This window comes from Nicotiana tomentosiformis, chromosome 12, assembly GCF_000390325.3.
Source record: "Nicotiana tomentosiformis chromosome 12, ASM39032v3, whole genome shotgun sequence".
NCBI classification, from domain to species: domain Eukaryota; kingdom Viridiplantae; phylum Streptophyta; class Magnoliopsida; order Solanales; family Solanaceae; genus Nicotiana; species Nicotiana tomentosiformis.
Window position 1 is genome coordinate 116,065,333 of NC_090823.1, and position 72,089 is coordinate 116,137,421.

The window sequence follows — 72,089 nt, forward strand, 5'->3', positions numbered from 1 at the left end:
GATCGTTATTTCTCAGTTTGGTTGATTTCGATGTAATTTTGGGTATGGAATGGTTGTCTCCATGTCATGTTATTATGGACTATCACGCAAAAACTGTGACGTTGGCGATGCCGGGGTTGCCAAAGGTTGAATGGAGAGGTTGTTTAGACTATGTTCCCAACAGGGTAATTTCTTATTTGAAGGCCTAGTGTATGGTTGGAAAGGGATGTTTGCCATATTTGGCCTTTGTGAGAGATGTTGATGCAGATACTCCTTCTATTGATTCAGTACCGGTAGTGCGAGACTTTACGGATGTATTTCCTGCAGACCTTCCAGGTATGCCACCCGACAGGGATATTAATTTCGGTATTAACTTAGTTCCGGGCACTCAGCCCATTTCTACTCCTCCGTATCGTATGGCACCAACTGAGTTGAAAGAATTGAAAGAGCAACTTCAGGAACTACTTGATAAGGGGTTTATTAGGCCTAGTGTTTCACCTTGGGATGCACCGGTTCTGTTTGTGAAAAAGAAATATGGTACCATGCGGATGTGCATCGATTACATCCAGTTGAACAAATTTACAATCAAGAATAAATATCATTTACCGCGTATTGATGATTTATTGGACCAGCTTCAGGGAGCAAGGGTATTCTCCAAAATTAATTTGAGATCTGGGTATCACCAGTTGAAAATTCGGGATTCGGATATTCTAAAGATGATATTCAGGACTCGTTATGGTCACTATGAATTTCTCGTGATGTCTTTTGGGCTGACCAACGCCCCAACAACATTTATGCACTTGATGAATAGTGTATTCCAGTTATATCTTGATTCATTTGTCGTAGTATTTATTGATGATATCCTGGTGTACTCACGTAGCCAAGAGGAGCATGCACAACACTTGGGTATTGTATTACAGAGGCTGAGAGAGGAGAGACTTTATGCCAAATTCTCTAAGTGTGAGTTCTGGCTTAGTCCGGTGGCATTCTTGGGACACATAGTGTCTAGTGAAGGAATTAAGGTGGATCTGGAAAAAATAGAGGCATTTCATAGTTGGCCCAGGCCATCTTCAGCTACTGAGATTCGGAGTTTTCTCGGCTTGGCCGGTTATAATCCTCGCTTCGTGGAGGGTTTTTCATCTTTTGCTTAGCCTTTGACTAAATTGACCTAGAAAGGTGCTCCGTTCAAGTGGTCGGATGAGTGTGAAGAGAGATTTCAGAAGCTCAAGACGGCTTTGACTACAGCCCCAATATTGGTGTTGACCACAGGTTCAAGGTCTTATACTGTGTTTTGTGACGCGTCGTATATTGGTCTCGGCGCAGTGCTGATGCAAGACGGTGGGGTGATTGCCTATGCGTCCAGACAATTAAAGGTATATGAGAAGAATTATCCAGTCCACGACCTTGAGTTAGCAGCTATAGTTCATGCCTTGAAGATTTGGTAGGATTATTTGTACGGTGTCCATTGTGAGATTTATACTGATCACCGGAGCCCACAACATCTATTTAAATAGAAGGATCTTAATTTGCGGTTGCGGAGGTGGTTGGAGTTGCTTAAGGATTATGACATCACCATTCTATATCATCCCGGAAAGGCCAATGTGGTGGCCGATGCCTTGAGTCGTAAGGCTGAGAGTTTAGGCAGCTTAGCATACTTACCGGTAGCAGAGAGGCATTTAGCCTTGGATGTTCAAGCCTTGGCCAAGTAGTTTGTCAGATTGGATATTTTCGAGCTGAGTCAAGTTTTGGCTTGTGTGGTTTCTTAGTTTTTTCTTTATGATCGTATCAGAGAACATCAATATGATGACCCCCATCTGATTCTCCTTAAGGACACAGTTCAGCACAGTGATGAAAAGGAAGTCACTATTGGGGATGACGGTGTATTACGGATGTAGGACAGGCTATATGTGCCTAGTGTCGATGGTTTGCATGAGTTGATTTTCCAGGAGGCTCACAGTTTGCGGTACTTCATTCATCCAGGTGTCGCGAAGATGTATCAGGATTTGAGACAGCACTATTGGTGGAGGCGAATGAAGAAAGATATAGTTGGGTTTGTAGCTCGTTGTTTAAATTATCAACAGGTGAAGTACGAGCATTATAGACTAGGCGGATTGCTACAGAGACTTGAAATTTCAGAGTGGAAGTGGGAGCGTATTACCATGGACTTCGTAGTTGGGCTCCCATGGACTTTGAGAAAGTTTGATGCTGTTTGGGTGATTGTAGATCAGTTGACCAAGTTCGCGCATTTTATTCCAGTTGGTACTAATTATTCTTCATAGCGGTTGACTGAGATTTATATCCGCGAGATTGTTCGCTTTCACGGTGTGCCAGTGTCCATCATTTCGAATCGGGGCACGCAGTTCACATCACAGTTTTGGAGAGCAGTGCAGTGAGAGTTAGGCACGCAGGTTCAATTGAGTACAATATTTCACCCTCAGACGGACGGACAGTCCGAGCGCACTATTCAGATATTGGAGGATATGCTACGCACTTGTGTCATTGATTTTGGGGATTCTTGGGATCATTTTCTGCCACTTGCAGAGTTTGCTTACAATAACAGCTACCAATCAAGCATTCAGATGGCTCCGTATAAGGCTTTATATAGGCGACGGTGTCGGTCTCCGGTGGGTTAGTTTGAGCCAGGTGAGACTAGGCTACTGGGTACTGATTTGGTTCAGGATACTTTGGATAAAGTTAAATTGATTCAGGAGCGGCTTCACACGACGCAGTCTAAACAGAAGAGTTATGCCGACCGGAGGGTCCGTGATGTTGCTTACATGGTTGGGGAGAAAGATCTGCTCAAGATTTTGCCAATGAAGGGTATTGAGGTTCGGGAAGAAGGGCAAGTTGAGCCCTCGGTATATTAGGCCGTTTGAGGTGCTTAAGAAGATTGGAGATGTGGCTTATGAACTTACATTGCCACCTAGTCTATCGAGTGTTCATCCAGTGTATCTATGCTCCAGAAGTATGTCGGGGATTCATCTCATGTTTTGGATTTCAGCACAGTACAGTTGGATGGTAATTTGACTTATGATGTGGAGTCGGTGGCCATTTTAGACCGGCAAGTTCGAAAGTTGAGATCAAAGAACATAGCTTCAGTAAAAGTGTAGTGGAGAGGCCAACCAGTCAGGGAAGCTACTTAGGAGACTGAGCGGAAGATTCGAAGAAAATATCCACACCTATTTGAGACTCCAGGTATAATTCTAAACTCATTCGAGGACGAACATTTATTTAAGAGGGGGAGAATGTAATGACCCGGTCGGTCGTTTTGAGTATTAAACCCCATTCCCCCATTTACTGCTCAATTAATGCTTTACAATTGTTATGTGACTTGCCAGGGTGATTGGTTCGGGTCCGGTGAGGTTTTGGAATGAATTGGAACACTTAGTTCCAAGGTTTAAAGCTTAAGTTAAAATAGTGATCGGATGTCGACTTATGTGTAAATGACCCCGGAATAAAGTTTTGATGATTCCAATAGCTCTGTATGGTGATTTTGGACTTAGGAGCGTGTCCGAAAAATTATTTGAAAACCCGTAGCGAAATTAGACTTGAAATGGCTAAAATAAAAATTTAAGTTTGAAAGTTTAACCGGGGAGTTGACTTTTTGATATCGGAGTCGGAATTCAATTCTAAAAATTATTATAGCTCCGTTATGTCATTTATGACTTGTGTGCAAAATTTGAGGTCAATCGGAATTGAATTGATAGGTTTCAGCATCGAATGTAGAAATTGGAATTCATTAGTTTTCGTTAAGCTTAAATTGGGGTCTGATTTATGATTTTGGCATTGTTTGATGTGATTTGAGATTTCTACTAAGTTCGTATGATATTTTAGGACTTGTTTGTGTATTTGGTTGAGGTCCCGGGGGCCTCGGATGAGTTTCAGATGGTTAACGGATCGAAATTTGAACTTAAACAGCTGTTGCAATTTTTCTGATGCACTGTCTGGTTTCCTTCTTCACATTCGCGAGAGGGGTCTCGCGTTCATGAAGGGGAACCAAAGACATGCAAGGTAAGACGCGTTCGCGAAGGGTAAGACTCGTTCGCGAAGGGCTGGGCAGGTTGTGCATCGCGAAGGTGTGACGGCGATCGCGGTCGCGAAGAAGAAGAGAGAGTTGACCTACGCGTTCGCGAAGGCTGGGATTTTTGGTCATCTCGTTCGCGAGAAGACCTTCGCATTTGCGAAGAAAGAACTTTGGACAGTGTAAGATTGTGCTTCGTGAACGCGAGGCAGTGGCCGCGTTCGCGAAGAAGAAACGCCTGAGCAGAAACTTTAGGTTTTGAAAATGGGACTTCGTCCTATTTTCCATTTTTCACAAATTGGAGCTCGGGAAGAGGCGATTTTCGGGAGATTTTTAAGAAAAATAACGGGATAAGTGTTCTTAACTCAATATTGGTTAAATTACTTGAATACATGGTTGTTTTTAATATTTAATTGGTGAATTAAGTTGAAAATTTTAGAAAACCCTCTTGGTTTAATTTGAAGATTTGAGGGTCGAGTTGATGTCGGAATTTGGTAAAATTTATATGGTTGGACTCGTGGTTGAATGAGCATTCATATTTTGTAACTTTTGTCGGGTTTCAAGACGTGGGCCCCATGGGCGATTTTTGGGTGCAATTTCGGATTTTGTTGGAAAATTAGTATTTTCACATGGAATTAATTCATATAATTTGCATTGAGTGAATCGAATTAATTATGACTAGATTCGAAGCATTTGGAAACCGATTCGCGAGGCAAAGGCATAGCGGAGTAAAGAATTACACGGCTTAAGGTAAGTAACACTTCTAAACTTGGTTATGAGGGTATGAATCCCCGAATTTGGTGTTATATAAATTGTTTGGAGGTGATGCACACAATAGTTGACGAGCGTATGGACGTGCACCATAGAAATTATGACTTGAATAAATTATGTGAAGTTGTAAAATTAAAGAATCATGTTTTTATCCGAACATTTTTCACATGTTAGAAAAATTATGTTGAGACTCGTATTAAAGATCATGATTAGGTTACGTGCCGATATTTTGGGACCCACAGGGTCGTGTTGATGTTGAATTTGATTGTTTTAAAAATATATATTTCATACTCAGTCATATTCATCCATTGTAAGTATATTTATGGGATCAGGGCGGCCCGCCTGCAACAGGCCATATTGGTTTTATATATATTATTACTATATGGAATGGGGTTGCCGCCTGCAGCAGGCCTTATAGGTTTTATTATTATACGGATCAGGACTACCCGCCTGCAGTAGGCCATATCGGCTTTATATCACGCTTGGGCTGAAGGAACCCATCCGAGTCTGTACATACCCCCACTGAGCGTAGATGATTATATATTCGGGATGGACTTCCCAGGGCATGGACTTGCCTTACTTATTTATATTGTGATGAATTTTTCCCTAGACATGGATCTTGTCCGTATCATTTATATTTGGGGATAAAATACCCTAGGGCTGGATTGGCCTTATGCGGTACTGAGTGACTGACTGTCAGTCGATGTGTGTATATATAGGGATGGAATATCCCTGGGCTGGATTGGTCATAAACAGTACCGAGTGACCGAATGATTAGTGATCAGTAGTACATGAGGTCTTTCCACTGAGATGTCACAATCCTCATATCATGCCGTATTGATCTATTTTGCTTGTACTGAGTTTAATTGTTGAACTTGAAAGCATGCCTATATTTCTGTAATATTATTTATATACCGGACTGTACCTGCAGAGCTCGTCACTACTTTTAGCCTAGAGGTTAGTCTTGTTACTTATTGAGTTGGTTGTACTCATACTACATTCTGCACCTCGTGCGCAGATCCAAGTGCTTTCGGATACGTCGACTGTTAGATCTCAGAGTGCTATCAGTTGGAGACTATCAAGGTAGCTGCCTCGCGTCCGCTGACCTTGACTCTCTTTCCTCCAGTTATTGTACTTTTATATACTTTCAGACAATATTTTATCAGTCGGACTTTGTATTCATATTAGATACTCATGTACTTGGTGACACCGGGTTTTGGGAGTGTTTATATCTATATTTATGAGATTTCTTTCACTGAATTTAAATATTATATTTTCAAATTTAAAAGATATGATGTTTTATTGAGATTGTCGGCTTGCCTAGTATTGAGATAGGCGCCATCACGACATGTGAGATTTTGGGTCGTGACACTTTCTTTGCAATATTCTTCTTTATTGTTTCATTACAATGACTATTTGTTTGGACGAACGACTATTTTTTTTTTGGACGAACGACTATTTAAGTTAAAAAAAAATTTCCTTAGAGCTTATGAGTTGCTTTGATGACCTTACATGTATTGTATATATTTATTGCTAGGATATGATATAGCTCATAATTTAGTTAAATTTTCAATTTCTCTCTTGCATAAGGGTATAGGGTTATCTGGGATTATTTTTTCAAGTTGGATTTTATATATATATATATATATATTCTAAAAATGGGAACCTCAAATGTCAAATTTGAATTACTAAATTGCCCATTAAATACTGAGTGACTATAATACCCTTAGAAAAATAAATAAAGTCCTCTTTCATAAACCAATACATTAACTAACATTCTATGCGTTGACATAAAAAATACCCCCTCCATTTTAATTTATGTGAACCTATTTTCTTTTTAGTGTGTGTAAAAAAGACTGACATTTTTTATATTTGGAAATAATTTATATTTATGCAATGATTTATAGCCACACAAAATATACTTGCCTTATTTTATACCACAAGTTCAAAAGTCTTCTCTTTTTTCTTACATTCCAGGTTCAGTCAAATGGGTTCACAAAAATTGAAACGGAGCTAGTATGAAAAACTTGAAGAGTTGCAATTTCTAATTCAATATATATTAAAGGTAATTGAATCTCTTTCATGGTGATTGGTGCCATTATTATACAATTCTAGAAATATGTACACTTGAGTAGTGATAGATAAAGTTCAAATGACCTAAGCAAATGAAGAGACAATGGTATCAATATATCATTTATGTAGTTTAATGGCAGTAATTACCAAAAACTAGAGATCTACAATATTTAAGAAAAGTTTGATTGCCCAATATAATTGGTACTTCAGTTTATGCAGCTGCATGTCTTGAATAAGTAAGAATAGCCTGCCTATTTCTTCATTTTTGCAACATACATATACTAATTGAGATCATTGGATTCAAGAGTTAAGGTTTTGTTTGAGGTAAAACAGATTTATGTATTTTTATATTATTTACTTTGCTGTCCTTTTCACCCAATATATAACGTAGGATGCATAGAAAATATATGTTTAATGAGTACAGTTTTCTTAGTTAAAATACATTTTTAGAACTGAATCGTACCAAGGCTTTTCACCATCGCACATATTATTGTGCTTCTAAACATCGACCAATATATTGCAAAATATAATTGTTCACCTTCGCATGTTCAGATTATATTTAGTTGTTTCGATTACTCAAATGAAATTATTTCATGATTTTGAGCTTGCACATCTAAATCTTTTCGTTTTTTTTTGTAACGGCCAGATACATATTTTAACAATATATGTGATACTTAAAAATTGATATCAATTCATAATATACACGTACAACGCACGTGACTAAAAACTAGCGGTAAAATAAGAGTAAAAGTTTACTGGCATCCGAATTTTACATTAACCCAAGAGAAAACATAACATGACTTCACATACACTATATCACTAAACCATAGTTAATTAATTTAGTACGTATCATAATAAATGAGTGTGATTTGGTATAAATACCGCATGCTAGTAGGTTTTTTCTCGTCCTTTAAACATTTGAATGTAGTCATGCATGAATAAACTAAGGTTGTTTATGGTGAAAAGCAACTTTACGAGCTCATAATTAATCTTTAATCGTGATATTAGATTGTTGATTTTATTTTCCAGTTATCCAAATAGGTCTCCTGTAAACTTTTTTTCGAAGCTCATTTTGTAACTTAGGTTGATTTTAAGAAACTTGACTGGGTTACTTCTGTTTGTTTCAATGGATACAAATTAAGTTCACTGGTACCTTTAAATTCTTTTTGAACTATTAATGCATAAATTTTAAATCTAGAAAAAAGAAATTAGAGAACACATTGCTGTATGTTCCCTCTAACATGAGAAACGTCAAGTTACTTTTCAAAGTTTTACACATTAAAAAAAAAGTATTTTTGCTAGCTTTCGCTCTTCTTTTTGCGTTCCCTGCTAAACTTATTAAACTTCACGTCTGATTTAAATTACAAAACCATCCATATAAGGAGAGTAATTACAAAAATTATGCAAATAGTAAAACCTAAGTGCTTATAAGGTGAATACAAAAACCTTAACGTCTTTATAATCTCTATTTTGGGCATTATACCTCAATTTTAATGAATCTTACTTGAGGGTCAATTTTTTTTTTATAACTTTATTGGAAATGGTCAATTGAGAGGGGAAACAAAGAGAGGATATTTAAAATTAATGAAAAAAAAAGAGGAAGAGCTTGTCCGTTAGAAAATTAGAGCAGTTTTAGACATTGCGATCAGGTTAAATACTTGAACCCCAATGTTTAGGCGCGGGGGTGTACATGGATCAGGTTGGTTCGGTTTTATCAACACCAAACCAAACCAACTATATCGGTTTGGATTGGTTCGATTTTGTCGGGTTTTTCGGGATTTCGGGTATTTTGTTACTTAAATATTATTTCAATCTTATTTTGTTAAATACTTGATAAGTAAATATATATTTAGTAAAAATATAATAAATCGACAAACATATTATCGATTAAAATATTCTTATGGGAGAATTCTATTAATAACACATAATAGTTATTTTTTTAGTCGTCTAACAATAATTTTTCGTTGATGTACACTTTCAGGTTAACCGAATTTAATAATTAAACATAAAAATCAATATGATACATAAATATTAATAATCACTTCACATTCGAAAAAGATATAAGAATTTAATAGATCTTAACATATAATATGAATATGGAAGAACAAAGAGAGACACATTTCAGTAACACTTGATAAGAAAGTGATCATACAACCCATTATTTAAGGTCAATAAATATGGAGCACTTCATATTCTATTAAAATTTATATCCCGCAAGAGAATCCCAAATATTTTCAGACATTTTTTAAAGAAAATTCTATATAAAATTTTAAAAGTATATATAAAAATTATATATTTATATGTCGGGTTGGTTCGAATTTTTTTTACTCAATACCAAACCAAGTCGGGTTTTTTAATCGATTTGGTTTGACTTTTCGGTTTGATGCAATTTTTCGATTCGGTTCGTACACCCCTGGTTTAGCGTATCCCCAGCTGGGAAACTGATGTTTAAGAAGGGTTCCTCCATTGTAATGTCAACTTCACAGTTTTATCTTCTATCCAACCAATGTGATTTTCATACAATTGCTGTGCCATAAAAAACTGTGGCCTTATTTACAACTTGTTTGAACGAGTTACATATCATTTTTTAAAGTATCGTATAGTTTTTAATGAATAAAATATTTGAATAGATCGTATCATTTTTCATAGTTTCATAATGTCAATACACCAACAATTTGAAAAATAAGTGTACAATATTTTTTATTTTTTAAAAAGTAGAATATGTGGTAGAGTACAACAACCCAGTGAGTTCCTATGAATGGGGTCTGGGGAGGATAAGATGGACGCAACCTTACCCCTACCCTGGAATGAGGTAGAGTAATTATTAAAAATGGTAGAGCAAAAAGTAATATAGAATTATAGTAAGCGCAAGATGAGAAAAACAACAATAACGACGCGACCACACAGAATCGATCGTTACATAAAGGGGTTTTTACATCGTTATGTAACAACGGATTTAACGATGCGATATACTCAAAATTTAAATAACAATCAAAACAAACACTGTATTTTATGTAACAATACAATAAATACAATACAATAGGTAACAACCATACAAACAAGAAATCTAATTTTGATAGACTACAAAAATATACACCATAACTTAAATTTAAACAAGCCTGTCAGGTATTTAAGCTCCTCCCTTGTTCGGTTTAATCAAATCAAGCGGTTTGCTCCTCCTCGAGTTCCATTTTGTATATCGTATATTCCCTCTCAAATAACAAAAACTCCTGTATGAAAAGTGAGCTTGAACTTAAGTAGCAAAATCCAATTATTGAACAACAAATCAAATTAACCGACTAACAAGACAACAAATCTACTTTATCAAAAGACCAAGACAACAAATATATTAATGCTACAAATCCAACAAATATAACTGATGAGACTGTGTCCAACCTAACAGTCATTCAGTTGATAGGAAAACTCTATTATCTCTCTTCCTGTGCATAAAGGGTACAAGCCAAACAGTCATACCTGCAATTGACGCTGACTGAAGAGACGAATGAATCCAGTTTCAGGATTTGTGACAAGGTTGATCAACTCATCATGGCTATTAGGTGGATTACCAGACCCGACAAGCGACACACAGACCTAAAAATGAGTCCAACAGATCACAACTGAGTGTACAAACAGACACGTCCTTGAAGTTTTTGCTTCTTTTCAAATTTTCAGAATTGTCAAATAAGATTTTAGGAATTTTGCTCTAGGTGATAGCCTACACGCAATACTGTAAATAATTAGAAATTATGAATTCCAATAGCAAGCTCACCTGCATGCACCGCAGAACAACTTCAGGGATGCAACACCTACGACAAAGACCATGCACTATGTAGGTTGCAGGGCCTTCAATAGAACCATCACTGCCAGAATACCAAGCGTCTAATCGAGAGATTTCCAATGTAACTCCAGCTTGAAAGCGAATAAGCTCCCCTGTGACAAAGAACGAGGTAATTTATGAAGATAAAGGTAATATATAAAAGAGAAAAAGAAATAAGGCAATGAGCTTCAGCAGAATTCCCATCTTTCACATCATGCCAACTAGCACAACAAATAATACTTTAGCATACCAAAGTAACAAATAATACTTTAGCATATATAACCAACATACCTCCTGCAAAACATAATAACTTTTGACATTGCAAGCAACTGAAAAAACTTCTTTTCTAGGGTAATCTAATATTTCAGTGCTCATCCACATACAGATGGTTAATATCTAATATTCCATTGCTCATCCATAAAATACCCTTCTTCCTTTCAATTTTATATTTTTAAATTCAATATTTTTTCCATTTGGCCCACCAAGCCGGCCCAGCCTAGCCTCAGTCAAGCCTCAAGGGCCGGCAGGCTTACTTGGGCCAGTCTAAAAGGCCTCATTCTTAAATGAGCTTCAAAGATCTTAGCCAACTCTATCAAATAACGGGCAAGGTTGGGCTAAGATTTTTGGTGGACTTTTTTTTTTTTTCTTTTTGTTGACAACATTGGTGCCCACTGCCCAGGCCAATTTCCGCGCACCTCGCGTATTCCACCTAGGTATCTGCTACCTCCCACCTACACAAGTACCCGGTAATTTTGCACACCAAAGCTTAGGCAGATGAGAAGAAATCACCTATTATTTTTTGTCTCTGCGGGGATTTGAACCATGATCTCCAAGGTTTGCACTCAGTTCAACGTGATGGACTTTGTTATTTAAGTAACTATGTCAATTTTTAAAGAGATACTAAAACAATAAGTAGATCAAACAAAATGGGATAGAGGAAGGAGGAAGCAACAAGCTTAAGGTGAAATGACAATGTAAACACGGAAAGCGATAAAAATATTTGTTGAAAAAGAAAAGTTAAACAAAAATTGGGAAAAAGAATAAGAATAAAGAATATGATACCCGAAAACTAATCGATCACCACGAATGAAGATGAGGCTAACACAGTTTTATTTCAAGGCCTAAGATGCACAGCCCCAAATTCATGAGACTAACTAATGGAAAAGGGAAGAAAAAGATGGAATGCAAAACAATGACACATAACAAGCCATATTTAAAAGCACACAATAGTTTGCAGTCTTAAGATAATCTGGCCTTAAAAGGAGCTCCAAGAAGACAATTATATCAACTGGAGGCCTAGGAAACTGGGAGAAGGCTAATCTAAAAACAAACTCACCAACTAGAGAATCTCATTACCTTTGAAGCCAGCAGCAAGCATTGCGGCAAGAATACCACCATCATGGAACTGATGTGACCCAAGACCATCCTTTTCTGTTGCCAAGCAGCGTAATACAACCTCGACACAATAGTTGTCTCTGGCTGATATGGCGACGCTCACCTGCACGACCATCATGGCAATCGCCAACATTACTATGTTTATATAGAAGGTCGAAGTCCTCCTAAAGCATAACCTTTTGCATTGAATCCTGTTTAATGTAGAGTTGATTTTAATAATTTGTTTCAGACAGGAAAGCCTAATAAGGCTAGAGACCCATTACAGAGGTTACGAGCCCCCTACGACTGGATGAGCATGTGTATTAACTATTAACTCTTATTTTAGTTAACCTTCTGCTTTCTAAATCTCAGTGTATGTACTTCCATGTTTTATATAACCCATTATACCAATAGACCATTGCCGCAGACTAATGTACTTATTCATGTTTAGGTACATTTTCTAGCTAGAATGCTTATTCTGACTACACCTTTTTTGGCACTGATATCTTGGCAGGGAGGTTACCATTTTAAAGCTACCATACCTTGTATACTTTTGATAGATATCTTGATCAATAGAAAAATAGACCAACGCAGTCCAAGTATAATTAAAAGTTAGACACCACAAGAAAGAGAGGAGGCTCATGTATTGAACATGTCCTCTGAGGACCAGTACAACATCAATTACAACTTCCGCATTTGACTCGACAAAAAATTAGCTTACCATTATCTGGCGATTTAATACTTCTTCCTCACTGACTGAAGAGTAAAGGGCACTCATTAACGTTGTGCACAAGGTGGCGTCGGGAGCCAAACAATCACCAGATGATGAACAAAGCATCGCAGTAGCATGCAACTCGAGGAACACAGGCTCATCACTTTCCAAGATGTGATCTTCAGTTGGAACTAACCAGGGATTCTCTTCCCCTAAGACACATATTTAGCACATTAACTTTCTGGAAGCCCAACATTCAATTATATAAGGTCATATACTTGAGAAGAAAACCAACGAGAGCGGTAGGTGAAAAAAATGAAAGGCAAGGCAAGGGGTAGGCGAATCATACTGAGAAAGCAATATATCTTCTAAGACTAGACATCTTCTGAACAATGTTTTCTCACATAGGTTTCGTTCACTCACGTTGTAGAAGCAAGAGTGATGTATCAAGAGTTTCTCTAGCAGCTATAACTTCATTCTGCTTTTCCTCATCTGAGAGTTCAACTGGTGAAATTTCTGCATTCTCTAGCTCAACCTTTAACCAGTTGCGATAAGTTGCATCACATGAATAGAACTCACTCTGATTGGGCAAAAACAAAATATTACAATTATAACTTCTACAAAATTTAAGATATAACAAGCAAACCAAAGGCGTATCCATATCTTCTTTAGGAGTCTCAAAAAGCGTACCCAGTCCTGGAACTCCTTTAACTTCTCCGAGAACTCATGACTCTCAATGGAAACAAGATCATCTGAGAGTTGTTTCAATGGCTCTGCCAGTAAACTGAGTAAAGTATGAGCCCCGACCGGCATTGCTGGAACCCTCCACATTGAGATAAGGGCAAATTCCCGGAACAGTACATTGCTGTGGAAGTAGTTGCAAGTCAATCCCATGATCATTTGAGTCACCTCAAGGAACATAAAATTAAAAAGAAACGAGAAGCAAAAACTGACCTGTGCGTCAATGCCCGGAAAAGAAGTTTCATACTGACGGACCTAGAATTATTGACTGTTGAAGGAGGTGTAAAGCAGAGCCACTGAATTACTAAAGCTTTCTGAAGGCTCTGTAATCGATGCTGCTCTGCAACATCTGTTTCATTATCATATTTCCCAATTCCAATTTCTCGAGACCTTGAAAGAACCCTGTTTAAAATAATTATAATCCAACGTCAAGTCCTTCGAAAGAACTCAATTTTGCATGTTTTCAAAATTGTGAAATATGTGTTGAGAAATAAAGGAACCTTTCGATGATCTCCTCAAAACTGCCCTTTGAATCATCTTCTGGAGCAAATGGCAAGTATTCAATAGCAGAAAGGAATATCTTATACCTGACGTGAACGCTGTCAACAATGGAAAAGCCATTAAAACTAGTCTAAACCAAAACATCTGACCAAGATCCTAGTAATGATAAAGTAGAATGAACTGTTCCTGAGTCATAAATAAGAACTCCCACAGTTTATGTAGGAACGTGTTGCATGAAGTAACAACTTACATAGCTCAATTTTATTTTTTAACCTGGATAGCAAGGATACAATCCACCGAATTAACTATAGTTAATCAAAATAATTCCCACTCACCCTAAAAGGAAGGATGATAGTAGAAGGAATAAACAAAAGAAAGAAACCATTAGACTAATGTATCATAGGCCCTAATTTTGCACTGAAAATTACTTCCATATAAACAAGTTGTATTCATACTCATTTTCCAACTTTTGGTCTCTGCATTAGAGAATGTTTCCCGAGAATGTAAATTTTTTAATTAAAGAAACCACTTAAGCGACAAGTTTAGAGGGGGAAGGACATCAATTTCTGAAATGACCAACAAAAGCTTTAAACCAGCTAGTCATTATGCATCCAATAGCATGCATGGTATGAAAAACTACTACTAATTAGTTGACATTCCTGCCAAAGTTAACAAAGGAAGATTCAGCACCAACTCATTGACTATAACACGTTGAGATTATATGAAAGATAAAAGAAGGCATTTCTCAAGAAGTTCTGTTCCAAGTTCCAACACACAAAAAAGCAAAGAAACCCCTTACACTGACCATGCACACACTCAGCAAGCGTGCAAGGGGAACATAAGGACGAGAAGAGGGGAGAAAGTCAGATACAAAGCATGCGTTATGGCAACAAACTGACCAATATATCATAGCCTGGGGCTTTTATAGTAAGTTGTCGCCAGACTTCCTGACCTAAAGTCTATATATGAACACCAGAAGTTTAAGATCACCTGCACTCTTATGCTTCTTAGTTAGTTGTTACCAGGCGCATCCCTTCGGAATTAGTAAGAGAAGGAGCAAACTAAGGCCAAATTCATAATGAGTCAACCTATACTTTTGCAATAATCAATAGTTTATTTTATTGGTCAACTTTCCTTGACATCCCACTTCACCTGTGTAAGTTCATCCAATTTTTGAATAATTGGCCCCAAAGTACGAAGAAGATGGAAGTTTACCAGTACTAAACAAAAGCCTGCCAATGCAAACAGATTTTTTAACAAGGCAGAAAATGTCCTCCACAACAGCATAGTTAAGTTAAGGCATCTACAACACCCTAGGCACAAAAGATTGAACTGCAACCCACTAAGAATTTGTCTCTGAAGATTAAGTTTATATGCTTATGGCTTTTTGGCTATTAGGTGTACTCTTCAGGATGTCAAAGATGAAAATAGCTTGGTAGATTTAATTGACTCACTACAGGGATCGGAATTTCACAGAAAGGAATCCTTTCTTTTTGTTTTTGTGTAGGAGTACTAGCACCATCTTAGTGCTAGATTTTTTTCTATCAATAAAAATCCATTACTTACCTGCTCAAAAAACAAAAACAAAAAGAATTTGTCACCAACGAAAGTCAAATACCAAAGAATTTGTCACCAACGAAAGTCAAACACAAAGGATCATAATACTTTGTTTATAACCATGGTCCCGGCCAGCAGCCAGCTTGCACGCACCTCGACAAATTCCAAAGGGGAAAGGGTCATAATACTTAATAGCACACTTTTTAGTACCTAAACCACACGATGGGTATTTTATGCCATAACTCATAAGCATGCCCATAAAATGAAAACTACGAAATTCCCTATCAAAAGAATAAAATAAAATGGATCACCAACAACCAAAAAAGGAAATAAAGAGGAAATAAAGAGAAACAAAAGTCAACATTACATGGGTTTTACCTGCTATTTAGCCTTAACTCCATCATATGCACAAAGAGATCGATACAGCGATGACGAGCTAACTGAGAAGCATAAATCCCAATCAACTCTTCATGTTGCTTTGTAAAAAGAAACATAGTATACCTGCAATTGCAGTTCAGACTTCAGAAGCCAACACAACCCAATAAAATAACAGACACTGGATATTGGACGATACATTTGAAAATAACAGTGAAAATAGTGCATTATTACTTTGATCTATCATGGGAATGGAGCAGAAAAATTTGATACCATGAAAAAGAAAATCGACAGATGAAGACATTAATTCTCCATGAAACTTGTGACGAATTGCAAATCCCAATCAAGAACAAACACAAACAACCAATATATATGAGTCGTATACCAAAAAGTAGAGAACCTACATCAAGATATGATTCTCTACAAAGACACCAAATCAATTATACAGACAGGGATCTCATAGGTACATCAAAAAAACAAACACAAGTGGATATTCCTTAAATGGACAAAATCATTTTCAATGCCTCCCACCGCTCTCCTTCCATGCAACCTACATAAGAGCTAGCAGGGCAACCTCCCATGCCCTTGGTCTTCTTTCTAGCTTTTAAGAGACCAAATGTGTAGCATATCTCTTATTGTACCTACATCACCCTTTATATTCCGAAACAATTCAAAATCACCCTTACAAACCAGGGACCACCTTGCACTGCAACAGAAGGTGATAAAAGTCTACGTCCGAATATTTGCATGTATAGCACCAATAGACATAGGTCACAATTATCCACCTCAGATTCTTCACTGTCAGTATCGTTCCCTTCCAGGACAACTTATTAATCCATACCTGTAAATGTAGGAAACTTGTCTCCTCTCTCACCAACGATTTCTGGCAGTACAATTGGTGTTGTTAAAGGCTTGCTTAAGCCTTGAAGCTTAGGTGCAAAACAGACTGAGCGAGCCGCTTGGCTTATCCTTTAGTTCAGTCACCAAGGCGTTAAGGTGCACATCTCATTACTAATAGACATTGTGCTGAATAGACGACAACAACTAATAAATATTTCACTTTATTGTAATTTCTAAAGTCCCTTTGTGTTATTTATGCTTATAATAGTATTCTTGAATCACATTTTTTTCCTTCATTTGGACCTTTCTTCATTAAAGCCCCTACTGTATTTACATTTTGCTCTAAAAGCATCAATGGACCCCAATGTTTTTTTGCGCTTTTTATATTTGATGTATGATTTGACCATGAAAGAAACTATTTCTCCTCAACCCGTACCTCCATGAATCCAGCGTAGAAGGCAATATGATCTGCTTGTAGAGTGCTCCAACTAAATTTGGAACTCCCCATCTCCCAGTCTCATAGATTCCTCCAAAACCGAGATCCCCGAAATATACCTCCCTCTTGCACCCTTCAGATATGTTGGATTGTCATCTCTCCCTGGTTTAATACTCTATATACGTGAGGAAAGGAGGCCCTCCAAAAGCTAATTCTATTGTCAACCCCGACCCTAAAAATGATATGCCCGCTAAAGTCTTCCCCCCTTCATGATACTCCTCCACAAGCCACAACCAAATGGCATTGTGATATTTCAAGTCCTCCACCCCTCTTCCGTTGTGTCGAACCTCTCTGCTACCACCTCTTTCCATAAAGCATACTCCATCTCGAATCTCCACAACCATTTCCATAGCTTTCTTGAACACCTGAAGTCTTTCACTCCTAGCCACGCATTTTCTCGGTGTCGTGTCTGCCTACCACTTTACTAAGTGGAACATTCTGGTACCATGCCCAAAGGATTAAGAATGAAGATATTGATTTCTGAAATAAAGTTGCATCACATTTTATTTCTACTTCAATGTTCCATGAGAGGATAAGCACATTGAAGTTGATTCTTCTTTTAATCAGTCACATTAAAGTTGATTCTCATTGTTCGTGAAAAACCACAATCCAGATGCATCTATTCCAATTTTATTTGTTCTGTGACCAGTTGGAAGATACATTCATTCACCAAGGCACTAGGGGGGACAAAAGATAAAGTATATTTGTAGTGAACTAGTTGTGTATGATCTATGTAGTCTAACTTGATTGAAAGTGTACGAACGTGTCCAGTTTCATGCATACAAATTTAATCGCATTATACTTTGCAATTAGGCAATTACTTATTGAAGGCAACTACAGCTAAATAATTCAAAAGGACACCTCACAATCAGTACATAGCAGAATATCGTAGACAAAGCAGTACATACCATAGATAGATAAAGGTTGATAGGCTAACAGTCATGCATTTTCAAGCTTTTAGTTTTCTCCTTAATTTTCGTGTGTACCTCAAATCAAGTAAGATAAGCTATAGTGCAAATTTGTACTGATTTTTCTACCAACATTACATTAGATGCTATAACCAGTGGAATTATGGCTATGTTCTCCAAACTCTCAATTTGAAGAAAAATATGAGATATATGAAAAGAGCATCAATTGATTCTCCAGATGCCTTCTACATTTACCAATACCACCAAAAAAAGAACATGCTACGTAATACTTACATGTGAAGAATGAGGTCACCAACTGTCAGTAATTTCTCTCTAAACTCATCCTTCATTTGATCTTCGAGCAAGTATCGGAGCACAAGCACTAAGTGTGCACCAAGGCGCATCATTTGTGGGTCACCATGAGGTCTAAGCAAAAGAAAATGTGCATTCAACATAAATCACATCCAACATAAAGCTTAATCTCCAAGAATAACAAGTACTTATGCATATTGTGGACTAGTCTATTACTAAACACATCATGTATAGATACATCATTCATGTAATTCTTACTATCAAGGACACAAAGATTACTCTGTACAAGGAACCAAAAACAACAAAAGTACCCTCTAGAGGCCTTATCCCTTGGACAACTGACATCAAAAAATCTAACATGATAAAGCTGATAGAGGGGTAATCAGTTTGTGAAGTGTGTGTGAAATTTTATGATGAGGCGGTCACGCACAATTCAACACAGTGCTAACATAGGCAGAAGTCTCAGTTTTGAATCTTACTACCGAACTTCCACATGTTAGACTTAAGGAAAAGAATGAGACCCACACGGAAAGAGGCGTGTTAGGAAGTACTTAAATAAATGTGTCCCTATTCTAACAACTTAAACGTTTTAATGAGGTAAAACAATTCAACAACGCTAAATACTATTTAGAAGCTTTACAAAGACAATAAGAATCTCAAAATACTGCAGAATAAACCTAATCTTTTTGTGTATGTGCAACAAAGAGCCTCAGCCCATGAAGAAGTTTACAATAAAGTGTGAAAAGTTTACTTACTTAAAGAAGGTTGCATCATCTTCAGAAGGCGATATCCAAGACCATATGACGTCCAGCAAACTTGGTATGTCTCCTAACATAAGGTTCATCTGTTCAAAAGCTTTGGTTAAAGCTGCAGAACAGATAAAGAATATATAATACTTTTAAGATGAAACTGGTACTCAGCTAATACACGCTCCCTTCCTCACAGGAAAGATGCAGTAACTTAGAATGGGACCAAGGAGAAGGACACGATGAAAGACACTCTACTCAAAGTTATCACCTACCCAAGCAACTATATACAGAAGTAAAAAAGGGGCAGCCGGGTGCACGAAGCATCCCGCATTCACGCAGGATGCGGGGAAGGGCCGCACCACAAGGGGTGTGATGTAGGCAACCTACCCCGATGCAAGTATCAGTGACTGATTTCACGGCTCGAACCCGTGACCTATAGGTAAACATGGAGACAGCTTTACCATGGCACCAAGGCTCTCATTCTATATACAAACTGTTACGGCAAAGAAAATGGAAGGAACCAGGCTTGTCTGAGAGTGACACAAGACCAAGTGAGGGAGAGATCTGAAATACCAGATTTTATGGTGGACAAAGCTATGGGCTGAGCTGCATTACACAAACATACATTTGATACATATGCGTGGGTAAAGTCGTGAGAGGACTAACACCAAAATATGATATCCATGGATGTGGAAGGTAGCAAGCAACGGTAGCCTATTTATCCTTCTAAAGCATCATTCGAAATTAATTAAACCATAAGACAAAACAGGCCAACTTTCACAGACAGTGCTTCTTTGACATTCAATTCAGCAGACTGTAAAACAGATCATGGAACACCACATAGTATTTAATAGTTACGTTTTGTAGCATCTGCAGGCAAAGCATTTTATTGTGCTACACGGTCTCTCATTGAGGGTGCATAGCAAAGACTTGCATTTAACATAAACTAGGCTTCTGGAATTAAGTTGTGTGATGCAAATGTTTGTGCATATAGACCCACCACATTTAAAATATCTGGTAAGATGTCTCTCATCATTTTTTTTTGGGGGGAGGGGGGGGGAGGTACTAAATTTTCAATAGATCAAACGGACTAAATAGAGATCACTCTTCTAAAGAAAAAGTCAAAAGGTTGAGAGGCGATACAGGAACATGAGCCTATACCTCAATTTGTCTCTGCTGCTCCTTGCACGATCGAGCAACAATTTCATGCACCGTATCACTAGATTACAGAGAATTTTAATTTATTTTAGATAGGAAGTACAAAAGAAAAATCTGGAGCGGAACCGGACTGCATGAATACCTTGAATGGAGTTTCTGGAGAAGGGCAGAGAGGTGCCTAGGTTGCTGATTCACAACTTGAAGTGGCCAACTATCTGGTCCAGCAGTTGGCTGAGAAACACCATTTACAAATTCTGGGCTTCTATTAATTGCTTCTTCAAAATTCTTGAAGTGATCCCCTTCACCTGGCTGTAGGCGGGTTAATTCCACATCGACCTGGAAATCAAGCCATGATTTGGCCATGGCCCAGCAAGCAGACTGGAACAAGATAAAATTGATTTCAATATCACGAACAACACGAGAAATCAAAGAAGTGGCTGAAGGAAAAACAAAGAGAAGAGGAAACCAAGCTCCATACAAATGCAGCAAATGGTTAGAAATAAGTACATCCTTTTGTTGGTTCAATTCATTAGCTAGCTGTTATGTTACTAAAGCTTGCACATTGCTACTAACTGAACGCCATAAGAGTATCAAGCACATACAGATTTATTATCACTTTATTTATAAGATATATTCTAGACGTATCTCCACTAGTTTTGTTGGTTCAATTCAATCAAGCAGATACATCACTAAAGCACTTGAAGCAAACTTGGAACATATTATCTATAATCTACAATTCAGGAGAGTGTTAGCATATGCCTAGGTTTAAACATATAAAATGGGCCAGGTCGCACTGATGGACCAGGACCATAGTACCATACTTCTACATATTTCTTAAGAAAATATGTAATTCAGTTTATAAAATCTTATGTCACATTTTTACATCTCATTTTGATCAAGTAATAAATTTATAGAATTTGGAAGAAAAAACACCTATATACAACTGTATAGGAATACAACTTTCCATTCATAATTTCTTTGTCAATTTTTCTTTTTTTGAAATTTATTTCAGAGTGAATAAAAATTGAGGAACAAAACAAATACGATTATTTGAGGAATTAAATTAATATTGAGAAGAAAAAGTAAAGGGCAGGGCCAACCAGAATACCAGATAACCGGTGAATATGCCTCCCCAAGGGGTTAGGGTCTAGTTTCCCTTGACAAAGCATCCCAATGTTAAAGTTTTTAGCCACCCATGGACTATGTGCCAGTTTCTTAGGGGCGTATAGATCTATCCCCTTTTCATGCATATCTAGAATAGATTATATGTGTGTAGGTTCATTCTACAGAGCATTCATACGATCATGCAATCGTTAGCAGCTACCATAATTAGAGAATATTTTTCTGGTAAGGTAAATAATTTTATTAACAGTTGGGGGGAAACCGCGTATACCAAAAAGAGAACCTACACCAAAATATGGTTCTCCACAAAAGAGACCAATTCCTCTATACAAATAGGGACCTCGTGACTAAAAAGAAACCAAAAGACTACTTTGAAATTTTACAAAATCTTGTTCCACCCCTTCAAATGCTCTCCTATCTCTCTCTTTCCAAATAACCCACATGATTGCGGGAGCAACAGCCCATGCCCTTAGACTTCTCTTCCCTCTCCTGTAAGGCCAACTTTGTAATGCATCCTTCACTGTACCCGGCATCACCAATTGCATCCCAAACAAATTAAGGACCACCCTCCACAACCGATTAGCCACTTGATAATGCAATAGAAGATAACATCTTCGCCCGACATCACAAGTTATAATTAGAAAATATATCAAAGAAATTGAATGATCCGACAATCATATTGAAGGCCCTTTGTCCCAATCTCAATGTCCCCTTCTAGGAGAAGCTTTAAGAAATGACAGATATGACCAGAATCTGTATAATATGCAAGACTAGCAAAGTTTCTAGGAGAGAAACAATCAACATGCAGCAGTATTTTCAATCCAAAGGTTACCGTGCATTCAGTATTGCAGATTAAAGAACAGAAAGTACTGCATTACGAAATGGACAAATAACGGGAATCTTATACCTCCCAATCCGTACATGTTGGAAGAATGCGTTTCAAGTTACTGCACTGGGTTGCATATACTGCTGCTTCATATTTTCCGCCATCTTGATCTGCAATTTTCTTCAATGTAGAGAAGAAAACAAGTTTCATCAGTTCAAATGCAACACAACCACATCAACACATCCATAGATGGAGAACATGCGCTCTCTAACAAAATCATGACGCAAAAGGCATAACAGAGACAGATATCCGTAAACCCAATGTCTCTTGCATAATAAAATAATTATTTTTGGATGAGAAGAAAGCTAGATACTGAACAGGAAAACCTCGTCACTTTAACCCTATTCCCTACCTCTGAAGCACAATAGCAAGCCCATTTCCAGAGACGCCATTGATGACCGATTCCACTTTCCAGCTCAATGGCCTGTAAGGTTCTGTTCTTGCCATTTCTTACCAGGGCTTCAATGGACGGGAACTGATCAAACCCTCCAAATGGAGATAGTGTTGCAGCTCTCCATGACTGTCAAGTCAATGTTTTTTATCAGAATAAAGGATATGGTGTCATACTTCCCTAAAAGATTGGCATACCTGTCCAGCAGACCGGCAGAGGCTGCATGCTTCTTCCAGTCTCCCTGCCCTTAACAGAGTCCAGACATCCTCCAGAAGAGATTCATCTTGTTTCTATGGGTACAAGAAGTTTTTCAATGCAAAAAGAGCATCACATGCCATCAGTTAATGAGATATCTAGGCATCATGAAAAACCCACCAATATGAACCCCCTCTAATGTTGGCTACAAAGATCATGGTTTTCCATTTCTTGTTCTCCACCCTCCCCCCACGTCCCCATTCTCACGTAATTAACCAATAAAGAAAACAGGGAAACCAGAGACACTTAATAAACTATGCACAAATCGGAAAGGACTGCCAAGAATGAACTAAGTGAAGATAGGCATAATGCAGCTGAAAGAGGGTATGAGCTTCCCAGGAGAAAGAAGCTGAAGCATGGTGGTTTCTGCAATATGTAAATGTACGTCTACAGTGATATGATCAAAGGAAGAGAGAAGGTCTTGTAATAATCCAGACATCTAGAGATAGCTTTTCTGTCAATAACAAAATTTAACAAATTTTCACTATCCAAAAAATCATCCAGGAGGAGATAGACATGGAGACACATATGCAAATAATTAAGTCAATTTCTTTGCAAGAGCATACTTTGTCATCAGGTAATTGCTGAGCATGTTCACGCGTAGGAGCATCAAAGTCCAAGTGATTAATTGTCTTTGGATTTGAAACACCTTTCTTCAGGAACCGTTGAGTGTGATGCCAAATTCCAGAGCTAGGGAGATAGGTGCCAACATGAGAGCCACGCACCTGCAAAGGTAAATAAGCATAATTAGAAACAATCACCACTACAACATTTCATGAAAAAAGAAGAGTAAAAATAAGTTAACTGTAGCAATTAGACATGGTACTGAAGTTATGAGCAGTCTTCCCATTAAAATTTTGGTGTTTATGCTAGATAATTAAACAAACAAATAAACCATCAAACTCATCTCTAGCACACACTATGATTCCAGCAGTGCAAACAGGTGAAAAAAGTAACCTCCCTTAGTTCCAAAAGAGAATGTAGCAAGAGAAAAAAATAAGAGATTTTGAAACTTCTGTAGCAATTACAGATAACCCAACAGACGAATCTAATTAGAAAATCTGATGTACAATCAAGGATCTTATCCCAAAAAAATCTAGGAACAAAAGCCTCTTTATCCGGACTTTCATATACTTTTTCTCCTTTTTTATTTCATGCATCCCTTAGACTGTCTTAAGATACCTTTCTGAAATGCTTCCTGGCCCAATGAACAAATCAAAAATCATTAAAATCAACTAGGAAAATTTGAAATAAGTGCTTGGCATTCCCTTGCCTCGAGCTAAATCATTTCAAAAAGATATACAAGTAGATGGTATGTACGTCTACTATCTAGGAAAAAGATATTGTGCAAAACAGTAATGCTTAACTAACAGCATTGGTTTTCCACCTAGAAAATTTTAATTTCTCCATGTCATACTTTAAAACCAGACTTCTCTACAGGTGCAATGTCCATCTAAGAAGCATGGAGTACCCTACAGAGAGGTCGAGCTAAACCCTCATAGCATTTCCACACAATCATCCTTATTCCCTGAGTAACTTTGCCCAAAATCACAAGACCTTAGGCAATTCTCCAGACAAATGACAATGTACAGCAAACTCTTAGTTAATAACTGAATCTTGTTAACCAGCGTTTGCCTCAATATAACTGTGAGAAGGCACGGGAGAAAATATGTTATTGATATTGGATGATAAATACAATACAAGAGGTCCATATTTATAACTATACACTACAAGGAGATATTACTCCTCTTCCAATGTGGGACAAGACTACACTATACATATTTGTAAAATAACACTCCCCCTCAAGCCGGTGCATACACATCATATGTACCGAGCTTGTTACACATGTAACTAATACGAGAACCAGAAAGAGACTTAGTGAAAATATATGCTAGTTGATCATTCGACTTTACAAACTTTGTAACAATATCTCCCGAAAGTATTTTTTCTCTGACAAAGTGACAGTCGATTTCAATGTGTTTAGTCCTCTCATGGAACACCGGATTTGACGCAATATGAAGAGCAGCTTGGTTATCACACACTAGTTTCATCTTGCTGATTTCTCCGAACTTTAACTCCTTGAGCAACTGCTTGACCCAAACTAACTCACACGTCGCCATAGCCATGGCCCGATATTCGGATTCGGCGCTAGATCGAGCAACTACATTCTATTTCTTGCTCTTCCACGAGACCAAATTACCTCCTACTAGAACACAATATCCAGACGTAGAACGTCTATCAAAAGGTGATCATGCCCAATCAGCATTTGTGTACCCAACAATCTGCTCGTGGCCTCGATCCTCGAATAGTAATCCTTTGCCTGGAGCTGACTTTATATACCGAAGAATGTGAACTGCATCCAGTAACTATCACAGGGAGAATCCATAAACTGACTTACAACACTCACCGGAAAAGAAATGTCAGGTCTAGTCACTGTGAGGTAATTCAATTTGCCAACCAACCTCCTATATCTCGTAGGGTCTCTAAGAGGCTCCCCTGTCCAGGCAGAAGCTTAGCATTCGGATCCATAGGAGAGTCAATAAGTCTGCAACCCATCATTCCAGTCTCCTCAAGAATGTCTAAGGCATACTTCCGCTGTGAAATAACAATACCTGAGCTAGACTGAGCGACCTCAATACCTAGAAAATACTTCAATCTGCCCAGATCCTTAGTCTGGAAGTGCTGAAAGAGATGTTGCTTCAGATTAGTAATACCATCCTGATCATTACCAGTAATAACAATATCATCAACATAAACCACTAGATAAATACACAGATTAGGAGCAGAATGCCGATAAAACACAGAGTGATCAGCCTCACTACGAGTCATGCCGAACTCCTGAATAATTGTGTTGAACTTACCAAACCAAGCTCGAGGGGACTGTTTCAAACCATACAGTGACCTGCGCAATCTGCACACACAACCATTAAACTCCCCCTAAGCAACAAAACCAGGTAGTTGCTCCATATAAACTTATTCCTCAAGATCACCGTGGAGAAAAGCATTCTTAATGTCTAACTGATAAAGAGTCCAATGACGTACAGCAGCCATGGACAAAAAGAGACGAACAGATGCTACTTTAGCCACGGGAGAGAAAGTATCACTATAATCAATTGCAACAAGACGAGCCTTAAGCCGATCAACCTGGCCATCCGAGCCGACTTTGACTGCATAAACCCAACGACAACCAACAGTAGACTTACCTGCAGGAAGAGGAACAAGCTCAGTGTCACTGGCATGTAAAGCAGACATCTCGTCAATCATAGCATGTCGCCATCCTAGATGAGATAGTGCATCACCTGTAGACTTAGGGATAGAAACAGTGGACAAAGAAGACATAAAAGCATAATGAGGTGACGACAGACGATGATAACTTAAACCGACATAGTGGGGATTAGGATTAAGTGTGGATCGTACACCTTTGCGGAGTGCAATTGGTTGACTAAGAGGAGACAAGTCCGCAGTAGGTGCAGAATCTGATGCGGGGCGTGAATCACCTGGGCCTGATGCTGGATGTGGACGACGATGATAAGTCAAGAGTGGTGGAGCTGCAGAAGGTTGAACTGGATTATGTGGAGGAACTGGAGCTATAGGTGGTGGAGCTACAACCGGAGCTGTAGGTGGTGGAACTGGAGCTATAGGTGGTAGAGCTACAACTGGAGCTATAGGTGGTGGAGCTACAACTGGAGCTGTAGGTGGTGGAGCTGGAGTGACTGAATCTCCAAAAGATGAAACTGGTAGTACCTCAGAAATATCTAAGTGATGACCTGAACCTGTGAAGTATGATTGGGTTTCAAAGAAGGTAACATCAGCGGACATAAGGTACCGCTGGAGGTCAGGAGAGTAGCATCGATACCCCTTTTGTGTTCTCGAGAAACCCAGAAATACGCACTTAAAAGCACGAGGAGCTAACTTATCTGTTCCTGGAGTAAGGTTATGGACAAAACAAGTGAATCCAAAGATACGGGGTGGAAGAGAGAACAAAGGTAAGTGGGGAAACATGACACAGAATGGAACTTGGTTCTGGATAGCTGAAGATGGCATACGATTAATAAGATAGCAAGATGTAAGAACGGCATCCCCCCAAAAACGTAACGGAGCATGAGATTGTATGAGTAGGGTACGAGCAGTTCTATAAGATGTCTATTCTTTCTTTCAGCTACCCCACTTTGTTGAGATGTGTACGGACAAGATGTTTGATGAATAATCCAATGAGATTTCATAAACTGCTGAAATGGGAAAGACAAATACTCTCGGGCATTATCACTACGAAATGTGCGAATAGAAACCCCAAATTGATTTTGAATTTCAGCGTGGAAGGTCTGAAAAATAGAAAACAGCTCAGATCGATTTTTTATCAAAAATATCCAAGTGCACCTGGAATAATCATCAATGAAACTGACAAAGTAGCGGAATCCCAAGGTGGAACTGACCCGACTAGGACCCCAAACATCTGAATGGACTAAAGTAAAAGGTGACTCTGCTCGATTATCAAGACGCCGAGGAAATGGGAGCGGGTATGCTTACCGAGCTGACATGACTCACACTCTAGAGCTGACAAGTGAGATGAACCAGATACCATTTTCTGAAGTTTTGACAAACTGGGATGTCCCAACCGTTTATGTAATAAATCTGGTGAATCAGTAACAGAACAAGTTGTAGAAGGAAGATAAGATGTGAGTCCATGTGATTTAGCAAGGATAAGGTAATAAAGTCTGTTTGATTCACGCCCGGTACCAATGATCCGCCTCGTACTGCGTTCCTGTATAAAAACATGGTCATCAAGATTTAAGTGATTTGGCTAAGCGACTAACAGCTATGAGATTAAAAAGACTATTGGAACATAAAGGACTGAATCTAAAGGTAAGGAAGGAAATGGGCTTGCTTGACCTATTGCAGTTACCATGGTTTGAGACCCATTAGCCATTGTGACTTTTGGAAGAGATTGAGACTACAAAATAGTAGTGAAAAGAGACTTGTTACCAGAAATATGATCTGATGCACCTGAATCAATGACCCAAGACTTAGAGCATGAAGATTGGGAGAAACAAGTCGCGCTATTACCTGTTTGAACAACAGAAGCTATCTCAGAAGATGTCTGCTTACATGCTTTATACTGAAGGAACTCAATATACTCTGCTAAAGAAACCATCCGACTATTCAAAGCATCGGTTCCCATGTCGCTACAATTTGTAGTAGGGTTAACTTAAAATAGTGAAAATAAGTAAATCCTGTGAGAAAACTGAAGAAATAGCTTGAAAAACACTGTTTACAGCAAGAAAACAGAATATTTTTCTGTGCCGGAAACACTGTAGCTCACCGGAAAATTCCAAAGTTGTCGGAATTTGTCGAAACCAAGATGGATAGACTCGGAATTCCTTTGCGAGCAAGCTGTCCTGAAGAAATGTTTTTAAAAAATGGCTGGAAAGGTCACTGTTCACGCCGGAAAAATATAAAGTGGTCGGAATTTGATTTGAATTAGATGGGTAAGCTCGGAATTTTGAGTAGAGCACACTGTCCTGAAGAAGCTTAGCGAAAAAATGGCCGGAACCCTCGCCGGAAAAGTTGTTGCCGGCGCGTGGAGGAGCGTGGCGGCTTTTCTGCCGGATAAAATTTCAGGGGTTGGTCGTCGGAGGGTGATCTACCTCGTGGTTGTGTTGGTTTTAGCACAACACCGACAGAAAGTGACTTTTACTTAGACAAGCCTTAGGTCACCGGAAAAATTGCACGATGACTAAGTTCTTTCTTCCCGGTTAACGCTGGAATGACGCACAACGATCTTTTCTCACTAATGCTCTGATACCATGTGAGAAGGCACGGGAGAAAATATGTTATTGATATTGGATGATAAATACAATACAAAAGGTCCCTATTTATAGCTATACACTACAAGGAGATATTACTCATCTTCCAATGTGGGACAAGACTACACTATACATATCTGTAAACTAACAATAACATTTAAGAAAGTAAGTTATTTCCACGATTTAAACAATTTAACACTTGCTTTTATAAGGCCAAACAAGCCGTGACTGATATAACCATGTTTCCTCTTGTTACCAAACCAAAAAAACACAAAGACATTTCATTCATACAGTAGATCAGCATGTAGTCTCTCCAGCTCAATTCCAATACTCCGACTGGAGAAGCTTTTCAAGTGTTTGACATTGTTTTTACCCGGGCATAAATCTGCAAATAAATTTGAACAGGGGAGCCAGAAGGAGGAGAAAGAAGAGGATATTTTGGTCAAACTTCCCAGTTGAGTAGCATAATTTTTGTTTTAATTACCTTTTGAGATAAGGATACAATACAGCAAAAATGAGCTCCGACTTGGGAATTGTGCCATCAGCTTTTTTTTTTTTAACTTTTAGCTCATCTTTCCAGCGAGGCTTTTCCAGCTTATTCTCTTTTAACATGGGTGATAAGTTAATCCTCATTACATGTGATAAATCTTTTGAAATTGCAAATATTAGTGATGATCGAGTCAGATGGTATTCTATCACAGAACGCAGCAGACGTTTTACAAGCACAATAAAGGTCGACGAAAGCAACCTCCGGTGGATATGTTCAGTCCTATACCAAGCATCTAAGGGGACATGGGATTTATACAGAAGATGGGAAAGGAAACAAGAAGTATATCTCTACAGGGTATATCAAAACTACAACATCTACGGGCGCTTTCTGAGGGTGGAAAGTTGGTTGGGTGATTGGAAGTCAGCCATCATTATTCCTGAATCAACATATGGTGCCGGTTGGGTGGAGATTGCAGAGAGAATCCAACGTCACTTGGGGAATCGAAAGTGCGCATTTACAACCCCACCTCCTCAACTGAAAACTTACTCAGAAGCTGCAGATATTCAGAAATGGCCAGAGTCACCGCCAACTTCTTTTGGGGTAGAAGATAACCACCCACCTACCAGATGCCTAGTGGGTAGGTTCAATGATGCTTTCAATCACAGTCCAAAGACAGAGATTATTCACAAATGGTTCATATCCAGATGGAAGATGACTGCTGGACTGAAAATTACTCTAATGGATCACAACCTCTTCCTTTTTGAGTTCCCATCAAGGCAGGAGGCAACCAGAATTATGGCAGGGGATTGGTTTGGGAGCGGCAGACATTTGTCTCTGGATTGGTGGTCAATGTCCTCTACTGGTAAAGCTGCAATATCGAAGAACATCTGGGTAAAAGTTTTTGGAGTTCCATTACATGCGTGGTCTTTGGAAACTTTCAAGTTGATCGGGGATAAGTGTGGTGGGTTCATTGGGATGGACGAGGATACAGAAAACAGAAGTCACTTCTTTTGGTCTAGAATCTATGTTAAGAATACAGGGTGAAACCTCCAGCGACTTGCCAGGTAAAAATTGGTGACTGGAGCTGTGAAATATCTATTTTGATGGAGCCTCACGAAAATTGCAGCAAATATGGGGTTGCCGGCAAGGAGACAGCGGTTGGAGAAGGTGTGGTGTTAGAACCAGCGGTCGTTTCTGTGGTGAAAGAACCAGTAGTCGTTTCCGTGGTACCAACTGTTTGCCTTAGCTGTGCGGTCAAATCAGTCAACAGCTTTAATTTAAATCATGTGACCATGTACTCAGCTGATCCGACCCGATCTAAACCCAAAGCCATCCTTAATAAGTCTAGGGCCAAAACCCTAGTGGTAAAAGACTTGGGCTATTACTCAAAAGCCCAAAACAAGAAAAATAGGGCTTCTGTTATAAAGAAGTGGAAAAAGAAAGGTGGTCAGGTTGGTGATGAAATCATAGAGGACAAGGTCCTTATAAAAGCTGAAATTCTGGACTTCTACCAGAAGCTATACACTGAAAGTGAACCATAGAGACCAGTTGCTGACTTTGACAGACTATCATCCCTAGATTTGGAAGATAGAGCATGGTTAGAACTCCCCTTTGAGGAGGAAGAGATTCTGGCAGTCTTAAGATCTTGTGCTCCTGACAAGGCTCCTGGTGTTGATGGCTACACCATGGCCTTCTTCCAAAAGGCCTGGGATTTTCTTAAAAATGACATCATGAATGCAATGCAACACTTTCACCAAACAGGGCACTTGGTGAGATCCTGTAATGCTTCTTTCATAGCTTTGGTTCCCAAAAAGAAGGGAGCAATTGAACTAAAAGACTATAGGTCTATCAGTCTAATTGGAAGTGTCTACAAATTGACTGCAAAAGTTATGGCTGAAAGATTAAAAAAAGTGATAGGGAAACTGGTCTCTGGACAGCAGAATGCATTTATTAAAGCAGGCAGATCTCTGACGCTTCACTTATTGCAAATGAAGTGCTTGACTGGAGGAGTAAAAGTGGCATTCCTGGAATCCTATGTAAATTGGATATTGAAAAGGTTTTTGATCAGCTAAGCTGCCCGTTCCTTATCAATATTCTGGAAAAGATGGGGTTCGGTAGTAAATGGATTAAGTGGATTGAATATTGCATAAAAACAGTGAAGTACTCAATATTGGTAAACAGAGGACCAGTTGGTTTTTTCTCTCCTCAGAAAGGCCTAGGGCAGGGAGATCCCCTCTCCCCATTCCTATTCATATAGGCAATGGAAGGGCTTACTAGAATGTTGGAAAAGGCAAGGCAAATGCAGTGGATACAGGGCTTCCAGGTGGGCAGAGATCCAACAAGTTCTATCAACATCTCTCATTTGCTCTATGCAGACGATACTCTGATATTTTGTGAAGCTGATACACAACAAGTCCTCAATCTCAACCACACTCTCCTTATCTTTGAAGCTTTGTCTGGTTTGCATATTAACATGTTGAAGAGTGTAATTTACCCTGTTAATGAAGTCCCAAACCTAGAAGAGCTTGCTGGTATTCTAAGTTGTAGCATTGGTACCTTTCCTGCTTCTTATTTGGGACTACCATTGGGAGCAAAATCCAAGGCAACAGGGATCTGGGATGGCATTATTGAGAAGTTTGAGAAGAGATTGGCTTCTTGGCAAATGCAATACTTATCCATGGGAGGAAGACTTACACTGATTAATAGTGTGCTTGACAGCATACCAACATACCATGACTCTTTTCCCTATGCCAAGTTCAGTCCTCAAGAAGATTGACAGATTAGGAGATCATTTCTATGGGAAGGGAGTAGCCAAACACATCACTTGGTAAAATGGAACAAGGTTACCTACCCTAAGACACTGGGAGGCCTTGGGAGGCCTAGGCATAAGAGACCTCAAGCTGCACAACAAAAGCATGCTCTCCAAATGGCTCTAGAGATATGGGCAACATGAACCTAGCTATTGGAAAGAGGTTATCAATGCTAAGTATGGGGCTCAGAATAACTGGTGCACGAAAAGGGTTACAACAGCTCATGGCACTGGCCTATGGAAACACATTTCCAGTTACAAGAATGAATTCTTCCAGAACATTTCCTATAAAGGTGGGTAATGGAACTCATGTCAAATTCTAGAAGGACAAGTGGCTGAGAAGCAATGCTTTGAAAGACTCTCATCCTGCACTTGCATTAATTGCCTAAAATCCTGATTCAACTATTGCTGAGAATAGAGAGGGCAACCCATGGAACATTACTTTGGAAGGAATTTACAGGATTGGGTGTGTGATGGCCTCCTTGCCCTATTAGCTTCAGTTGAAGGTCACAACATAGAAGAGTCACAGTTGATAGAATGTCATGGGCCAACTCAAGCAGGGGTATTTTCACAGTTAAAACATGCTATTACCATCTAAGTGCCCATAATGGCATAATTGAAAACCGGCCATGGAAGCTCATATGGAGAACAAGACTTCCCACCAAGGTAATGTGCTTCGCATGGATTGTCATAAACAATGCCTGTCTAACTCAAGACAATCTTTGTAGAAGAAGCATCCCACTGGTCAACAGGTGTTATATGTGTCATCAGAATCTGGAGTCCATCAGTCACTTCTTTCTTCACTGCCCAGTTGCAACAGAGTTGTGGAATTTTTTTCTCTATTTTTGGACTGAATTGGATGCAAGCCCAGTCTCCAACGGAAGCCTATGTATACTGGAACTCGTGCGGAGTTGACAAAGCCATCAAGAAAATCTAGAGAATAATCCCAGCTACTATCTTTTGGTGTATTTGGAACGAAAGGAACCGCAGATATTTTGATGGAATCTCAACTCCAACTCACACTTTGAAGGGCTCATGTTTAGTTAATCTATACAGTTGGAATTTTCTCAAACCTGTACAATGCCCAGTTAATTTTTGGATTTTGCTGGCTCCCTGATCTTTTGTATTTTGGAGCTGCCATTATCATCTCTTTTGTACTTAGTTTGCATCTTCTTGATCCCATTCAATGACAATTACTTACTTCATCAAAAAAATTTACCTTTTGAGATGATGATCAATCCCTGCTATGCTGGCTAATGCATACATTCAAGGAAGAAAATAGAAACCAAAGACCAACAAAATTTAAACTTGAAAACTGGCCATGCCAATTCAATTTGGGAAAATGCAACACGTAGGGCACAATAATTTCCTTCCAGCTAATTGGTTGTCTCTCCAACCAAGGCATACTTCACTTGTTAATGTTGAATGCAATGCCTACACTATGTGAAAAATTATACTTTTCTTTGTCCGCAAGCATAAATAACAACAGTTGGACAGTCACATTCTACTCTTGGCAGAACTACAGTTCGTGGAATCGCGAGGGAAAGAAAGAACCTACTATCGAAGACTAGGAATGCCAACAGATAACCCAATGATTGAAGGCGCTCTAAAGCTAGGTGCAACTCAGCTTGGTGATTCGCCTAACCTAGCTGGCGCTATGATACTGACACCAAAACTCGGAGGAATGCGCCTCACCACCTAAAGTCTGTCTTAAAGAGGGTGGTGCACATAATAAATATAAATTATATACAGATAGTTAAGGAACGTCGTCAATGAAAATGTTAACGACTGGTCATATAAAATAAGATTCTTCTTTCTATCAGATAATTTAGAATTTCATTCAATCAGCATCCAAAGGATGCATTTAAGTATAAAAAAATGATATAGCTCCTGCACATTGCATCCACCCCAATCTAAGAACTTAAGGAGCTGATAAAATATCCCAGAATATAAGATATTCAGATGCTTCGTGCACCGGGCAGCCCTTTTATGTTACGCTAAATCCGGATGAATGGACACTGCGTTTATAAAGTCGATTTCGAATAATTTGAGAATGAGGTATAATTGACTTATTGATGCTTCACTAATTGCATTTTTTTTCAATTCTTTTGCCTATATAATTGTTATTTGTGTTTTCTAAATACCCATTTTTCCCTTGTGTAACACATTACTTTCATTATTTCATCTGTGTGTTCCTTCATTAAACCAAGTGCTTACACTTTTTACCCTTTTTAACACCAAAAGAACCATAATGATGCTGATAAAAGAACAATCAGTGTGTACAAATAGAGCAAAAATATCAATGCAGCCTCCCTACAGTAGTCATGAAGACAATACCAATCATCTTCCTTAGTCGATGTACCTTAGTATATTTATGTTTACTCCCCACATATTCCTTGGTCAGAGTGACAAACCTTAAACTATTTACCTTTACTCCCACAGATAAGCTTCTTTAATGGTTTCCTCAGTGAAGTCCACTCTAAAGAATACCACACTTCTCACCATAATTCAACCATAATGCAGGTTAACAAACCAAGAGACCTCGGATTGACTCAAAAAAAGCTTTATTAAATTTTTTCACCAGATTAGGTACAAATTTGACCAAGTACAAGACCTAACAGACTCAGCTTGGACGAGCCGAAGGACCGAGGACAAAGAAGTATAGTTTTGTTGACTAGTTTTACGATACGCGCATTGTGCGTGTACCCCATATCAATGAGTATAATTTTTTTTAAATCACACAAATATTATTAAACTATATGATTGAATTATAAAATAAAATATTAAAAAGCAATAATGAATATTGATTATATTTAGCCAACTTTATAAAGGAAAAAACTATGTCATACTCTAATGCCTTATGATAACTTCGATATATTAGTTGTGCATTTATTTTAGTAGCATAGACATAGTAGAATAACTAATATATTGACTTGTATTCACATATCATGCAATAATACATGTTCTTCATGGATTTAAAAACTGTATTCTCTTTACTCAAGTATCTAATATATGAATTCATCGTATTCCTATTGAAACTCAAATCAACTCAAGTATCTAATATATGAATTCATCTTATTCCTATTGAAACTCAAATCAGAAAACACGAGAAATAAAAAGAGACTCCACATTGTTAGGTTTAGTTATCATATGAAGAATTTAATTGGATGGGTAATATTAAAACCCAACCAAATTTATTTTTAGTAAGAAATAAAATGATCATCGTAAAAAATCAATGATTATTATTGTATTATCCAACTAAAGTGTATCGGAATATAATATAATTCTCAATATTATATTCCTCAAAAGATATAAAAGTCTATTAACATTTCATTTAGATTTAATGTGTATTCATTGAAATCATTACAATAGTGTTTAAATATTAATTTTATCTGCTTAAATATTTTGAGATTTTTTTATTTATAAAATAGAATTACAGTTAACTACTTAAAAGTTATTCGTTGATAATATTTTAGTTACACATTACTTGAGTTCAGCTGATTGGAACACTTTTGGCAGTAATTAATTTTAGGTGATTCTTTGAATTATCCAACTGATTATCTTTCTAATATTTAATTCTAAAATCCTAATATTATTTTTAGTTGAATTTAAAGTCCTAAATCTTGGGGGGGGAAGGGAAATCATAATTTTGTCTAATATGAAATATACTTTGAACGGTAGGAAGATCCTTTTTAATTAAATAGAATGAAAAAACGTTCCAAAATATTAACAATGGTAAATTCATAACTGAATTTAGAATATGGAAATTAGTTCATTCACATTTTTTAAATAATGGTATTATTCAAAGTCTTTCTCTTGTTTTCTTTTAAATTTGTCGAGGGATGATTCTAACATGGAAGTTAACTTTGCTTTGGACGGTAAATACTCACGTTAGTTTTGATTTAATTAATATCTTACATGTTTGTGATGGCTAAAATCTAAAAATTAGGACTTTTACTTAGTTCAATAAGGAAAAACTTAATAACCAAAATTTTAGGTGATTTAAATGAACTAAATATTAAGAAAGTAACTAAAATTACAATTTTGTCTAATATGAAAGCTATTTTAAAAGGGTAAAAAAGGAGAATGATATTTCGCTAAGGGCCTTCGGGCTTTTAATATAATAATATAGATTCTTGATAGGTTTTCTGAGAATTTAGTGCGTCTTTACCTCTGTTTTAAAAGGCGTTTCTGGGACGAACCCCGGGGCGAGGCGTACCAAAAACGCCCCGGGACGATGGTGTGGGGCGAAAGTCTCAAGAGGCGTACGCCTCGCAATTTGGGACGTACACTCGGGCATTCGGGCGTGCACCCGGGCGTTCGAGCCGCGTTTTTTTAGTAAGGAGTAAGCCCCAGAGACTTTTCCAAATTAAAACAAAATTTGTTGAATCGGTCCTTCATATAATACCCAAATTCTCAAAAGTCAGTTTGGTAATTACTCAAAAGGTTTAAAAAGGAACTCAAAAGTATTAAATTTAAAAGTAAAGACTTTTTTTATTGATTTAAGCCCTAATTCATGGTTTTCCCAATTTTTTATCTTGTCCGCTAGTCTGTTAATATCTCCCAAAAGCAACGAATATTTAATTTTTTTACAAATACAAAGAGAACTACATTCTTCTTCATAGCAGCAAATTCAAAGTTCAAATTACAGGTTAATCATCCTTTTTGTTCCTCCATATAGAAAACTTTATTCTTTTAGACTCAAATTACTTGTGCTTGTAAGTAACGTATAATAGATTGTTTTGATTAGTTTTTTGGGGGGATGGAGCACACATATATATAGTTTTCTTCAATTTTTATGCAATTTTACCTATTTATAAATATTTACTGTCATTATATTATTTTATAAAATATTAAAAATTAAATACCTATGGGGCTTACGCCCCGCTGAGGCATATGTAAAACGTCTCGCATTACGCCCACGCCTTTTAAAATACTGGTCTTTACTACCAAAATTTTTAGCTGAAAAAATCATTTTGGAAACTTTCACCTCCCTCGTGGGCAGTTTTTCAATACTTTACGCGGGCATAAGAATTGTGAAATTCCGGAAAAAAATAAAAAAAAATTCAAGCGGAAATGGTATTTTGAAAATTAGAGTTGTGTTTGGATAGGAATACAATTTAGAATTGACTTCGATATTCAACTTCAAGTGAAATTTGAAATTTTCATGGCCAAACACTGATTCCAGAAAAAAGTGAAAATTTTCTGAAAAAAGTGAAATCTTTTTTGTGGCAAAACGGGCCCTAATGCAGCCAGCTAAATCGCATTTGAGATTTAGCTGATTGATTGATTTATACATCCCATACGAAATTCAAATAAAAAAAAATCTTTAATAGATAAAATCGCACAAAGTTTAGAAAAAAAAGAAGATGAAACTAATGTTAGCCTGTTGAGTCCTACATTGGTCAAGTATATAAGCCAGCATCGCCCTATATGATCTTAGACAATGTGATCTCCTCACCAGATGAACTAATTTTGGGGGCTGATTTAGGTACAAGGTCCATGTTCCTAATATGGTTAAGACAAGAGTAATCTAATGTTTGGTTACGCAATGTTGGGCCCCATTATTGTATTATTCCATGCTCAGATATTCAACAATGGATGTGCAGGGGGTGTATAGTGCAACATTAGACAATCATGTGCATGAGTCCTAGATATGGTCTTGGACGCTCCTCACCTCATGAGCAAATTTTCGAAGTTAAATTAGGTCCAAGGTCCATTTTCTTCACAAAGTCGGTTAGAGTGCTTCCACATTTACATAAACATTAGACAATCATGTGCATGAGTCCTAGATATGGTCTTGGACGCTCCTCACCTCATGAGCAAATTTTCGAAGTTAAATTAGGTCCAAGGTCCATTTTCTTCACAAAGTCGGTTAGAGTGCTTCCACATTTACATATAAAGATCAAAACTTAGAACCAATTAGGTTTCTAGGGATCTGCCTAAGTGTGCACACTTCTCTAATGTACATTTTAAAGCTTGCAGAGATATATTTCAAAAAATGGAATAAGTTCCAAAAATAAATCGGCAGAAACACCTTAAAATTATAAAGTAACACTAAACGGTAGTGGTACTATGTTCTGGAACGTTACACCTTAATTATAAGAACAAACCAGGAAACATGATTAACCAAAAATGGCAATCATTGGTTTAATGGCATAAACTGAGATCGTTCTGCTATAACGTGACAGTGCTACCATTTGTCCCTTCGGGGACATCAGATAAAACGGTGAAACTATATTTTTCCTCTTTTTTGGATATCTGTGACACCATTTCATCACAGTAAGCATCAAGTTTCACCTCAATCATCCACATTCAACTATCCAGGAAGCAGTATGAGATGCACAAAACGATGTCATAAATATTTATAATCAACTCAGACATGTAAAACTGCAAAAGGATTTATTAACATCCCTGTTAAATTATGTGTTTGATTGATTTGAAGGCATAAAAACGAACAGATAGGGAAAACCACCAAAAATGAAAAAACTGCAAGAAATAAATTATCATATACTAATTCATTACCTTTCTATCCAAATCAAGGGCTTTGGAGGCTAATCCTTCAAGCCACTGAACAATTCGGAGGCACAGTTGTGCAGTATGATTCTTCACTACAAATTGGCAAGCTTCCAAGTGTGAAGTAGTTGGCAACTGCAAAGAACATTGTATGACAAACAAAAGTTAAACAAAAAAGAAACCAAACACATTAACAGCAACACTACTACTCTGTTAACAACTAAAGATGCATCACCAGGATAAGGTCTTCAGGAAGTTCTTCATTTCCTGCAAGAGGATGAAATGTTCAATTTAAATAACAATAAACATCTAGCAAATGAACTTGAGCAGGAAACTATTTTCTGCTCATTATGAAAACTTTATGCAGTAAAATTGCTGAAACACAACAAAAAGAGATCCAGCTAATAATTGACATTAGTGAACTGCTTCCCACAAGAAAATCAAAGATTTACTACACATTTAAAAGTGACTCATGTCCGCAACCTCTTTTCAAGAGCCAAATGCAGAGTATATTTAGAAAGAACATGAAACTCCTTTTGTCAACATACAAGGAAATGAAAGATCTACATTATTCAACCGTTACAGGATTTACATGAATTCTAATACTACACCAAAAGGCTATCTCCAAGTGTCAATTGTGCACACACATTGTTATATTTTTTATAATGACGTAGATGAAAGAAAAGAATTCCTTCCATTCCCTTAATATGACAATTTGTGTTGTCATCAAAATTATCAAGTTTTAAGTTGAAAATAATGTCCATTAGTTCATATTTCCAAATTGCATCATTTTTTTAACCAAGTACAGCATTTCCAAACTGAATCTTAGACACTTCAAAAACTACATTGAGAATATTATCTACAATAAATGATTAGATTTTCATGATAATTGAAAATTTAAAAAGAAATATCATAACCTAAAAGTTAAAAATCAAAAAGTTAATTCGAATCATATGAATCAAGACAAATGGAGTAACAACTATGCCCAAAGACACACAAAATTTTCTCACTACCAAAGTAAGAAGTGGCAAGACTTTCTAGTGATAACTTAAGAACATAGGTATTAAAAGGTTGACGACTTATTTCCTTTTCCATAAAGATGCCACAAGAGCGACCATGAAGCTGCCTCGTCAAGCAAAATCTGTGCCTTCTGTCTCATCAATTTGTCCTCCATAACTCTGTGCATTTCATTAGAACCATACCTACAGGAAAAGAGCACAAGAAATTGCAGTCTCACATGAAAACACAATAGATATATCCTCTATCTGGGACTACTACACTACAAAGTTCACAATAGCATTGGAGGATGTTGGCAAACACCATAGATTTCACAAATTTGGCATCTTAGTTTCTGTTGTTTTACTATTTTAGTCATTACAACCACTAAAAATTCTCTTTTTTATAATGAAAAATTACAGATTGAAGAAAACTAAAGATTATTTACTTTAAGGTGGAAAATCAGTCAAATAATATAAGAGCGCTTCACAGTGATAGTTGCAGGTGAAATTGTATAATGGTTAGACAATAAGGTGGAAAGGCGGCAAAAGGGAAAACATGAAAAGGACTTACTGTTATTTGAGGTCTTTGTAAGATATTTACTAAGGAGAGCAGTTTCTCTGCTACTAGTCAGCACATATTGTTATTACCTTGGCTTGTTGGAAAAGCCAAATTGATACACTGAAATATGAAAGACTTACTAAAGTCAAATAAAACTTGGAAGACTAATGTGCTAGTTCAGAAGACTTCCACAATCCAATTGGACGGATACACATATAGGAACAAGCAAATCAGGAGTATCTACACGTTTAACCAAGATATTAACTTTTTATTTTATTTTAAACTACAGGAGGAGCACAAGAGCTGGAAAATCATTTTTAAAGAGTAATAATACTCCAAATCACAACAGATTTAAATGATTGCAAAAAGGGGGCAGCATGTGGCAAAGAAGAAAATAAGGTTGATTGACAAAGAGCTCTTTGGACCAAAAAGGCAAAACTAGTCTAAGGCTTGGTGGACTCTCTTAGTGTCATATTGTGGGAGGAATGTCAACCCAACTTCGAGATCCTAGTTTTGATCTGGACTAACTTCGACAGAAGTTTATCCAGCTTTCGCAGAAGTTTAAAAGGATGTAAAATACTTCTGAGGCAAGGATTTGAGATTGTCAATCACTTCAAAGAACTCAAGCATGTAATTGAAGATACTCGAGAATTTTTGGAGCAAAAAAGGTGCACTAACGATAACTACAAAAGCTAACAAAGACATAATTTAAACTAGCATATTCTTCATAGATTACAGATGAATTGAATGTCCACCTTTCTTTTTAGCTTATTTCAACTAAAATCCAGTGCAGCACATTTCCAGCAAACAACAATTCATGTCTTTCCTTTTATTTTTATTTTTTTATCAGTAAAACACTCATCTACTTCTTATTACTATAGAATCAAAATGTAACTTGTGGCACTCATATTTTTCCCAGTTAACAGTAAATAACACATTGTCAGCTCTCGTATTAATAGCCATAAACAGTCAAATAGAGACATTCAAATTGGGATAAAATGCACATACGATACAGCGCAACAGAAATACCTTTTTTATGAAGTAAGTAGATTTCATTAATGGCATCAAGAAGATGCAGATATAATAAAAGATAGAGGTCAGCTCCAATAAACAGAATTCTAAGCCAAGGCTAGTGAGCAGACAAAGAGGAGCAGCATACATACCTAATTGATTCTGAGACGTCACGGCAACAATTCTCAAAATGTAATATCAAGTCGGGGATAGAAATTAACCCTACATCACATAGAAACAGAAACTGTTAGGTATAAATTTTTAAAATATTTTCCCTCATTCATGGCATACTAAGAGAACTTTCTCCTGAAAACTGGTAAATTAGTCTACACTGCATAATGTCCAAATCTCCAAAGTTCAAATCTTCCAAAGCTGACAAGAGAGGCTTGCTCTAGTGGTTGAGCACCTCCGCCATCAACCAGTAGGTTGAGGGTTCGAATCACGTTGGAGGGTAAGTGGGAACACTATTGGTCCTCCTGACGGGGTTGGGTGGGTAAAAAAAAGTCTTCCAAAGCCCAATTCAGGCCATATATACAACCCAACATGTCCTATCTGTAAAAGAGTGAGAGAACCAAAAAAAATTGAAGTTTGTTTTAAAAACAGAAAGAGCAAAATTCAAAATTTTCTCTATTTCACATGCACGAACCCACGCAAAAGAGAGAAGATTATTAGGTCTCAACAAAAATTTAATTCCACGATTGTCCTGTCTGGCTCTCTCTCAGTTTCCTATTGAATCCAGCTTCTACAGAAAGCATTGCATGCCATCCTTATAAATATAGGGGAAAAATCCAGAGATTATGAATAATTCAAGTACCAATCAACATAAAGATTAATGATCTTGACATGTCAACTTTAACATCAGATCTGCGTAAGTTACTAGAAATGTAGACAATTTGGATACAAGATTTAACAAGAAAAGAAATCATAACCACACAGTAAGAAAATCATTACACTAGTTCTTTTAGCCTATGAATCTTAGTGATAAGCATGCAGAAAATATCAAAGCAAAACCTCATGAACACAAGTTAGTTACACAATATAACTATACATAGCTTACAAATATATCTCATGCCTCTCCACTTCTCAATCTGCATATAGATATTCATGATAAGCAATTTTTTTTATTCCTAAAAAAATCAATTAATCAATCAATCCACTACACCTCAATCCCAAAAAACTAGAATCAGTTTTATTTGGGTAAGGTAAAGTAAAAATTAGAATCACAGTTTTTTTCTCTAAACATCAAAATTCAAGACATAATGGGGAAAGTGGAACCCAAGACATCACTTGCACCGAGCAATCCCATTTCTCTAAACCCATCTCACAAATATCATCAAATGTAAAGAAGTGTAAATGGATAATTAGTGTTGGGAGCCCTAGGGTATTTTCAAAATGTAAGCTACATAATAACGACAATCCAAATCATCACCCAAGCACTTTCTGTTGATCAAAGAATGCCACCTTGCGCTGCTGTAAATAAGGTTATATTAGGTCAACACAATTTTACTAATAAGCACCTTGAAGAGCTGAATCCAGTAGAGAAGCAAATAAAGAAAATGTTGAGTCTCCACTGTCTGGTGATGCATCATGCTCCTCCTTGCAAGTTCTAAGGGAAATACTTCCACCTCGACGAATCAAATCAGTATCTGTCTCTAATATCCCATGGCTATCAAGAGATGGTCTACTCTTAAAGGCAGTGTGTATTCGAGAAGGTGTTACATCAGCATCAATACTTTCAACTTCTTGTTTGATGTTCTCCATAAAAAGTGCTCCATTCGATCTAACCTCACTGACCCTAGCAGTAGATCTTTCCCGATGAGGAGATAGGCTTGAACCTGAACTCCTCTTCCTGTGCATGGTACCAATGCTTCAGTGCGGTGTGAATTTACAAAAAAAAAAAATTACACACACACAAACTAAAGTAGATGCCAAGCCCATAAAAACCATTGCCGATGCTATGAAACAGCATATAGTTACTACAGAAATATAAGCAAAGGGACCTTCAACTACCATACTCTAAATACTTTCAGAAAAATATCCGCTCCATGTCTACTATACAGAAATACACATACTCTTGTAGGATAATAGGAGTATCCAATAGTATTAGACTATTAGTTCATTTATCTTTCTTTAATATTTTTTTTTTTTTTGGGGGGGGTGGGGGGGGGGGGGGGTCAGCATTCATTATACAACTATCTCCAAAGAATTTTGAAGACAATAGTCAGGCTGTTCTGAGTTTTTTGCGTGTTCGCAATATTGAAAGGTGTACACCGTCTGCCAATTTGCTCTCCCGTACTGGCATGCTAGATTGGTACGTCCAAATATCTCTTGCCACGGATTTGTTTTCACTTATGTGTGCACTGCCTCTTCTGTTAAAGGTCTACTGAGGGAAATTGACCCAAAGGACTAAACAGGTGCAACAAGATATTCAATTTGATCTCCGGCCATTGGTTCAAAGTTATGGAGAGGCAGAAAACTTGAATGCTACAGCAAGAATTTGGTACGGTGAATAAATACAGAACCAAGAATAAGTGCCAAACCTAGGCTTCAGCAATAGGACTGTGTTTGTATACATGATATATAATATACATGGAGCTAACAATACCTCTTTTGTATACTTTGCATCTATTTGATGCCAATAAAGAAACAACTCACTTCATCAAAAATATAGTATATATGTATATATACATACCTGATGATAATTCTCCTAAGTCCGTACCCATTGTCCCGCAGGAGCAGTGGACAAGGGGAGAACAATAACAACAAACCCAGTATACTCTCACCAAGAGGGATTTGGGGAGGATAGTGTGTACGCAGACCTTACCCCTACCTTGTGAAGGTAGAGACAAGGGGAGCACATATAATTAGAATTTAAAAAATATATATTTCTACTAATTCTGCACTCATTGTCACACAGGAATAGTGAATGCAGTGGTACTTCACATCGACTAAGTAAAGATTCTAAATCTGGCTCTACCAACAACTGCGTCTCTCTAGCATGCCCACTCTCTTTTCCTAATATTAACTGTGAGCTTTCCCACAAAAGATATTATGAGCTGAACATCTCTTCTTTTTTGGTCAAATCCAATTCCATACCTGGTAAGCCCACCAAGGGTGTTAAAGTGCTACCTAAGTAAAGGTTCTCCGTTCTCAGGGCTCGAACCAAAGACCTCTGATTAAAAGTGAAGTGATACAGACAATCCACCACACTCCCTCAGTGGTAATTATGAGCTGAATATCATAACTACTAGAATGAGTCGAACCCCATAATAGGAAAAACATCCAGGTCCCCAGAGGTTCAAAATTACCTACTTCAGTATAATGCACAAATAGCTGTTGCAGAAGCTAAGCATACACCAATTGACAGTCATCAATCAATCAACTATACCTCAATCCCAAACTAGTTAGAGGACAGTTAAACCAATCATCTATATTTTTTTTATGATGGTAGTTTCCGAGCCAGCTTGCACGTGCCTCGACTATCCACCGGGTATCTGGTACCTCCCACCAGCATAGGTATCGGGTAACTCTACCCACCAAAACTTTGCCACATGTAATTTGCCTGAGATCTCATAGTTCTCCTCCCACTTCATTTGTATTCGGTCCGCTCAATTGGAACTCATTGTATTCCAATACTAAAAATATATAAAGGTTTTCAAACCCTAGAGGTTTTCTAAATCTCACACTTGTGAGCCTCTCTAACCTAAGCAAAGATGGAAGCTAGTGCAAGTGTAACCAAAAAAAAAAAAGCAACTAAACTTTAATTTCAACTAGTTTGATCAATTACAATCTATATAGACGCAAAAAAAAAAAAAAAAGACAAGCTTATTGATAAAAAGGTTGAAATGGCAAAACTTGAAATTGCTGAAATAGATATATACCCATATCGACGGAAACGCTCTCTTGTACTGAGATTTTCAGGGTCAAAATAGCTGGGAGATGTGCCCTCGTCAATCTCCATCTTCAGAATACCCAAAAGATTTGACGTGACAGAACGAGAAAAGCTAAAGCCCTGCAGGTTTAAGAGCGGGAAGGGTTTTAAGAAAGCTCTAATGTCGTCTGCGCGACACTGTAAGTAGTACTCCGTGTAATAGGTTGGATAAATGACAAAAAAGTCTCTTATGTTTGGAGTAGGTCTAAATTAGTCACAAAAATATACTCTTGAGCTATTTTAGTCTTTTAAGCTTGTCGAAAGCTCATATTTTTTATCCTTGTCGAGTATTCGACAAACTATGCTAGTTAGATTTAACGGGAATAGTAAAAAAATAAAAAATCATTCCTATATAATATTTGAAATTTATTTACCAAAATTGTTCAAATTTTGTATACATCTCCCAGAATAAGGTCCTAAATAAATTTTTCGTACAATTTATATACAATCCATTATTAATGGAAAAAGACTAAAATTGTTCATATACTGTCGAAAATTAGTCACGTTTATACTCGTTTCTACTTTCCGTCAAAAATCATACCCACCATTAATATAGTATATAATTTTATCCCTAACCCTAACAGATGTCCAACATGGCACCAAGACCCATAATAATTTGCCAACTAGACAAATCTTGATCCATTCTTTTAGAAACTCGTTCCACCCTTATAACCCGTTAATTAGTCTCCTTCATCGATTAAATAAGACCTTATTCAGTCGATGAAAAACTAGGGTTCATGCACAAAATTCCCTTTCCTCTCATTTGCTCTACTCTGTCCTCTCAGGTGAGATTCAATGCCGCAGAGTAGTACTTCCTCTCATAGAAGGTATCGATGTTGTAACATTGCCAACCATTTTACATCAACCACTCCAGCTAACCCTGGTAGGAATTTTATAAATGTCCACGGCCTAAGGTAAGTATTTTATGTGAATTTGTCTAATCTTTCTACTATATCTAGTTGTTTTGATTTGAAAATTGAATCTTTTAAATGGTTCTTTGGCAGAATAATTCATGTAGTTATTTCGAATGGGAAGATAAAATATCCGCGGATGGTTTCCAGCTTGAAATAAGAGAATTAACGTCGTCTTTGAATGCAATTACGATTGAAAGAGACAAGTTAAGGGAAAAGGTAATTGATATGGAATCCATGAACAAATCTGAAGCTACTAAAGTCAAAAAGTTGGAAGAAAGAGTTATACAATTGATGATGATGATAATTGCTTCTTGGGCATTGTTTGTTGGATTCTTTGCCGTCTCGATAATGAAGTAGATTTCATTATGGTTCTTTCTTGTTTAGTTGATTATTATTGTGTTAGTTCAACCCTCTCTTTGTGTAGTGAATTAACATGTATTACTTAGTGAAGTAGGGAACTAGTTTCTTAAGAATATGGAGATGCATGTTTTATTAGCATGTATTGGTTTAGGCCCTTAGAATGATACTCCAATTGGAGATGAAATAGTATGATGCTTCTATCTTTTGGCCTGAAATGGTGAATGAATATGAGGCTTCGATTTTTAGCATTCTCCACTTTGAATTAGTAGGTGTTACTCTGCACAAACATCTGCTATAGCAAGAGTTACATCTTTACCATATTCTTATATGTTCAATCTATATTAATAAGAAGACAATGAATAAGATAATGAATATCAAAATAAAGGGAACATGATGAACTTGGAAATTCATACCACAAACTGTTCATAATTTACTAACATTGACAGAAATTCATAATAACAACTATCATAGTACATCACCAATTCATAACACCAACTGTCATAACATTCACATAATGGACTTCATAGAACTCCATACCACCGAGCACAAAAATAAATGTATTGTCATAGCAGTAATTACATCCACCAGCAAATTAGCAATTGTATTGTCATAGCAGTAATTACAAGCCTTCTAAAGTTAAAACTCACAAAAACTTTCACCACTTAACTGACTTTCTACCTTTAGTTCAAGTCACATTAGTTTTGTGACTTGCTATTACCCTTTCTTGTCTTCATCTTGGCCATCTTTTCAAGTTAATTTTCTGTTATAGCTTTCTTACCATTACGTGTGAGATTCTTAACTGAGTATGGTAGGTTTGAGGGCATACTCACACCAGATGAGTCACCGACAAAGTTGATGGTCCTTATTATATGTGGCATCGTTCTTTGTTGTCTCATAAGCAGTCTTGTCCTTTCTTCTGAGAAACTCCTTAGCCTAATATCTGGGGCAGAATATGAATCAAAATCAGGAAATTCAAAATTTGGAAGGACACTGTTGTTGGAAAGTTTTCTTTGCATTGAAGGAGTTGGCATAAACTGAAAGTTTGTGTCTTGAACTGGATGACTTGACTGAGCTATGCTAAAAGTTGTATTTCCTCCTCAGCTGGTATATTTGCAGCAAATGGTGACATGTGATGTTCGTCATTATTGTCTTCATCTTTTAAACATCTTTGTCTCTTTGCTTTCTTACCCTTTTTCTTACTCGCCATTGGTCGTTTTTCCTTAAAATGCTATTTAACAAAAGAAACATAATAGACATAGTTAGAGTAAATCAGTAAAAAAAAGAATAGACAATAGTTGAAAATAAAGAATGTTACCCTTGCACAACCCTAGCATTGTGTCCAGGTTGACCACATATAGAACACTTCATTATCCTCCCCTTCCTGGACTGTATCCATTCACCTTGTCTGTTGACTGCTTCATTTTTTTCACTTGTTCTTTTGCCTTTAAGCTTGCCATCCATCTTCACAAATTCTGGTGGATCCATTGCATGGGATGCTTCTACCTTCCAAAAATTTTCTCCCCTTACTTGTTGTAGCTTATGTGAATAGGCTAGGAGATAGGCCTCTTTGGTGTACCGCTAGTGTATCTCAGTGAGGGAATTTATTTTGCTGTGTTGTATTGCTTTGATTGCATGAGGACATGGGATTCCATTAAGGTCCCATATCCTACATGTGCATCTCTTTACCACCATATTCATTGTGTGTCTTTCACCATCTTCACTCACTTCATACCCGTCCTGACCATTGGAATGAACATGACACTTGTTTGCAATCTTCAAGTATTGGATATACAATTGCATGGTTTGGGATTGAAGTCATTACTCCATGTCATTACAACATATTCATGTTCCCTTAGCATGTTCATAACCTTTACTCTAATATCCTCAAGTATCTTGATAATTTGCTTGAATCTTGCTTCCTTTATCCATGAATTGAAGGACTCGATTAGGTTGTTATCAACTGAGTAGTTCTTACAAACAGTGTCAAAGTATGCTCTTCTCCAACTCTGGGGTGGGTACCTCATCAAATCTTCAACAGCATCCTTACCATCTTCATCCAATTGTCCTATATTCCTTAATTTGTCTTTAAAATCTTCTTCATATGTGCTCCATGCAGCCCACCAGAGGTACTTTTTATACTCCCCATATCCTCATCGTTTGCACCAGTTTGCCTTTATGTGTCTTACACAATATCTGTGGTATGCCTCAAGAAGAACCAACTTGACTGAATCAATCAAACCCTGAAAATGAGACAATAAAAAAGAGATGCATCAGTAAATACATAAATATATTACAAACAAAATTAGGTAAAACTGTTAGGTTCATACATTCTGCATATCTGATATAAATGTGATACCTTCTCTCATTTTGAGGTCCAACGAATGTTGTAGCAGTCTTAAGAACCAACTCCATGTAACTTAGGTTTATTTATCAACAACAACCCAAGCTAGGGGATAAAAGTGCCTCATGGAGTCTTGAGCAACAACTACTAACAATTGACCCTCGCATTTCCCTTTCAAAAAGGTTCCATCCAAGCTAATAAATGGTCTCAACCCACTCTTAAACCCCGTTTTCAATGCATGAAAACATATATACATTCTTAAAAAAAAAAAAAATTCCTTCACTAAGTGCGTCCTTTGATATGTTAATCACCACATCAGTTCCTGGATTACTATACCTTAATTCATTAGCATAAGCCTCAAGCTTGTTATAATCATCTGCAAAACTACCCTCCATTTTCTCCAGAATCATTCTGTTGGCTCTCTTACATTTTGAATGACTAACATTGATGTTAAATACAGCTTTTATACTTACCATTGTCTCCTTAATTTTAATTTTAGGATTATCTTGCAACCCTCTCTTAAAGTAAGCAGCAATAGTTTTACATCTACTATGTGGTTATCATATGCAATATTACACTTGTGTTCTTCCCTTAAAGTCTTGAATTTAACACCAGGACCTTTAGAGTCTTTAGAAATATGACAAACAAAAGGGCATTTTTTATCCAAACATATGTACATAAGCTTTTGGGGGCAACTCTTAAGTTGTTTTAACCCATAACCATTAGCAAGGGAATACATGTTGATGAATTTTCTAGCTTCTGGAATGTCTTTGAATGTCATGGACTTGTGTAACTCCTTATAATCAGCCAACTTATCAGATATCTTCCTCTCTTTTTGTGTATGAAGTCCTTCTAATGAATCAAAATCACTATCTGAACAATCAGAAGAATCAAAAGAATGAGAGACATGTTCTTCATTGTCATCTGAACTATAGTCAGTAGCAGCCACACTTGTGCACCACACTTATAAGCAGGAGGCTACAGGGCATTAAGGATTGTCATTCTTTCTTCTTACTCTAGATTGTGTGGTAGAGCTCAATTGTAGGAACTCAATTTTCTAAACTCTATCTTATTCATAATACGACGATGCCTACATCTAGAAAGACGGTTGGTAAGAGATTGCATGTGGCTGTGAAAGAGTTGAGTCAGATGGACTCGATTTTGCATGATCCTTATGATGAGTAAATGTAAGGTTTTCAGTAGATCATGTGTGTACTAAGATGTGTAAGCCTTTTGATAAGGATCCTTAAGGCAATAATATCTATCCACACCTATGGTGAAAGGCAATAAGAGATTCAGAAGATAGATACAAGTTTTAACAAGTAAAATAAGCAAGATGAAGAAGGGTACGAGGCACCCAAATGGCGCACTCTAGAATATTACAGTTAGATGTGAATACTAGCATGATCAAAAAAATTCAGAAGATGGTCTCAACCCACTCTTAAACCCCATTTTCAATGCATGAAAACATATATACATTCTTAAAAATCTTCTTTTTCCTTCACCAAGTGCGTCCTTTGATATGTTAATCACCACATCAGTTCCTGGATTACTATACCTTAATTCATTAACATAAGCCTCAAGCTTGTTATAATCATCTGCAAAACTACCCTCCATTTTCTCCAGAATCATTCTATTGGCTCTCTTACATTTTGAATGGCTAACATTGATGTTAAATGCAGCTTTTACACTTACCATCATCTCCTTAATTTTAATTTTAGGATTATCTTGCAACCCTCTCTTAAAGTAAGCAGCTATAGTTTTGCATCTACCATGTGGTTATCATATGTAATATTACACTTGTGTTCTTCCCTTAAAGTCTTGAATTTAACACCAGGACCTTTAGAGTCTTTAGAAATATGACAAACAAAAGGGCATTCTTTATCTAAACATATGTACATAAGCTTTTGGGGGCAACTCTTAAGTTGTTTTAACCCATAACCGTTAGCAAGGGAATACATGTTGATGAATTTTCTAGCTTCTGGAATGTCTTTAAATGTCATGGACTTGTGTAACTCCTTACAATCAGCCAACTTATCAGATATCTTCCTCTTTTTTTATATATGAAGTCTTTCTAATGAATCAGAATCACTATTTGAACAATCAGAAGAATCTGAAGAATGAGAGACATGTTCTTCATTGTCATCTCAACTATAGTTAGTAGCAGCCTCAAGTTCTGATGTGTATGACTCAATATGTTGGACTATATTATGAACATTAATACTTAAATCACACTCATCTACAACAAAGAGGTCAATAACATTAAATTGATCACTGACCAAAGACAGTAGACTCCTAACACCTTGATCACTCTCTATTTCATAATATCTACCATAAGGCTCATTTACAATTACTTATTAAACTCCAATAAACCCCAACTTAGAAGTAAATTCATTTATTAAATAGTTGTAAGACAGTAGGTCAGAGTCATAACCTTTAACAGTATGCACAAGCTTCCTTGAGTATAACACTTATGGACTGTATATCCAATCACCACCATAATGAAAGATCAGATCTAATAAGACCATTGTATATAAGCTGCAGAATAAGCAAGGGAAAAAGATGTAACGATCCGACCGGTCGTTTTGAGAGTATGAACCCTGATCCCCTATTTATTGCTCCCTTTATTTTATTTTGTGGTTACTTGACTTGCCAGAGTGCTTGGTGTCAGGTTCGGAAGAGTTTCGGAGTAAAATGGGACACATAGTCCATAAATTAAAAGTCTAAGTCGTATGAGTTGACCGTAGTTTGACGTTTATGAAGACGGCTCCGTAATGGAATTTTGTCAGTTCCAAGAGCTCCGTACAGTGATTTTGGTCTTAGGAGTGCACCCGGATGTTGATTTGGAGGTCCGTAGGTCATTTCGACGTTAATTGACGGAAGTTGGAAAATGGAAGATTTTTGGAAAGTTTGATCGGGAGTGGACTTTTTAATATCGGGGTCGGATTTCGATTCTAGAAGTTAGATAGGTCCATAATGTCAAATGTGAATTGTGTGCAAAATTTGAGGTCAATCGGACTTGATTTGATAGGGTTCGGTATCGAATGTAGAAGTTAGGAGTTTAAAAGTTCTTTAGCCTTGTATCGATGCACAATTCATGGTTTTAGTGTTGTTTGATGTGATTTAAAGGCTCGACTAAGTTCGTATGATATTTTAGGACTTGTTGGTATAATTGGTTGAGGTCCCGAGGGCCTCGGGTGTGATTCGGACCATGTTCGACGTATTTCGGAACTTTATGATTGCTGAAATCTGGTGCTTTTGGTTTCCTTCTACGCGTTCGCGTAGAGTCTTCAAAGATGGCTGGAAATTTACCCTTCGCGTCCGCAAAGATAGACACGCGTTGGCTTTCGCGTTAGCGAGTGAGGCTCCACGTTCGCGGGGCCTGGGATCACTCGTCATCGCGTTCGCGAGTAGACCCTCGCATTCGCGTAAGAGGAATTTGGGCAGTAACATTTTTTGTGCTTCGCGGAAGCGAGGCAATTTCCGCGTTCGCGAAGAAAGATTTAATTGGGCAGCAGATTAAAATTCCAAAATTGAGGTTTTATGTCATCTTTCACCATTTGGACTTAAGAGCTTGGATTTAGGCAATATTTTGGGAGATTTTCAGAGGGATTGTTTGGGTAAGAGTGTTACACCACATGTTTTCGTACGTGAAAGTATGCCATAAGTAAATTGATGGAAGTTCGAGAATGATATTATTTTGAGATTATAAGCATTATGCTATTTCAAACAAGTGATGAATAAATTCGTGAAGGTGAGCAAATCGAAGAAAATAAATTCCGTCAAAGTTTGACATTTTGGGATAAAATATGGCCCGAGCTAAAATACCCGGTATTTATAGACTAGTACCATACAAGGTACCACATGGCCATGATAGTAAGATGTATAAAGTGTATTAAAAGTGAGTAGTATTTTGAGATAATTCTTATTATGTGGGTAATTGGTTAATTATTGGATAATGGGACATTACCTAGTTAATTAATGAGTTGTGGGTGATTAATTAAAGAACGTGGTTAAGACAAAACATTCCCCACGTGGCAGCAAACCAATCAAAAAATTGTGACTCTTAAGTCACTATGTTATGTGGCAAGTCTTAAGAATGTGAGTCATTTCCATTTAATAAAGGAAAGACACATATAACGTGAGTCATATCCATTCTTAAGAAACATAAGTCACAAACCCATTCTTATATGCATTCAAACGTAAATATTTGTATGTTACAAACATAAGTCACATAAGCAAGATAAGAGCTTCAACCAAGACTTCCTTGTATAGAAAGGTTACTGCTAATCACTTAAGGAAAAGTTTCAGCCAAGATTATCTTTTCATAGCAACGTTATTGCTTCGAGTTTTTCATACGACTTGTTCCGTATTTTATCGCAATTAATGTGTGTTAGAGAATTTTCAAGAGAATCGACTCGGGCATGTTAAGGCTATCCATTCTTTCTTTTGGCATAATCCAAATGATACAAATGAAACGAGCAAAATACGCAACTTTCATAAATGACTCTATTCATAGAAATATTAGGGGTGTCTATATTCTTGATTTCCCATGTGTCTTATTATTCTATAATATGTTCATGGGTCTGAGAAAATACGTAAGTTGATAAATTTATTTTATGACATTAATCAAAGGTATAATGGTCCTATGACGTTCCAAGAGATTTTATTGACGTACTTCATATGCATTTCATTCATTTATACATGTATATTGACCCATGACCAGATGGCGTTATATACGCATATATATGTATATATATATATATGGGATATGGGAAAAGGTTACAGTGTTATATACGCACCACCACCTGATCAACTGGTATACGTTGATGATTTTGCCGACAGTAGCCGATATGATATGATGGGATGCCCTCAGAGGCTTGATGATGTTATGAACACATGTACCTATGCACGACATGACATTCATATGCATATGCATGGCACTATAAGTATTTCATGATTTACAGAGTTACTCAGACTTACATGTCGAGTCTTTTACTCTATGTTTCTCTCATGTCTATTATTTACTTATTTTCATTCCTTACATACTCGGTACATTATTTGTACTGATATCCCGTTTGCCCGGGGACGCTGCTTTTCATGCCCGTAGGTCCCGATAGACAGGTTGAGAGCCATCCAAGTAGGCTATCAGCTCAGCAGAAGATGTTGTTGCTCTATATTTGCTCCGGAGTTGCTTGTTTGGTCAGTATGATTTAGACGTGTATTGTTTGGTATGTCGGGACTCTGTCCCGACCTTTATGACAATTATGTATTCTTAGAGACTTGCAGACAGATGTCATATACGTAAAAGATTGTATGGCCTTGTCGACCTATGTTCAGTGTACAAGTGGGGGGAATTCCACTTAGGATTTGATACTGTTATGGTAATTTGCAATATGTGAAGGCCGTGTACGTAAGGTGATGAGTGCGTATTCGGGCTAAAGGTTGAAAATCCGGTTTTTACTAAGTAGTTTCCTTTTATTTCCTTAATTGAGTTACTTTAGCATGTGTAGTCATCATGTTTAGCCTAATTTCATATGTCTGCGTGTCTTATCTCTTATTTGCAATTTGTACAACATGCTTAGTTGAATTACTTATTTCCCTGATTCCGTATTCATTATTTAACTGTGTAATTCTTTGCCTGACATATCATTGTTTCATTTGTTATGTTTTGGTTTTCGTGATTATTATTGAGGTGATTTGTTTGGTTGTGGCACGAGGTTTCTGCCGTGCGGATTGTTACTGTGGTACAAGGTTTCTTCCGTGCAGATTGTTATTGTGGCACAAGATTTCTGTCGCGCGGATTGTTATTGTGGCACGAGGTTTCTGCCGTGCGGATTGTTATTGTGGCACGAGGTTTCTGCCGTGCGAATTGTTATTGTGGCACCAGGTTTCTGTCGTGCGTATTGTTATTGTGGCATGAGGTTTCTACCATGCGGTTGTTATTATAAGGAGATATTGTGAGATATTTACTTTTGGGACTACGAGGCGGTACATCGGGAGTGTCCACGTTGATTTCCTCCACTTGGTGTCTTGTTTGTTGTTGTTGTTGTTCCTTAACTTGTAAGGTTCCTACTTCCTTACGTGTTGTATTTGTCTTCTTGATTCCGTGTTGCTACCTTCCGTAAATTTCTATTGTTACACTTTCCTGACACTTTGTTATATCATTATATCTTTTGCCTTGTTTCTTATTAGTCCCAATAAGGCCCTGACCTGACCTCATCACTACTGTACCGAGGTTAAGCTTGGCACTTACTGGGTACCGTTGTGGTGTACTCATACTATACTTCTACACATGTTTTAGTGGAGATTTAGGTGCATCCTATCAGCCTCGATATTAGAGTGTTGAGCTGCTGCTTGGAGACTTCAAGGTACACCTGCCCGCGTCCGCAGGCCTCGGAGTTCCCTTCTATCTTGTTATTTTTCTTATTTCTTTATATATTTATAGACAGTGATGTATAAGAGCGTTCCACATTATATCTAGTGCTTGTGACTTGTATTTTACCGGGTTTTGGGATTTGTACATATTGAGCGGCAGTTTTTATTTATATAGATGTTGATGTTTGCTATTTAAGTTATTATTTCAGTTATTTCGCATATTTGTTAGGCTTACCTACTAGGTAAGATTAGGTGCCGTCACGATATCTTACGGAGGGAATTCGGATCGTGACTAAAGAATTAAGAGAAAGTAATTGCACTATACAAATAAAAAGTACAATCACAAGTACAAAAGAGCTATACAAACTATATAATAAGTTGACAAAGTGGATAACCATAAATAAAGGCAATAACCAAATTTGGCCCATACAATAAAGATAGAAGAATCACATAAAGTTGAGACAAAGATACATAAAGAAATAAAAAAATAGTGGGCCGCCACACATGAAGGAGTCACTCAAGACACATCTACAATAAACAAAGGGATGATGGGGGACCCAAGAATAAAGTATGAAACTACTGTCCCAAGTCTATAAACAAAACAAAAAAAATAACTGAATTCTGACCCACTTATCTCTCAACTCAACGCATGTGTATAGGAAATAGAGGACCAAACACCCAAAAATCAGAGCAAAAGAAACAGATTCAACACAAAGGGAACTCTTTTTTTGTTAAAGACCATATGACCTTTTCCTCTTTTCATCGTTCATATTTAAGTAATTGTGTGTAGTAATAGTGTTAGTGAATGTTTTGATTTGTTGAGTAGTTTGAAATAAGATAGATTTGAGATGAGATTGTAAAATATTAAAGTACCTTGATAATATAGTTTTGTTTGCAGTTCATTTTTTTTGGTTCATGTCCCCATTGCTTAGTAACTCACTTATGACACATTGAAAGTTTTTTGTTGTGACGACCTGTCCGGTCGTTTTAAGTGTTGTAGTCCCGTTCCCCCATTTACTGGTTATTCTATGCTCAACTGTTGTTACGTGTCTTGCCGGGGTGGTTGGTTTGGGTTCCGGGAACGTTTCGGAATGAATTGGGATACTTAGTTCAAAAGTTGGAAGCTTAAGTTGAAATAATTGATCGGGTGTTGATTTATATATAAACGACTCCGGAATGGAGTGTTGATGGTTATGATGGCTCTGTAGGGTGATTTTAGACTTAGGAGTGTATCCATATATTGATTTGGATGTCCGTAATCGATTTTGGCTTGAAATGGCAAAAGCTGAGAAGTTTGACTGAGAGTTGACTTTATGGTTACCGGCCTCGGATTTTGGTTCTGAGAGTTGGAATAGGTCCGTTGTGTAAATTATGACTTGTGTGCAAAATTTAAGGTCAATCGGAGTTAATTTGATAGGTTTCAGCATCGATTGTATAAGTTGGAATTTCTTAGTTTTTATTAGGCTTGAATTGTGGTGCGATTCATATTTTTGATGTTATTTAAAGTGATTTGAGGCCCCGACTAAGTTTGTATCATCTTTTAGGACTTGTTGGTATATTTGGTTGATGTCCCGAGGGCCTCGGGTGGATTTCGGATGGTTAAGGGATCGAATTTGAACTTAAGGCATGGCTGAGGAGTTCTGGACTGGTGTGATCGCACCTGCGAAGGTCATAGTCGCAGGTGCGAGGCCACATAAGCGAAGGGGGGCATTGGAGAAACGAGTTTGGTAGGGTTGCTAATGGATCGTAGGTGCGAGGAAATTGCCGCATCTGCGAGCCCGCAAATGCGTGTGTGGTTCCGCAGAAGCGGAGGGTGAGCTAGAACTGGAAGTTCGCAGAAGCGAATCTTGTTGCGTAGGAGCGAGTCTGCAGATGCGAGACTTGGACCACAGAAGTGGTGGGGCGGAGCTTAGGTGAGTTCTGCAGATGTGAAAATTGGACCGCAAAAACGATATCACGGAAGCGATGAAATGGCCACAAGTGCGAAAGGCCTAGGCAGAATTATATTCGAAGGGTTTCCGGGATTTTTTTCATTTTGGACTTTGCAAGCTCGGATTAAGGTGAATTTTGAGAGGGGTTTCGAGTGATTTCTTGAGGTAAGCCGCTTTTGATTATTTTTATGCAATAATAGTGATTACCCATTTTATTTCCTACCTAGTTTGTGTGTTTTTGAAGTGGAATTTTAGGAGTTTTGGGCTAGGTATTGTAGAGTTAAATTTGGGGATTTGAGTGGCGATTTGGTGTCGTAATTTGGTAAATTTTATATGGTTGGACTCGTGGATGAGTGGGTGTTCGGATTTTGTAACTTTTGTTGGATTCCGAGACGTGGGCCCGTGGTTGACTTTTGAGTTAATTTTTTGACTTTTGATTAAGAACTTAGCATTTTCATATGGAATTGATTCTTATAGCTCGTGTTGATTGTATCGCATTATTTGTGGCTAGATTCGAGACGTACGGAGGCCTATTCGCGAAATAAGGGCTTATTGGAGCAGAGATTTATACGATTTGAGTTAAGTAACACTTCTAAATTTGGTTTCGAGGGTACGAATCCCTGAATTACGTGTTATGCGATTGGTGTTGAGGTGACACACATGCTGGGTGATGGGCATGTGGGCGTGCACCGTAGAAATTGTGATCTGGTTGATTCCGTGGTACTGTGTAGTCATCAGACCTTGTAGCCATTCATGTGATCTCTATGTGTTAGAGTAATTGAGCTACCGATTCATGTTAGAAACTATGTTAGGCTATATGTTTATCCTTTTGAGACCCACTGTGGTCGTTTCTGCTGTTGAATTATTTACTTAGATGGCAATTTTGTACTCAGTCATATTCATTATTTGCATATCATATCTCAGTCTTTGTTACTATTATTGTTGTGTCACATATCATTATTTTGGCTAATTGGCATGAAATTTGTGAGCCTGAGAGACTGGAGAGATTGATGACTGAGTTGGGGACAGAGAGTCGTGCTGTGAGTGAGATTTGTGGATCAGGTTGCACGCCATAACAAGCCTTATGGCTATATGTCGATCGGGTTGCACGCCGCAACAAGCCTTATGGATATATGTGGATCGGGTTGCGCACCGCAACAGGCCTTATGGCCAATGTGGATCGGGTTGCACACCGTAGCAGGTACCGTATAGTGCTGAGTGACTGAGTGTGACGAGCAAAAATTGAGACAGTCAGATTGAGTGCTCTGAGAGTGTGAGTACTTGAGGTTTTCATTGTGCTGCATCACACGCGATATTCATATTGGCATATAGATATAGATATGTCATATTCCTCATATCAGTTACACTTGGCATATTTTATCTGTGTTGAACTTAACTATTAAACCTGGAAGCATGTCTACATTTTCTATATTGTTAAACTCTATAATTGTACTATATTGGTTGAGCTCTTCAGTGCTTTTATCCCAAAAGTTAGATTTTTTACTTATTGAGTTGGTTGTACTCACATACACCCTGCACTTCGTGTGCAAATCTATGTGTTTCCGGGCACGATGTTTGCTGATCTTGGAGTTTTTGTTCGTTTGGAGATCATCGAGGTAGCTGCTTTGGCGTCCGCAAATATCGACTCTCCTCCTATATCTCTTAGTTGTACTTATGTTGTTCTACCCTTCTAGACGATGTTTCGGATTATGTTATTGTATAAATGCTCATGTACCCAGTGACACTCGGATTTTGGGAAAATTGTATTCGAGTCATAGTTGTTTATATCGGCTATTTATGAGAGTTATTACTGTTAAACTTACTTCATCTTATTTTTACTACAAAAAGCCAAGTTTTATTGTGAATGTTGGCTTGCCTAGTTTTGTGATAGGCGCCATCACGACATGTTCAGTTTTGGGTCATGACAAGTTGGTATCAGAGCCTAGGTTACATAGGTCTCACGAGTCTTGAGCAGGTTTAGTAGAGTCTTGCGAATCGGTACAGATACGTCTGTACTTATCTTCGAGAGGCTGTCGAACCTTTAGGAAAACTTCACTTTCTTGTATTCTTGTCTTGCAAATTTGTTGATTCCGGGAACTAAACTTCTGTTATTCTATTCTCTCACAGATGATGAGGATACATGCTACCGGATTGGGCGGACGACCGCCAGTACCACCAGTTAGGGCCACGAGAGGCCGAGGCCGCGATAGTGGCCGAGGTGCAGCTCGTACAGCAGCTAGAGCAGCACCCATAGACCCACCAGTTGCTCCAGATTAGGAGAAAGTTTTAGATGTGCTTGAGCTGGTGGGACTAGCTTAGACGCCAGCTGTGCCCATCGTGATTCCACGCCTTTAGGAGGCTATGGCCCATATATTGACTGTTTGCACTAGCCTTGCTCAGGCAGTTTCAGTTCCGGCAGCAACAACCACTTCTCAGGCTGGGGGAGGTGCTCAGACCCACGTCGCCCGTACTCTAGAGTAAGTGGTGCAAGGAATTCAGACACCGGGGGTACTACCAGCCCAGCCGGTTGCAGTTGCTCGGGACCAGGTGGGTCCCATTATGAGTGATGATGAGCAGAAGAGACTAGAGAGGTTTGGGAGGCTCAATCCTCCAACATTCAGCGGGGTTGAGTCTAAGGATGCTTAGGACTTCTTTGATAGGTGCCAGCGGATTCAACGCACGACAGGTATTTTGGAGGCTAGTGGGGTCTCATTTACTACTTTTTAGCTGACGGGGGCAACTTTTAGATGGTGGGAGGCCTATGAGCGGAGCAGGCCAGCTGATGTTGCACCACTTTCATGTCACGAGTTCTCTGTTCTTTTCTTGGAGAAGTTTGTGCCACCGACCCGCAGGGAGGGGTTGCGTAGGCAATTTGAGCAGCTACACCAGGAGGGCATGTTTGTGACCCAGTATGAGATGAGATTTTTAGAGTTGGCTCGTCATGCGATCTGGTTGGTTTCCACTGAGAGGGAGAGGATTAGGAGGTTCATTGATGGTCTCAGCTATTAGTTGTGATTTGTTATGACTTGGGAGAATGCATCCGGTGCTAGGTTCAATGAGGTGGTTGATATTGCTCGACGGCTAGAGTTAGTCCGTAGTCAGGAGCATGAGGAGAGGGAGGCCAATATGGGTCGCATCTGCGAGCCCGCAGATGCGTGTGTGGTTTCGCAGAAGCATATGGTGAACTGGAACTGGAAGTTCGCAGAAGCGAATCTTGTTGCGCAGGAGCGAGTCCGCAGATGCGGGACTTGGACCGCAGAAGTGGTGGGTGGAGTTTAAGTGAGTTCCGAAGATGCGGAAATTGGATCATAGAAGCGGTCGCAGAAGCGATGAAATGGTCGCAAGTGCGAAAGGCCTGGGCATAATTATATTCGAAGTGTTTAAAGGATTTTTATCATTTTGGACTTTGCAAGCTCGGATTAAGGCGATTTTTGAGTGGGGTTTCGAGTGATTTCTTGAGATAAGCCACTTTTGATCATTTTTATGCAATAATATTGATTACCCATTGCATTTCCCACCTATTTTGTATGTTTTTGAGCTGGAATTTTAAGAGTTTTGGGCTAGGGATTGGAGAGTTAAATTTGGGGATTTGAGTGACGATTTGGTGTTGGAATTTGGTAAATTTTGTATGGTTGAACTCGTAGTTGAATGGGTGTTCAGATTTTGTAACTTTTATTGGATTCCGAGCCGTGGGCCCGTGGTTGACTTTTTGACTTTTGATTACGAACTTAGCATTTTCATATGGAATGGATTACTATAGCTCATGTTGATTGTATAAAATTGTTTGTGGCTAGATTTGAGATGTTCGGAGGCCGATTCGTGAGGCAAGGGCTTACTGGAGTAAAAATTTGCACGGTTTGAGGTAAGTAACACTTCTAAACTTGATTCTGAGGTTACAGTTCCCTGAATTACGTGTTATGCGATTGGTGTTGAGGTAAAACATATGCTGGGTGATGGGCGTGTGGACATGCATCGTAGAAATTGTGATCCGGTTGATTCCGTGGTACTGTGTAGTCATCAGACCTAGTAGCTATTCATCTGATCTCTATGTGTTAGAGTAATTGAGATACCGCTTCATGTTAGAAACTACGTTAGGCTATATGGTTATCCTGTTGAGACTTACTATGGTCGTTTCTGCTATTGAATTATCTACTTAGATGACAATTTTGTACTCAGTCATATTCATTATTTGCATATCATATCTCAGTCTCTGTTACTATTATTGTTGTGCCATATATCATTGTTTGGGCTAATTGGCATGAAATTTGTGAGCCTGAGAGACTGGAGAGATTAATGACTGAGTTGGGGACAGAAAGCCGTGCTGTGAGTGAGATTTGTGGATCGGGTTGCACGCCGTAACAAGCCTTAGTGACTGAGTGTGACGAGCAGGAATTGAGACAGTCGGATTGAGTGCTCTGAGAGTGTGAGTACTTGAGGTTTTCATTGTGCTGCATCACACACGATATTCATATTGGCATATAGATATAGAGATGTCATATTCCTCATATCAGTTACACTTGGCATATTTTATCTGTGTTGAACTTAACTGTTAAACCTGGAAGCATGTCTACATTTTCTGTACTATTAAACTCTATAATTGTACTATATTGGTTGAGCTCTTCACTGCTTTCATCCCAAAAGTTAGATTTTTTACTTATTGAGTTGGTTGTACTCACATACACCCTGCACTTCGTGTGCAAATCTAGGTATTTCCGGGCACGATGGTTGCTGATCTTGGAGTTTTTGTTCGTTCGGAGATCATCAAGGTAGATGCTTTGGCGTCTGCAGACATTGACTCTTCTCCTCTATCTCTTAGTTTTACTTATGTTGTTCTACCCTTCTAGACGGTGTTTCAGACTATGCTATTGTATAGATGCTCATGTATTAAGTGACACTCGAATTTTAGAAAAATTGAAATCGAGTCGCAGTTTATATCGGCTATTTATGAGAGTTATTACTTTTAAACTTACTTCATCTTTTTTTTACTACAAAATGCCTAGTTTTATTATGAATGTTGGCTTGCCTAGTTTTGTGATAGGCGCCATCACGACATGTTGAGTTTTGGGTCGTGACAAGTTGCTATCAAAGCCTAGATTACATAGGTCTCAGGAGTCTTGCGGATCGGTACAAATACGTGTGTACTTATTTTCGAGAGGCTGCCGAACCCTTAGGAAAACTTCACTTTCTTGTATTCTTGTCATGCGAATTTGTTGATTCCGGAAACTAAACTTTTGTTATTCTATTCTCTCACAGATGATGAGGATATGTTCTACCGGATTGGGCGAACGGCCACCCGTACCACCATCTAGGGCCACGAGAGGCTGAGGCCGTGGTAGTGGCCGAGGTGCGGCTCGTACAACAGCTAGAGCAGCACCTGTAGACCCATCAGTTACTCCAGCTCAGGAGAAAGTTCTATATGTGGTTGAGCCGGTGGGACCAGCTTAGGCGCCAACTGTGCCTATTGTGATTCCAGGCCTTTAGGAGGCTATGGCCCATATATTGATTGTTTGCACTAGCCTTGCTCAGGCGGTTTCAGTTCCAGCAGCAGCAACCACTTCTCAGGCTGGGGGAGGTGCTCAGACTCATGCCGCTAGGGGTGTTCAAAACCGAGCCAAAACCGAAAACCGAACCGAAACCGAAGCTTAATGGCTTATTGGTATCAGTTTAACGGTTTAACGGACGGGGAACAGATTGAAATTATTTTATTAACGGCTTATCGGTTTGGGGGCGGATTATTCAATTTTCTTAACGGATAATCCGTTAACTCGTTAAGAATATATATATATATATATATATATATATATATATATATATATATATATATATATATATATATATATATATATATATATATATAACCCTTCTTCCACTTCCAGTACTCTATCTATTACTAATTTACTATTAGACATTTAGTTATAATTTACTATTCCAGTTAGTTACTATTAGATAATTTTGATGTCATGTGTTATACCCAGTGTTCTCTTCTATTTCTTCTGATAGTTATAAGTTGTTAATAGGCTCATCCCCAGAGATGATTCTACTGAGAAATACGCTGGAATGTAGCTCTATATTTCTTCTATTTAACTCTCTTCTTAGGTGCCATATTCTATAGACTGAAATGTAGTCTGCTGAGCATAGGAATTTTATTTTGAGTCACAGCGGTCAGTAAATAATTCGATAAATTGCCTAATAACCGCCCGATAAGAGCTAAACCGATATCAATCCGCCCGATATCTTATCGGGTGGCTAGCAGATTAATACATTTAAAAGCTGATAACCGATAAGACAAACCGTTAAGAGTAAATAACCGCCCAATCCGCCCGATAAGCAGCCCTACATGCCGCCCGTACTCTAGAGCAGTTGATGCAAGGACTTTAGACACCGGGGGTACTACCAGCCCAGCCGGTTACAGTTGCTCGGGCCCAGGTGGGTCCCGTTATGAGTGATGAGGAGCAGAAAAGACTAGAGAGGTTTGAGAGGCTCAAGCCTCCAACATTCAGTGGGGCTAAGTCTGAGGATGCTCATGACTTCTTGGATAGGTGCCAGCGGATTATACGCACGATGGGTATTTTGGAGACTAGTAGGGTCTCATTTACTACTTTTTAGCTGACTGGGGCAGCCTTTAGATGGTGGAAGGCCTATGAGCGGACCAGGCCAGCTGATGCTGTACCACTTTCATGGCAAGAGTTCTCTGTTCTCTTCTTGGAGAAGTTTGTGCCACTGACCCGCATGGAGGAGTTGCGTAGGAAATTTGAGCAGCTACGCCAGGAGGGCATGTCTGTGACCCAGTATGAGATTTGATTTTTAGAGTTGGCTAATCATGCGATCTGGTTAGTTTCCACTGAGAGGGAGAGGATTAGGAGGTTCATTGATGGTCTCAGCTATCAATTGAATTTGTTATGTCTCGGGAGAATGCATCAGGTGCTAGGTTTGACGAGGTGGTTGATATTGCTCGGCGGCTAGAGTTGGTCCGTAGTCAGGAGCGTAAGAAGAGGGAGTTGGTCCGATTCAGTCACCACAACCATTGACGGAGAGGTGTTGCTACGAGTGTAAAGAGCTTGGGCATATCAGTAGGGAGTGTCCCCATCTCTTGGGAGGTCCAGTTCAGCAGAGGGGTCAGGCTACTACTTCTGCACCACTCACTTCACCACCTATGTGTCCAGTTCAAGGTGGGGCTCAAGCACCTAAAGGCCGCCCTAGAGGGGGAGGTCGATCAGGTGGAGGTCAAGCTCGATTCTATGCTATTCCTGCCAGGCTAGAGGCTGTTGCTTCAGACACAGTGATCACATGTATTGTCTCAGTATGCCACAAGGATGCTTCTATATTATTTGACCCTGGGTCTACTTATTCGTATGTATCATCGTATTTTGCTCGTTATTTGGATATGCCCCGTGAGTCCTTAGTCTCACCTGTTCATGTGTCTATGCTGATGAGCGATACTATTATTGTGAACCGTGTGTATCGGTCGTGTATGGTGACTATTGGGGAATTTGAGACTAGAGTTGATATCTTATTGCTTAGTATAGTTGATTTCGACGTGATTTTGGGTATGGATTAGTTGTCTCCATTTCATGCTATTCTGGATTGTCACGCTAAGACCATGACGTTGGCGATGCTAGGGTTGCCAAGGATCGAGTGGAGAGGTTCTCTAGATTATGTTCCCAACATGGTGATTTCATATTTGAAGGCCCACCAGATGGTTGGGAAGGGGTGTTTGTCATATTTGGCCTTTGTGAGATATGTTGGTGCTGATACTCCTACTATTGATTCTATCCCGGTAGTGCGAGACTTTCCGGATGTGTTTCCTGCAGACCTGTCAGGCATGCTACCCGACAAAAATATTGATTTTGGTATTGACTTGATATCATGGTATACTCACGTATCCAGGAGGAGCATGCACAATATTTGAGGATTGTACTACAGATGTTGAGGGAGAAGAAACTTTATGTCAAGTTCTCCAAGTGTGAGTTTTGGCTCAGTTCGGTGGTGTTCTTAGGGTACGTGGTGTCCAGTGAGGGGATTAAGGTGGATCCAAAGAAGATAGAGGCGGTTTAGAGTTGGCCCAGACCGTCTTCAGCTACTGAGATTCGGAGCTTTCTCGGCTTTGCTGGGTATTATCATCGCTTTGTAGAGGGTTTCTCATCCATCGTAGCGCCTTTGACAAGGTTGACCCAGAAGGGTGCTCCATTCAGGTGGCCGGATGAGTGTGAGGAGAGCTTTCAGAAGGTCAAGACTGCCTTGACCACAACTCCAGTTCTAGTTTTGCCTTCAACGTCAAGCTCTTATACAGTGTATTGTGATGCTTTTTGGATTGGTATTGGGTGTGTCTTGATGCAGGATGGTAGAGTGATTACTTATGCTTCGCTCCAGTTGAAGTCTCATGAGAAGAACTACCCTGTTCATGATTCGGAGTTGGCAGCCAACGTTCATGCATTGAAGATTTGGAGGCATTATCTCTACGGTGTGTCTTGTGAGGTATTTACGGATCATCGGAGTCTCCAGCACTTGTTCAAACAGAAGGATCTAAATTTGAGGCAGCGGAGATGGTTGGAGCTGCTAAAGGACTATGATATTACCATTCTGTATCATCCCGGAAAGGCCTATGTGGTGGCCGATGCCTTGATTCGAAAGGCGATGAGTATGGGTAGCCTTGCATTCATTCCTGTTGGTGAGAGACCGCTTGCATTAGATGTTCAAGCCTTGGCCAACCAGTTCATGAGATTAGATGTTTCGAAGCCTAGTCGGGTTCTAGCTTGTGTTATTTCTCAACCTTCCTTATATGATCGGATCCGAGAGCGTCAGTATGATGATCCCCATTTGCTTGTCCTTAAGGACACAGTTTAGCACGGTGATGCCAATGATGTTACTATTAGAGATGATGAGGTGTTGAGGATGCAAGGTCGTATTTGTGTACCCAATGTAGATGGGCTGTGTGGGTTGATTCTTAAGGAGGCCCACAGTTCGCAGTATTCTATTTATCCGGGTGCCGCAAAGATGTATCAGGACTTGAGGCAACACTATTGGTGGAGGAATGAAGAAATACATAGTGAGGTTTGTAGTCTGGTGTCTAAATTGTCAACAGGTGAAGTATGAGCATCAAAGACCAGGCGGATTGCTTCAGAGGCTTGAGATTCCGGAGTGGAAATGGGATAGTATCACCATGGATTTCGTAGTTGGGCTCCCACGGACTTCGAGGAAGTTTGATGCTATTTGGGTGATTGTGGATCGGTTGACCAAGTCCGCGCATTTCATTCCAGTTGGGACTACTTATTATTCGGAGCGGTTGATTGAGATCTACATCTGCAAGATTGTTCGCCTTCACGGTGTGCCGGTGTTCATCATTTCAGATCAGGGCACGCAATTTACATTGCAGTTTTGGAGAGCAATGCAATGAGAGTTAGACTCGCAGGTTGAGTTGAGTACAACATTCCACCCTCATATGGACGGACAATCAGATGGCTCGGTATGAGGCTTTGTATGGGATACGATGTCGATCTCCGGTGGGTTGGTTAGAGCCAGGTGAGGCTAGGCTATTGGGTACTGACTTAGTTCAGGATGCTTTGGACAAGGTTAAATTGATTCAGAATTGGTTTTGCATGGCGCAGTCTAGACAGAAGAGTTATGCCAATCGAAAGGTTCGCGATGTTGCTTACATGGTGGGGGAGAAGGTACTACTCAAGGTTTCACCCATGAAAGGTGTTATGAGGTTCGGGAAGAAGGGCAAGTTGAGCCCTCGATACATTGGTCCGTTTGAGGTGCTTGAGAGGATTGGAGAGGTGGCTTAGAAGCTTGGATTGCCGCCTAGCCTGTCGAGTGTTCATCCAGTGTTTCATGCTTCTATGCTCTGGAAGTATGTCGACGATCTGTCTCATGTTTTGGATTTCAGCACGGTTTAGTTGGATGGTGATTTAACTTATGATGTGGAGCCGGTGGCCATATTGGACCGGCAGGTTAGAAAGTTGAGGTCAAAGAACATAGCTTCAGTGAAGGTGCAGTGGAGAGGTCAGCCAATCGAGGAGGCTACTTGGGAGACAGAGCGGGAGATGCAGAGTAGATATCCACGTCTATTTGAGACTCCAAGTATGATTCTACACCCGTTCGAGAATGAACATTTATTTAAGAGACGGAGGATGTGATGACACGATCGGTCATTTTGAGTGTTGTAGCCCTGCTCTCCCATTTACAACTTATTCTATGCACAATAGTTGTTACTTGACTTGCGGGGTTGGTTGGTTTGGGTTCCGAAGACGTTTCGGAATGAATTAGGACACTTAGTTCCAAAGTTGAAAGCTTAAATTGAAATAGTTGATCGGATATTGACTTATGTGTAAACGACTTCGGAGTGGAGTTTTGATGGTTCCGATAGCTCTGTAGGGTAATTTTGGACTTAGGAGTGTGTCCGGATATTGATTTGGAGGCCCGTAGTCGATTTTGGCTTGAAATGGCGAAAGTTGGAAAATTAGAAGTTTGAAAAGTTGAGAAGTTTGACTGATAGTTGACTTTGTGGTTACCATGCTCGAATTTTGGTTCCGGAAGTTGGAATAGGTCTGTTGTGTCAATTATGACTTGCGTGTAAAATGTAAGGTCAATCAAAGTTGATTTGATAGGTTTCAGCATCGATTCTAGAAGTTGAAATTTCTTAGTTTTCATTAGGCTTGAATTGCAATGCGATTCATGTTTTTGATGTTGTTTGAAGTGATTTGAGGCCCCAACTAAGTTCGTATCGTGTTTTAGGACTTGTTGGTATATTTGGTTGAGGACTCGGAGGCCTCGGGTGGATTTCAGATGGTTAACTAATCGAATTTGAACTTAAGGCATGGTTGAGGAGTTCTGGACTAGTGTGATCGCACCTGCGAAGGTCATGGTCACATGTGCGAGGCCGCAGAAGCGAAGGGGGGCATCACAGAAGCAAGTTTGGCAGGGGTGCTGATGGGTCGCAGGTGCGAGGGAAATGCCGCATCTACGAGCCAGCAGATGTGTGTGTGGTTCCGCAGAAGCGAAGGGTGAGCTGGAACTAGAAGTTCGCAGAAGCAAATCTTGTTGCGCAGGAGCGAGTCCACAGATGCGGGACTTAGACCCTAGAAGCGGTGGGGCAGAGTTTAAGTGAGTTCCGTAAATGCGGAAATTGGATCGCATAAGCGGTATCGCAGAAGCGATGAAATGGCCGCAGGTGCGAAAGGATTGGGTAGAATTATATTTGAAGTGTTTCCGGGATTTTTATCATTTTGGACTTTGCAAGCTTGGATTAAGGCGATTTTTGAGAGGGGTTTCGAGTGATTTTTTGAGATAAGCCACTTTTGATCATTTTTCTGTAATAATATTGATTACCCATTGAATTTTCCACCTAGTTTGTATGTTTTTGAGCTGGAATTTTAGGAGTTTTGAGCTAGGGATTGGAGAGTTAAATTTGGGGATTTAAGTGATGATTTGGTATCGGAATTTGGTATGGTTGGACTCGTGGTTGAATGAGTGTTCGGATTTTGTAACTTTTGTTGGATTCCGAGCCGTGAGCCCGGGGTTGACTTTTAAGTTGACTTTTTGACTTTTGATTAAGAACTTAGCGTTTTCATATAGAATTGATTCCTATAGCTCGTGTTGATTGTATCAAATTATTTGTGGCTAGATTCGAGACGTTTGGAGGCTGATTCATGAGGCAAAGGCTTATTGGAGTAGAGATTTACACGGTTTGAGGTAAGTAACACTTTAAACTTGGTTATGAGAGTACGGTTCCCTGAATTACGTGTTATGCAATTGGTTTTGAGGTGACACACATGCTGGGTGACATGCATGTGGGTGTGCACCATAGAAATTGTGATCGGGTTAATTCCGTGGTACTGTATAGTCATTAGACCTTGTAGCCATTCATGTGATCTCTATGTGTTAGAGTAATTGAGCTACCGATTCATGTTAGAAACTACGTTAGGCTATATGGTTATCCTGTTGAGACCCACTATGGTCGTTTTTGTTGTTGAATTATTTGCTTAGATGACAATTTTGTACTCAATTATATTATTTATTTGCATATCATATCTCAGTCTTTGTTACTATTATTGTTGTGTCATATATCATTGTTTGGGCTTATTGGCATAAAATTTGTGAGCCCGAGAGACTAGAGAGATTGATGACTGAGTTGGGGCCTGAGAGCCGTGCTGTGAGTGAGATTTGTGAACTGGGTTGCACACCGCAACAAGCCTTATGGCTATATGTGGTCTGGGTTGCACGCCGTAACAAGCCTTATGGCTATATGTGGATCGGGTTGCGCGCCGCAACAGGCCTTATGGCCAATGTGGATTAGGCTGCACATCGCTGCAAGTACCGTATAGTGCTAAGTGACTCAGTGTGACGAGCGAGAATTGAGACAATGAGATTGAGTGATCTGAGAGTGTGAGTACTTGAGGTTTTCATTGTGTTGCATCACACACGATATTCATATTGGCACATAGATGTAGAGATGCATATTACTCATGTCAGTCACACTTGGCATATTTTATCTGTGTTGAACTTAACTGTTAAACCTGGATGCATGTCTACATTTTCTGTACTATTAAACTATGTAATTGTACTATATTAGTTGAGCTCGTCACTGCTTTCAGCCCAAAGATTAGATTTTTTACTTATTGAGTTGGTTGTACTCATACTACACCGTGCACTTCTTGTGCATATTCAGGTATTTTCGGGCACGGTGATTGCTGATCTTGGAGTTTTTGCTCGTTCGGAGATCATCGAGGTAGTTGCTTTGGCGTCCGCAGACCTTGACTCTCCTCCTCTATCTCTTAGTTTTACTTATGTTGTTCTACCCTTCTAGACGGTGTTTCGGATTATGTTATTGTATAAATGCTCATGTACTCAGTGACACCCGGATTTTGAGAAAATTGTATTTGAGTCGCAGTTGTTTATATCGGCTATTTATGGGAGTTATTACTGTTAAAATTTCTTCATCTTATTTTTACTACAAAATGCCTAGTTTTATTATGAATGTCGGCTTGGCTAGTTTTGTGATAGGCGCCATCACGACATGTTTAGTTTTGGGCCGTGACATTTGTTCTTCCTATTGGAGCTCCTTCGAAGGCTTTTGTTGGTAATTTGGTCATTATTGAGGCTGGTGTTGGTGGTTATGGTGTTGCTCTGTATCGTCAAGAAAGTAAATCACTCTTTTGTAATCATGTGGTTGATTGTGTTCTATAGGTGCTCGTTAACTGCGTAGTTAGACTGCTGAATCCACCACAAAAGCTGCTACCTGCAGAGGAACTCCATAATAAGCGACATGACAGACTGTTTTCTGCTGATACCTTTTGCTATTTCTTTTTGTTAATTCTCCTTGCTTTCTATTGTTCTTTAATCAGTAGGCATTGTTGAGGAGAGATTGTTATAGTTTAGTAATTATCCAAAACTAGGTATGGTCTTTAGAACAAGGTATTGATTATTTTTATCTGCTAATTTTCTGGTGACTTGATTAGAACTATAAATCTTATTATATGTATCAATGTATTTACTTTCCAGATAGCAAAGCTTAAAAGTTTTGTTGTTTACTATCTGATATAAAATGAGATGTTAAAGTTAACCTTCTGTTTTGTTTCAGAGTTCCACGCATATATAGATTAAGAAGAAAAAGCAGTTGAAATTCAAAATGCCCCTTCAGGCCTCTCAGGGTATGATTTCTTTCTCTGCTTTGAGTGCTTGATTATGACGCGAAGCCGAGAGGAAGTTTTCTTTGTTCCTAAAGCTCACAGTTAATTTATGTCTACGTTGCACGTTGGGACTGTTCATATATCTCTAAACTTCTAACTCTCATTGCTGATCCTATTTGTTCTGTATGACTAGCACTTAAGTGTTATAGTATGTTACATACAAATCCTGATGTTTTTTATCAAAGAGCACAAAAAATGGAGGCCAATGAGAGCATAGACAGATAGAGTAATTGATCTCAAAAGTAGATATGATGCTGAAAAAGGGTGTTCCTCATTGCAATTTACTCATTTATCAATTCAGGGGTGCTCTTTCTTATTTGCTGAGATATTTTTGGTAGAGTCCTAATTTGCTTTGAACCAGAATTTGCTTTTCTGGAGTTTGTTCGTATGTGTAGTGCAGCGCCACCTTCAAATCTCAACTCAGGAAGGCCTCTTATAATGTGGTAAGTGTCCTTACCTATTGAATGATCTTTGCACACTTATATAGCCTGTTTGGCCAAGCTTTTTTTTGGGCCAAAAGTGAAATTGAAGTGTTTGACCAAACTTTTAGAAGGAAAAAAGTGCTTTTGAGGAGAAGCATAAACAATTTCTGAGAACTAGAAAAAAGTAGCTTCTCTTCAAAAGCACTTTTTCAGAAGCACTTTTGAGAAAAATAGTTTTCAAAAGCTTGGCCAAACATTAATTATTACTCAAAAGTGCTTTTCAAATTAATTAGCCAAACACAAACTTGAAAAGTACTTTTGAGAAAAACACTTCTCAAAATAAACTGATTTTTAGAAGCTTGGCTAAACAGGTTATTATCTTCTTGGAAACTTCCTTTTAGTATATCTTAAGTGTTAAGAATTTATCGAGGATGAAATAGTTGGCAAAAAGAACAAGTATACTGTGAAGATAGAGAATGTAAGATTTCATGCCTTAAAACAAGGGCCTTATAGAAGACTCAAAAGGCATATCAACTTGCACCGTTAAATCCCTTATATAAGAAATACCAAGATAACAATGCATGTTATGGGCTTAGGATTTGTTTCATCCTGTACTCTTCCCTTAATTATGTTTATGCTTGTATATCAATCCCGGAGATGTTGGCTATTTTAGATTCATATAAACAAGCTGATATCTGGAATCATGCTGATAAAAGGCCAAAAGATCACTTTCCTACCGACCGTTGGAGGTGGTAAAATGGTTAAAAGAAAATAGTTATTCATCCATATTATCCATTAAAAAATGGGTTGGATTATGAACTTTTTAACAACGGGTCGAATATGGATAAAAACCATATTCACTTAGAAAATGGATAACCAATGAATAACTAATAGGTTAA

At 38.4% G+C, this 72,089-nt stretch overlaps 2 protein-coding genes across 3 annotated transcripts; both read right to left on the reverse strand.

The window, feature by feature from the left end:
- Window positions 1-9,722: 9,722 nt before the first annotated feature.
- On the reverse strand, window positions 9,723-45,305 carry LOC104100283 (nuclear pore complex protein NUP107). Of its 2 annotated transcripts, XM_070192325.1 has the most exons (24): window positions 45,107-45,305; window positions 42,743-43,074; window positions 41,378-41,447; window positions 39,739-39,859; window positions 38,893-38,919; window positions 38,667-38,792; window positions 23,605-23,763; window positions 22,981-23,073; window positions 22,745-22,912; window positions 22,414-22,512; window positions 20,527-20,762; window positions 20,388-20,445; window positions 19,233-19,321; window positions 18,460-18,591; window positions 15,925-16,047; window positions 13,989-14,087; window positions 13,702-13,890; window positions 13,438-13,612; window positions 13,171-13,327; window positions 12,757-12,959; window positions 12,018-12,159; window positions 10,614-10,774; window positions 10,319-10,435; window positions 9,723-10,074 (listed from the first exon to the last, which is right to left on the reverse strand). In XM_070192325.1, exons 1-24 carry the CDS (start codon window positions 45,184-45,186, stop codon window positions 10,006-10,008), a joined length of 3,225 nt encoding a protein of 1,074 aa, XP_070048426.1. In that variant the 5' UTR covers window positions 45,187-45,305; the 3' UTR covers window positions 9,723-10,005. The 2 variants fall into 2 exon arrangements, with proteins under 2 accessions (XP_070048426.1, XP_070048427.1); XM_070192326.1 differs by lacking the exons at window positions 41,378-41,447; window positions 42,743-43,074; window positions 45,107-45,305 and adding an exon at window positions 40,227-40,249.
- A 2,900-nt stretch (window positions 45,306-48,205) lies between these two features.
- On the reverse strand, window positions 48,206-50,469 carry LOC138903266 (uncharacterized). The gene is made up of 5 exons (XM_070191205.1): window positions 50,277-50,469; window positions 49,316-49,644; window positions 49,083-49,193; window positions 48,617-48,670; window positions 48,206-48,559 (listed from the first exon to the last, which is right to left on the reverse strand). Exons 1-5 carry the CDS (start codon window positions 50,467-50,469, stop codon window positions 48,206-48,208), a joined length of 1,041 nt encoding a protein of 346 aa, XP_070047306.1.
- Window positions 50,470-72,089: the final 21,620 nt, after the last annotated feature.

Excerpts from the sequence above, each read along its gene's own strand:
- LOC138903266 (XM_070191205.1), bottom strand. The coding sequence starts at position 50,469 with ATGGTAAGTGTAAAAGCTGCATTTAACATCAATGTTAGCCATTCAAAA. Across the intron at positions 48,671-49,082 it reads GTAATCCAGGAACTGATGTG|GGTTTGATTGATTCAGTCAA; the intron begins GTGATTAACATA and ends TCTCATTTTCAG. Across the intron at positions 48,560-48,616 it reads AGGCATACCACAGATATTGT|TACCTCTGGTGGGCTGCATG; the intron begins GTAAGACACATA and ends GAGTATAAAAAG.
- LOC104100283 (XM_070192325.1), bottom strand. The coding sequence starts at position 45,186 with ATGGAGATTGACGAGGGCACATCTCCCAGCTATTTTGACCCTGAAAAT. Across the intron at positions 22,913-22,980 it reads TCTGCCGGTCTGCTGGACAG|TCATGGAGAGCTGCAACACT; the intron begins GTATGCCAATCT and ends TTGACTTGACAG. Across the intron at positions 22,513-22,744 it reads CTTGCTATTGTGCTTCAGAG|AAAATTGCAGATCAAGATGG; the intron begins GTAGGGAATAGG and ends TCTACATTGAAG.